General features: G+C 36.0%; 1 protein-coding gene across 1 annotated transcript; it reads right to left on the reverse strand.

Annotated features, from left to right (window-relative positions):
• Positions 1-52,600: 52,600 nt before the first annotated feature.
• LOC111150368 (serine/threonine-protein phosphatase 4 regulatory subunit 3B-like) lies at positions 52,601-55,198 on the reverse strand. The gene is made up of 2 exons (XM_022507809.1): positions 53,448-55,198; positions 52,601-53,288 (listed from the first exon to the last, which is right to left on the reverse strand). Exons 1-2 carry the CDS (start codon positions 55,196-55,198, stop codon positions 52,601-52,603), a joined length of 2,439 nt encoding a protein of 812 aa, XP_022363517.1.
• Between the last annotated feature and the right edge of the window lie 10,615 nt (positions 55,199-65,813).

The raw sequence follows: 65,813 nt of genomic DNA on the forward strand, positions 1-65,813 counted from the left end.
AAGCATCTTGAATATATAAATAAGTATATATTATGCCACTGACTTTGTTTATTTTGGCTCAGTATTATGTTTCTGAGATTCATCCATGTTGACATGTGTACTTCTGGTTCATTTACTTTCAGATGATGGACATTTGTGTAGTTTTTATCAGGTAGATGAATAGATAGGCTGAGTGACTTGGTCAGAGATTGTAATTTGTTTGGTAAAACTGTTGAAATCCTTAATACATATTTAGAGATTTAATATATGATAAGGTGTCATTAATTTATGCAAGTGTAAAGCAGGTACATACTTGTTCTCTTAGCCCTTATCTTCTCTAATATACCTCCTCATCTACTTGACTGTTTCCAGTCATTAGGGAGTAACCCAATAATGTTCCTCCAACAGATCAATCATACTTGGCACATGTTGTGAACTGAGAAAACATTTATGGATTCAGCAAAAAATTTAGATAGAGGGAAATTAAACAATTAATAACAAAAAGGACTGAGTCCTCAAGAAGAACATTTGCCTTGAAGGAATTTGTTCACCTTAATATCTAGCTTGGATTACTTGGCTTTAGAAAGCAAAGCTACTACAAATTAATACGTATTTTAAAAAATAGTATTTGTAGCAATGTCTGCTTCCAGTACTGGCAGAACAGCCATTTCACCCCAGCGACCATGCTGAAGAAAACTAGAAGAGCTAGAAGATCTTAAAGATATTATTCAAAGGCTCCAAAATGCCAAGAAGAGACAGGATTTCTGAGAAGGAGAAGATCAAATGGTGAGACCCAACTTTGGTACCACTTCCCCCACTTAAGTCCCTTACTAATTCAAAAGAGATCATTGAGGATGCAAAATGCAAAGCAGAAAGTTGTAGCTGAAAAGCTCTGCAGCTGATCAAGGTTTCCAGCAATCTCACCAGCCCAGGGAATATAGATTGGACCTGATAACACATGAGGGAGGAAAGGCTCTGGAAAACAATCCAACAAATCATTTGACATCTCTGAGAAGATATGCCCTAAATGTAACACGAACCAGAAATACAAAACTCACAAAACCTGACGCGCAGCTTCAAAAGGACTCGATCTTTCATTGTTAGGAAATGAATTACACCTACACGAACTGCTCCTCAAAAGCAAAATAAAATGCTCCCTGGCCTCCAATTATCTCCACAGTATTTCATACAGAAAACCTAGTTTGCAATAAAAAATAACTTATACATGCAAAAATGAATGGGAAAAAAAGGATTAAGATCAGCCTATATTACACTTTCTCCCTTTACTGAGGACACCTGGGACAGAAAGATCAATGACTTGGTTACACCCATACAATTTAGAGTGACAGTGAGATATCACTGTACATTTACTAGAAAGACTACAAATAAAAATACTAACCATTCCAAGGGCTGGCAAGGATGTAGAGCTATTGTGACTTTCATACACTACTGGGAGAGCATTAAATGATTCAATTATTTGGAGAAATTTATTTACTTTATCTTATTTAGGATGCAATTAGAGCATATATCTATACACATATTTGTATAAAAGTATTTATTGCCTAGACAGGGGGCCATCGGGAGAGTCAGGAGAGGTGATTATGCAGCTCCATATGGAAATTTTGGCAGGTAACAGATAGGATTATTATCTTGTTTCATGATATATGCATATATACAAATCAGATGACAATGTACACTTTAAAGTTGTATGTCCTACTGTATATTAATTATACCTCAATAAATATTTTCTCATGTATAGGATGGACCAAGACAAGTGTCTAAAGAAAATTTCTTATATTAAATGGAAAAGAGAACATGCTGGAAAATTCAGGGTCTGGTTATTCCTCACAAGACTTTAGAAGAAAAATGGTAATGTAAAGTGAAGTAATAGAGGAAAACAATAAAATTAAAAACAAAATTTAATGGATTTTAAAAATTACAAAGAGAATATCAACAAAATCAAAAGTTTTTTTTTGTAAAGGTTAATGAAGGGGCGCCTGGGTGGCTCAGTGGGTTAAGCCGCTGCCTTCGGCTCAGGTCATGATCTCAGGGTCCTGGGATCGAGCCCCGCATCGGGCTCTCTGCTCAGCAGGGAGCCTGCTTCCTCCTCTCTCTCTGCCTGCCTCTCTGCCTGCTTGTGATCTCTGTCTGTCAAATAAATAAATAAAATTTAAAAAAAAAAAAAAAAGGTTAATGAAATTGATAAACAACTAGTAAGACTGATATAAGAAAAAGAGAAGGCACACATACTCTGTATTTAGAATATAAGGGCAGTCATCTTGCCAATAAATTTGACGACATGAAATGATAAAATTCCAAGGAAAACACGCTTAAAAAAAGAAAAGAAAGGAAATCTTATTAATTATATATTTATTAAATAAATTGAGTCTGTAAAGAGAAATTTTCCTGTAAATGAACTCCATACCCTGGTTCTGGTCCCTGAAGTTGTGAACTTTTCCATATAAATGAGAAAGAAATAACACCGATCTTGCATTACCTCTTCCAGAAAATAAAAGTAGTAAAAAACACTTTCAGTAAGGTTAAATTTGACCCATTTGAAATGTTACACCAAGATGACAAGGATTTTATAAGAGAATAAAATCAAAGGTTTCTCTATCATGGCCAAATGCAAAAGAAATAGGATGCTTAATAAACTGAGTCTAAGACGTATCAGCTGTAATACACATGAACAAATAATGTTTAATCCAAGAATAAAGCCATAGTTTGTATCATTTGGAAATCAAAGTTAACAGAACAAAGGAATAAAATCCCAGGATTATCCCAAACTGCGCAGAAATGCCATTGAACAAAATTTACCACATACGATAAAAAACAAACAACCCTCAGAAAACTGAAGCAAATGTGATAACTACTGATGAAATATTGAAACTTACCCTCTCGAGATGAGGAACAAGTCTGCTTATTATCACCAGTTTTACTTAACATTTTAGGGAGGCCCTAGCCAGGACAATAATGCATGAAAAAGGTAAAAACAAAGGCATAAGGATTGGAAAGGAAGGAATGCAATCGCCATATTCAGAGGTTGCATGCTTATGTGGTTATCTGATTTAAAAGTGATCTATAGCTATTGTGCTAGAATAAATTAGTCAGTTTAGCAAGATTAGTTGGTACAACCTCAAGAAAAAACTCAGGTGTAATCCTAGATGCCACAAACAAGTAATTAAAAAACGATATTACTATAAAAAATACCATTTAAAATGTCATCAAAGGGGCTCCTGGCTGCCTTAGTCAGAAAAGCATGTGACTCTTGATTTTGGGGTCATGGGTTTGAACCCCACATTGGATGTAGAGACTACTTAAATTAAAAAAACAAAAACAAAAAAGCAAACAAAACAAAATGGTGCCAAATAACACGAAACTCCAAAGTGTAAGTTTAATGAAAGATGTGCAAGATCTATACACTGTAAAGTGTGGGAAACTGTTGAGAAATATGACACTGAGTCACAAATCCAATATAATCCCAATCAAAATCTCATCATTTCTAATGATGTTAAATTTCTTCCTCTGCATGCTAGTCACATGGGTGTTATTTGTGAAAATTAATCAATCTGTAACTTATGACTTGTGTACTTCCTTGTATGCTTGCTAAGCTTTAATGAAAACTTTGATTTATTAAAGCAAAATGTCGCAGCTATCATTTTTCTTTTAAAAAAATACTGTTTTGGGGGTGCCTGGGTGGCTCAGTGGGTTAAAGCCTCTGCCTTTGGCTCAGGTCATGATCCCAGGATCCTGGGATCGAGCCCCGCATTGGGCTCTCTGCTCAGCGGGGAGCCTGCTTCCTCCTCTCTCTCTGCCTGCCTCTCTGCCTACTTGTGATCTCTGTCTGTCAAATAAATAAATTTTAAAAAAATAAAAAAATTTAAAAAAATGCTGTTTTTTTTCTCCTAACCAAATTAAAACTAGTTTAAGAAACTTAAGAAACAATTCAGGCTTAACAGATTTTTTTTTTTTAAAGATTTGATTTATTTATTTGACAAAGGGAGATCACAAGTAGACAGAGAGGCAGGCAGAGAGAGAGAGAGAGGGAAGCAGGCTCCCTGCTGAGCAGAGAGCCCGATGCGGGACTCGATCCCAGGACCCTGAGATCATGACCTGAGCCAAAGGCAGCGGCCTAACCCACTGAGCCACCCAGGCGCCCCGGGCTTAACAGATTTAATAAAAGAAACAGATGCACAATTTATATTTCAGATAGCATCCATAAATTAAGTAGATCTCAATTAAAAGTCATATTAGGATGTATAGTAGAAGAAGAGGAATGTGAGGAAAACTGTGATGATGACTAATAGGAAAAACTGGAAGGGGAAGAAGAAAGAAAATAAGAAGATTTAACATTATCGAGTCCCCAAATATGAAAAAATAAGTTTAAAAAAAAGTGTGAACATTAAGAAATAATATCCAGAGGGGGAAAATAAGCTTCCAAATGATTTATTTTAATATATGGAGAGGCTTACAGAGGGAAAGGGCAAGATATCTATCTCATTTGGGTCTACATTACTCATCTATAGGGCTATAGATATGGAATTAAGTAACGTGGAAATCCCTTCCAGCACTTTGAAGTTAGTTCTGTGATAGAAAGAGCTTTGGGCCTATGGGTCAGAAATTTAGTTTTCATTTTTCGTATTTCTGTGCCTGTTCTATAACCTTAGGCAACATACCTAACCTTTCAGAACTTCAGTCAGTTCACATTTAAAACTTTGATAATATTTGCTTACCTACCCATAAGCATTGCAATGAGAATCCGATATGACAGTGGGGAGCAAGACAATCTCTAAATGAGTCTTAAACCCTATAAGTCATTATAAAAAATGTATTCATATCATATTACAGACCATGTAGAGGTTTTCATTATAACAGCTAAATGTGCTTTAAGTTTGCATTCTTATAAAATGATATTTGCTATATAAATATCACCGAAAGAGTTCAATTTAGAAATGAGGCACAGTTATTAGCTATTTGAATTTTAACTGGAGACTGCAAAGCCATGGAATATGAAATTCCAAATAAGGCTCAAATTTATTCAGAATGTAATTTTTATAATTAGAAAGCAAATGTCATCAATATATGAATGTTTAACATTATTTAGTTGAGAATTTTTTTAAGAAATAAAGAAATAATTTTTAACAATAAAAAAACAGTATATGACATAAAAAGCTTTCTAGTATCATGTATACTGCATTTTCTTGGGAAATATCAAATAATAAATTCAATAATTCCAAGAAAGCTATTATTTATAGTTAATTCAAGTATTAATATTGTCTGGTGGGAAGACTGTAATATCAGTAAGTAAAGGGACTTTGTTCTATAATCCTTAAGACCTGTATTTTCAGGGCCCCTGGGTGGCTCAGTGGGTTAAGCCTCTGGCTTCAGCTCAGGTCATGATCTCAGGGTCCTGGGATCAAGTCCCACATTCGGCTCTCTGCTCAGCAGTAAGCCTGCCCACCCCCTTCTCTGCCTGCTGCTCTGCCTACTTGTGATCTCTCTCTCTCTCTCTCTCTGTCAAATAAATAAATAAAATCTTTAAAAAAAACAACCCTGCATTTTCTTGTCCTAAAAAAGGAAATGATACCAATCCTATCTACTTACCATAACTCTAGATCCTACTAATAGCATAAATACTGTGAGTTATTATTATTACTAGAATAGAAAAAAAAAATCTCGGCATCTAGGGGAATTAACATAATTTTGCTCTTTTACTACCTTTAAAGCAAATAGACATTAAATACTTGTGTGACTAACATAACACAATGAACTTTTTTTAAAAAAGTAAAAAAATTTAAAAATTAAAACAAAACAAAACAACAACAACAAAAAATAGTAGTAAAGCTTATGAATTGCTTAAAGAAAGATAGGTATCTTATTGTTGCTTCCTATAAGTTAGTGGAAGGTTTCATGGACCAAGCTGGATTTAACATAAGCTTAAGTAAATGATAAGGGAATGCTGAATATGAGATGACTTTGGGCAACCTAAATGGTTTGGCAGAAATGAGGGGCTTGGAGGGAGGAACTGGAATATATAGAGAAGAAACTAGAAATAAATAAGGGAACTTACAATTTGGAAAAAGAAATAGAAAAAAAAAACCCTAATGGGTGATATGTGGTATTTTAAGGTAATCATAGAAAAGCAAATGACAATGTTCCATTAAAAAGAACTATTAAAGCCAGTAATCAGTCACAACAGCATCTAATCAAGAAGATGAAAATGAGCGCCTTTAGCAGCTGATTGAGAAAAATGAAAATTATGAGACAAATTTTGTCAAGGCTTGATATGAAATGCATGGCTTTCTTGCTTTTTGGTTCTCTTCAAATCATAGCTAGAAAAGTTGGCAGACTTCCAAATGCTGGTTGACTTCAAATTATGAACATTCCATATAAGTTAACATTTCATTCTTTTTGCTAAGTTTTTAAAAATGCATACTTGCTGAAGAGATATTTTGGAAGACAGGCAAATGAATCTATGCTGCTACTCCTTGAATCTTATAAAAATCAGCCACTAAAACAATTCAAACAGTAAATCTAAATACAGTTTAAAATAAACATATGATTTGCTTCATTTCTTTTGTAGAAATACTTCTAATTGGCCTCTTGTGATTGGGCTTTCTATACTGGCCTTTGCTTCAGGTTATTCCTTCTAGCCTCATCAACTTAAAATGATGGCAATGATGATAATGACTTGAGTAATATGCTCTCCTTTATCATGTTTGAATTTTCTGTTAAAATCCATTAGCAGTCACATTAATGTCTCCCACATGAGGACCACCAAGTCTTTAGTTGAAATTCCTTAAAATGGCTTTTCCTTTTAGAATTTCCAATTATTAAAAATATCTGATGTTTTGTTGAATATTTAAGAAAATTCAGTTTGCTTAGAGATTAGGGAAGCAGCACTTTCCTACATCTGCTTTTAATATCTCAAATGACAAGGTGGCTTTTTCTTCATCACCAAGTAACCAAAGTTAGCATTCTTGTAGCTTTCTGTACCATCTGTTTAGCAATTTATTCAGGAACATTACCAGGCTCTGTCCTAAGCACTAGGGATTAAATAGTAAACTAAAAAAGTACATAGTTCTTGCCCTCGTGGAGCCTATCCTCTGTGGGAGAACAGAAATCAAATAAATATATACCAACAAAATGTCAAGTTTTACGAAGTGCTATGAAGAAAATGATTAAATGTCAGAAGCTATTAAAGGTTTGGAAGGGATGAGGACTTAAAATTCTGCTTTGACTTTGGTAATGTGTAAGTCATTGGGTAATTTAAAGTGATCTCAGTAGCACAGTGGGAATCCATATCTGATAGGAGTGTCTTCTAGAATAAATGGAAGTGAGAAAATAAAGAGGGGCAAGCACAGATAACTGTTTGGAGATGTTTTCTTTAAAGGGGGACAGAGGAAATGTACACAGTTGAGGAGGATGCAAAGTCCAGGAAGGTTTTCTTTTTCCCCACTAGATGAAAACTATCGCAGATGCTTTAATAGTAAAGAATATAGATAATTGTAAATAATGGTCCATAAAGAATAAGAAGGAATTACAAGAGCAAAGTCTTTAAACGGACGATGGAAAATGAGTTTCAGTGGTTAAATGGAGAGCTGGCACCAGACAGAAGAGAGATGCCATCCCGTGTAATGGAAAAAAGACAGAGTGTGTGGTTTAAAATCAGGTTAGTTGGTGTACATGTCTAGTACCGGCCATATTACTCTGGTAACTTTACTTTTTGCTGTGAAATTGAATGAGATCATCAGTAGGTTCTTGGCCAGAGAGGATGTTTGAGATATGAAGAACGACAAGATAGCACCTGTGGGTTTCCTCCAAATCAGATTCTGAGACAAGGACTTGGTTGTCGGTAGTTTATTTGGGAGTTTCTCCCAAGAAGTACAAGCAGGAAAGTGAGACAAAATAGATGAGAGACAAATATACGTCACTATATCCTGAATCTTACAGAATTCAGAGCTATCCACACCTTCATACCCCTTTGCCTTATTTAAGCCATCTTAATTTCCCAGACTTACAGTAATGCTTTTCCTAACTTCCCTGTCACCAGTTTTGCCACTTACCAATCATCAGCAGCATAATAATAAAAAGAGGCAGCTTTTCCTCTCTCAAAATCCTTCATGAGAAATCTCTTGGTTTTGTTACACAAGGTCTCTCATGGTCTGCCCCTTACATTTGCATCCTTATCTTCTACCATGTGACCAAAACACTCTTCTATCTAGCCAACATACTGAAGTTCTCTGGCTTTTTACACTCTACAAAAACGACCCTTATTCAGAATTCCCTCAACCATATTTTCCAACTGGATAAATGCTGCGCATTCAAACCAAATTTTTTTCTGTCCCTGACACCTTTCCTTAAACCCCGATTTGATTTAATGGCTAAATCAGTGGATTGCTAACCCACTGCTAACAAATTTTTATCGTAGGACAATTCACCGTATACATACATGAACGAAAATGTATATATATATGATATATGTTATATATGTATATATATGTTATATATATGATATATGTTATATATGTATATATATGTTATATATATGATATATGTTATATATGTATATGTTATATATCATATATATTTATATATATATAATATTTTGGATACTTCTACACTTTGTGAACTTTTGTGAAATCTTGTGACAAGTTTCTCTTCTCTGTATTGCTACAGTACAGAGAATTAGCAAGATTTTGTTAATTTTAGTTTTATATTAAGTGAATATAAAACTAAACTAAGTCTAAACTGTGATCCAAATATTCATCAAAGAAAATAGCCAACACTAAAGTTTGCGGATCTCTGTGCAAACACAAGCCTCATTATGGGTAAGATAATTTTTTTTTTTTTTAAGAGTTAGGTAACAATGAGGGGCCCGAGGGTGGCTCAGTTGGTTAAGTTTCTGCCTTTGGGGTCATGTCCCAGGGTCCTAGGATCAAGCTCCATGTCAGCGAGGGGGTCTGCTTCTCCCTCTCCCTCTGCCTGCTGCTGCTACCCTTGCTTGTACTCTCTCTTTCTCTCTCTCTCTCTGTCAAATAAATAAATAAAATCTTAAGAAAAAAAATTACCAAAACTACTGCTAAAAAAATATAAAAGAATTAGGTTACAATGATACCATACCCAGAGCTCACAGACAGCAGAATCTTTACTTCCATCTTTAAAAAAATTGAGGGCTTTTTATATTATGCAAATGTTAAGTATCTAGTGAATAAATAGATGAATGAATGAACTCTTATTGTCTGCCATGAGGTTGACTAACGGTATTGACCAAGTTGTTAAGGAAAATCTTATCTTCTTTGACATGGAGCTGAGATTTTGGAAATAGAGTAGGGCCTTTCTTTTCCACTGGCTCTGTGAATATGAAGATTTGTCAGCCTATTACTTAGTGAGCAGGATTAAGCCATACCAGTGTACAGGATAATTTATGAAAGTTATAGCAAGGAAAAGAAGAGCAGCAAGGGCTGTTTCTTTGTATTTAATGGTGTGTCATCAGAAACTCTTCTGGCTTGCTACTTGAAATATCTTTTTGGTGAATAGTGGAAACTTCCTAACCAGTATCCAAAATGAAAGATAAAATTATATGTTATCATTGTCAAACATTTTTGGGTGAAAAGAAGATAGTCTGCTTCAAGAGAGAGAAGAGTTAATTTTCACAGTGCTTGACCATGGACAAACCTCCCAGCAACTGTCGTAAGAGGTAGGAGAGGGGAGTTACAGGGTGATATATGTTTTGAAGCTTTGCTTGGATCATTGAACTAGTACAGTAGTTAAGAGGGGCTAGGAACCAGAGTCAGTAATATTTGATTATCATGTAAATTTAACCTAATTAGAAAAATTTTAAAGACCTTTTTGACTGAGATCTTAACTCTCAGAAATTTGAACCTTTCATTCACTGACTTAAAATAGTACATAGCTCTAGAGATCTGAATGGAAAAAGTAATGGTTTTTGATTATTGGTCAAAAATACCGTCAAAATTTTTGAATTAAAATAGCTTTTTAAGGTTATTTTCACAACTGTTGATATGTGTTATATTTAAATCAAGAATGAAGATACAATAATTTTTATTTAATGTTATTTATTACAAGAATGACAATTTGAAGTTATAAAACAGGATGAAAAAGATATCCCATGTATGTGTACCATCACAACCGAAAACTAAAATCCTATCCCATCAATTCACATGCTGGGACAATGGAACCATACTTGTCCCTACCGTGTAAGAAAAAAAATGATCACCACCTCATGTTGAGAGAAGATGGTGCGAGAACTCTGCTGGTAAGAGAACCATCTCTAGCTACAATAAGCAAGCAAAGGCTGGGACAAATACTCTTTTATTAAAATCACGGTAGTCTTCACTTAATCTCACAAAACAAACTGAGGGTTGCTGGGGGAAGGGGGTTTGTGAGAGGTGGGTGGGGTTATGGACATTGGGGAGGGTATGTGCTATGGTGAGTGCTGTGAAGTGTGTAAACCTGGCGATTCACAGACCTGTACCCCTGGTTATATATCATATATATTTATATATATATAATATTTTGGATACTTCTACACTTTGTGAACTTTTGTGAAATCTTGTGACAAGTTTCTCTTCTCTGTATTGCTACAGTACAGAGAATTAGCAAGATTTTGTTAATTTTAGTTTTATATTAAGTGAATATAAAACTAAACTAAGTCTAAACTGTGATCCAAATATTCATCAAAGAAAATAGCCAACACTAAAGTTTGCGGATCTCTGTGCAAACACAAGCCTCATTATGGGTAAGATAATTTTTTTTTTTTTTAAGAGTTAGGTAACAATGAGGGGCCCGAGGGTGGCTCAGTTGGTTAAGTTTCTGCCTTTGGGGTCATGTCCCAGGGTCCTAGGATCAAGCTCCATGTCAGCGAGGGGGTCTGCTTCTCCCTCTCCCTCTGCCTGCTGCTGCTACCCTTGCTTGTACTCTCTCTTTCTCTCTCTCTCTCTGTCAAATAAATAAATAAAATCTTAAGAAAAAAAATTACCAAAACTACTGCTAAAAAAATATAAAAGAATTAGGTTACAATGATACCATACCCAGAGCTCACAGACAGCAGAATCTTTACTTCCATCTTTAAAAAAATTGAGGGCTTTTTATATTATGCAAATGTTAAGTATCTAGTGAATAAATAGATGAATGAATGAACTCTTATTGTCTGCCATGAGGTTGACTAACGGTATTGACCAAGTTGTTAAGGAAAATCTTATCTTCTTTGACATGGAGCTGAGATTTTGGAAATAGAGTAGGGCCTTTCTTTTCCACTGGCTCTGTGAATATGAAGATTTGTCAGCCTATTACTTAGTGAGCAGGATTAAGCCATACCAGTGTACAGGATAATTTATGAAAGTTATAGCAAGGAAAAGAAGAGCAGCAAGGGCTGTTTCTTTGTATTTAATGGTGTGTCATCAGAAACTCTTCTGGCTTGCTACTTGAAATATCTTTTTGGTGAATAGTGGAAACTTCCTAACCAGTATCCAAAATGAAAGATAAAATTATATGTTATCATTGTCAAACATTTTTGGGTGAAAAGAAGATAGTCTGCTTCAAGAGAGAGAAGAGTTAATTTTCACAGTGCTTGACCATGGACAAACCTCCCAGCAACTGTCGTAAGAGGTAGGAGAGGGGAGTTACAGGGTGATATATGTTTTGAAGCTTTGCTTGGATCATTGAACTAGTACAGTAGTTAAGAGGGGCTAGGAACCAGAGTCAGTAATATTTGATTATCATGTAAATTTAACCTAATTAGAAAAATTTTAAAGACCTTTTTGACTGAGATCTTAACTCTCAGAAATTTGAACCTTTCATTCACTGACTTAAAATAGTACATAGCTCTAGAGATCTGAATGGAAAAAGTAATGGTTTTTGATTATTGGTCAAAAATACCGTCAAAATTTTTGAATTAAAATAGCTTTTTAAGGTTATTTTCACAACTGTTGATATGTGTTATATTTAAATCAAGAATGAAGATACAATAATTTTTATTTAATGTTATTTATTACAAGAATGACAATTTGAAGTTATAAAACAGGATGAAAAAGATATCCCATGTATGTGTACCATCACAACCGAAAACTAAAATCCTATCCCATCAATTCACATGCTGGGACAATGGAACCATACTTGTCCCTACCGTGTAAGAAAAAAAATGATCACCACCTCATGTTGAGAGAAGATGGTGCGAGAACTCTGCTGGTAAGAGAACCATCTCTAGCTACAATAAGCAAGCAAAGGCTGGGACAAATACTCTTTTATTAAAATCACGGTAGTCTTCACTTAATCTCACAAAACAAACTGAGGGTTGCTGGGGGAAGGGGGTTTGTGAGAGGTGGGTGGGGTTATGGACATTGGGGAGGGTATGTGCTATGGTGAGTGCTGTGAAGTGTGTAAACCTGGCGATTCACAGACCTGTACCCCTGGGGATAAAAATACATTATATGTTTATAAAAAATAAAAAATAAATAAAAAATAAAAAGATTAAAAAAATAAAATCACTGTAGTCTTCTGAAAAGGTTCTGATGGGTGTATTAAAAATATATTTTAAAATCATATGAAGTGTAAACACATACAATAGTTTCCATAAAAAGAGTGCATGTATGATTGACTAGATAAAGGCATGAAATAATTTGGATTTTGCATAAATTATTAATATACAATCCACTACTGTAGGAGAACACTGTTCTGTTTGAGAAAAGCTTTAGCTTTCAACATGAAAGAAATCAGCAAACCCTGTTTATGCATTGACTAATAAAAGGCAGTATGTTATCTATCTTGTTTAGCTATATTATTCTATACTCTGTCATTGCCTTGATGCATCTATCTAATTTTTATCATCTGAAAAATACTCGGTCACATTTTAATATTTTTTATTTAATGCTACCATATATAAAGAAGGGATGAGCATTCCTTTGGTGGGGGGAAGGAGGGGAAGAAGGAAGTTAAATCCATTTGCTTGTACATTGCTGCTTCAGACTTAGCCAAGATATTTATTAAAAGTAAGAAATGATGGATTCATATTTTATAAACTTCTAGAACATCTGTACTATAAGATTTCTTTTAAGCTGTTTCTCAAGTATTTGTAATAATTTCTGGGGAGGAAAAAAGGCCCAAAATATCTGCAGATATTAATTACAACTTTTTTGGGAAACACTTGAGCCATATATTCTGGTCATAAGAGAAAAATCATACATTTTATTGAAGAAGAATATGGCCAAAGGGGTAAAAAATTCTAGTTGTTCAATCTTGAGATTTTAACTTGATTAATATTTCCATATACACATGTGTATATGTGTATATATCTATCTTTTGCATCACTGAATAGAAAATAATTTCATCTATTAATACAAATGCAAAAGCATATTTTTTATTGTATTACCAAATAGCATACAGTAAACTATGGCAATTCTCTACCAGGAGAGAAATAGTGTATACAGACATCATACAGACAATATATAAATATAAAAATAGGATATAGTTTTCTTGTGCTTTTCTTAAATCCAATATTCCATCTTCATATGTGAGTAAAAATTTTATAAATACTTGAAGGCACCATGATCCCTCTTCTTACTCTTCAAATATGATTTTTCTCTCTCCTGAACACTATTCTATTCACATGTCAGCTTCAGTATTAATGTCACTTTCCTCTGAAGAGATTTCCCTGCCATCACCCCCCCCACCACCAAGTTAAGTGTCCCTCTTAGGTACTCCTGGAACATCCATACTTCTCTGCTATAATGTTTCTCAAATGTTGATATTTTAAATTGTTTCTCTTCTGCCACTGGAAATTTTCCCTGTTAAAGCAATAACTGAGCTTATGCTTATTTACCATTGTAACCTCTGATCCTACAGGAATGTCTGGCACCTAATGTAGTTCAAATAAAATATTTTGATTGAAAGTGTATTAAAATCAGTATCTAAGAAAATATCTAGAACATAGTATTTGCTCAATAAATATTTGTTTAAATATTTTCTGTTATCTTTAGAAGAACTACCACCTCTTGCTATAATCAAAAGTTCCATTATTAAGTGGTAAATCAAAGGTTTTCCTTTATTTTAATTCGCAGAAATTTTTATTCATAAGTCATGATATGGATAAAAAATAGGAGAACATATATGAAGTTGAATTTTATAATTGAATCATGATTCTAAGCATGATACTAACTAAGGCCCATTTCTTGCAATAGGAAATGTGTAAAAGCATCCTGGAGAAACAGCAGTGAAATTCTCATGTGGCAGGATAATGTAAATACCCTCATTTGAGCTCATACAAAGATTTCAGGAATGGTTTTCCAAAGTGGTTTGCAGGATCAGGCTCAGTGACAATATAGATTATTTTTACCCGGAGTTATTCTAGTTTATGAATTGTGCTTTTGAATATATCCCAGAGCTGAGAGCCATAAGTAAACTTGTAATAGGATTGAATTCTCAGTTGAATTGCCAGAAGCTGACCCATTGCCAACTCCCTATTCAGTTTGAAATGATTGCTTAGTCAAGCAAACTTCCAGATTTAATACATTATACCTTCTGCAAGTTATACTTTAGCTGATATACTTCACTCTTCAAAATTCTTATGAACTTTTCAGTCTGAGGTTATGGCATGTGTTCTTATGTGGTCTTGAATGTCAAATTGTTGAGATTTACATTTTAAATCTGTTTTACAGTCAATTACATAAAGAAAGTATAAAAGGATTAGTAGCTTTTTAAGAAGGATATTTTAATGTGAAAATAGGACACTAATTCTTCACTGTTTATAAACTGTTCATAGAATTTCAATTTTATTTATTTTTCACTTTTTAAGGATTTTATTTATTTATTTGAGGGAAAGAGAATAAGAGAGAGAGGGCATGAGAAGGGAGAGGGTCAAAGGGAGAAGCAGACTCCCCGCTGAGCAGGGAGCCTGATTCAGGACTCAATCCTGGGACTCCAGGATCACGACCTGAGTTGAAGACATTTGCTTAACCAACTGAGCCACCCAGGTTCCCCTAGAATTTCAATTTTATGTACTAAGTTATCCATCCTATGGATATATATTTGGTAGCTATACATTATTTTAATTATTCTATCATGTGAAAAATAATTTTTATCAAAATGTAATGGGCATAATTGATACAATGATTAGTGTGTTACCTTGTACAATTGGCTCAAACAATGGATATTTACTCAGTATCTACTGTGTTACAATAACTTAACAGCAGCATATATGGTTTTCAATCTTAAATTTGCTTTCTCACTCTGCAACTTCAATTAATTCTATATGATCAAGGACTCTAGCAAAAAGTGAATTCTTAATTGTACATTAAACATACTATGATTCTCAATTTGAGTTATTCCAGGGGTATCCAACAGTTCAAAATAAAATTCAAAATCTTGTACAGTCATCAACTATATAATGATACAGTTAAACAAAAACAAGTAAAATATAGAGTATTTAGGAACACATAATTTATAGATGTCCCACTCAGTATGACTCTAAATATGAGTACCCAATCTATAAAATTTGTTCATATTAATCTATACCAGAACCTAAAACTAAGAATAAAGCAAAACTCTGTGTCCTCTTGATACACAATAAATCAAACTTGTTATTTCAAAATAAGTTACATTTGAACCTTAATCCTGAAGAACATGTATCCATGTTAATACACTAACAAAAATTAAGTTGATTAATTAAATCACAAATTATTGGATGATTCAGCATACTTGCCCAAGTCCTTAAGAGAGTTGCTTTACACTTTCTATTGTGGACATCTACTAAAATATCATGTTTTCTTAATTTTATATTTCACATCCTAGAATAACTCCACATGAAAGTTTCTGAAAGGATTCTATTCTTTCTTTAAAAAAAAAGACTTATTTTAGAGAGAAAGAGAGAGGGGGAGAGAAGGAGACAGTGCACATGAGTGGGGATGGGCAGAGGGACAGAATCTTGAAGCCAACTCCTCACTGAGCACACAGTCCCATGGGGCCGGGTGGGGGTGGCTGGGTCCCATGACCCATGAGATCACAACCTGAGCTGAAATCAAGAGTCAGATGCTCAATGGACTGAGCCACCCAGGCACCCCTGAAGGGATTCTATTCTTCTGATTGTGACATGATTCCAAAATCAAGCCATTTCCCCAAACTAACTAACCATGTATAATTTCAAAAGTATATATTTGCATACTATTTTCATGTGGTAATTTTAATAGAAATAAAGTTAATTTCCTATTCCTCATCAGTTTTTTTTTTTTTTTTGCATCCAGAGAGGACTACACAAGCCAAATTCCATAACATGATCAGAGACCTAAGAAGTCAAATACTTATTATAATCCAGCCTCTATCCCTTCACCCCACCCTCACCCCTGGTGTTTATTGACTAGGTTAAAGTCAATCTTTCTATTATATGAATAGTTTCCTTGCTGAAACTACTGTATAATCTTCATTTTCATTAACAATTAACATTATATCAATGACGATATAATTCACCATTATAACAATTTCATTGTCAGAACCTGTGGGATTAATACTAGCAGGTACTTGAAGAGCTCACTATGTTGATCATTGGTTATACTTTTCATGTTAGTCCCTTATTAGCCATAACTATTTCCTCAGATAACTACAACAACCATTTTTATGTTGATTATTAGGTTTTACTACTTAAACTGCAATGGCTTAAAAACAGGACAAAACAATCCTGCCAGGTCTTACAATAGGAATCCTGGTGATACATTTCTTAATTATTAGGTTATTTTATTTTTTCCTATTTCTTATATAAAGAGTATCCAAAACAAAAATGACTTGGGGAATTGTTATTATTAGTGGGCTCAATATTTTGTTGGCTGAACTTGACTAGGGAAATGAAAGTAAATTGAAGTTAATATTTCAATACATTTGTATTGCCCTGGCATTACAGAATAAGTATACAATCGTTAACACTGTAGCATAAAAAAAGTCTTCAACAGTAAATCTGAGTTTAAAAAAAAATCAGACTGGAATGAATAAGGGATACAAAAAAGCATAAACTGCTTTCCATTTTCTTTAAAGTGTCTCAAATTATCTTTCCATGGGCTATTACAAGATAATGGAATAGATTTCCAAAGCCATGCTATAGAATAGACTGACAGTGAAGCAACTCTTCAAGAAAAATGGAGTTACCCCAGCCCTTATAGATGAGCTAGGAGAACAAGAAGAGAATGTCCTCTGCTTACAGAAAAGTATTATTTTCTACAAGTGGAAATTTTTGTACTATATAGATATAACTGTGGTGTGCATATAATTCGGTACATAGAAGGAAGAAGAGAGGGAAGAAAAAAATTTTTGTAATTTATCATAAATATAAGGTTGTTTTTTTAATTAAAAATTTTTAATTATGTTATATTAGTCACCATACAGTACATCATTAGTTTTTGATGTAGTGTTCCATGATTCATTGTTTGTGTTTTTTTTTAAATTGGAAAATCACTTATTTTCCATAGATGTAGTGACTTCTAATATGAGATAGTATGGAAACCAATAAGGTCGTCTAAAAACTATAAAGAGATTTCAGAACTGAGAGGTCTGGCCTTCATGTCTTGATCTTAGCATTGCCCTGTAAGCCAAAATATATAGGTTACTAACTTCTTTGGGCATAAATGGGATGGGGGAAAACGTTCCTTTATAGCTTTTTAAGGTAGCTATTCTCAATTTCTTCATGAGATAGTCTTACATTTTTAAAGAACTTTTGGGAGCTCTCAGAGCTCAATTACAAATGAACAATGCAATTTTTTAAGTGGGCAAAACTGTTTGAAAATACACTTCTTTAAAGATGATATACTGATGACAAATAAGCACAGGACATGATGCTAACATCATTTCTCATTAGGTAAATGAAAACTAAAACCACAATTAGATACCATTATCTTTCCATTAGAATGGCTGAAAGTACAAAGACTGATTATACCAAGGATGTGAAGCTACTAAAACTTCCAAACAATACTCGTGGAAAGTAAAATGATTACAACCACTATAAAAAATGGTTTGGTAGTTTCTTAAAAAGTTAAACAAACACTTGCCAGAGAAATAAATGCATATATCCATAGAAAGACATGCACAAGAATACAAATAGTGGTTGCATTTATGATAGTTAAAAACTGAAAGAAAAAAAACCCAAAATATGTCCATCAACAGGCAAATGGATAACCAAATTGTGGTGAATTGATACAACTATTACTCAGCAATAAAAAAGAATGAATTATTGATATGTGCAACAACATGGCTGAATCTAAAAATAATTATGCTGAGTGAAAGAAGCCAACAAGAAACAGCACATACTGTGTGATTCCATTTATATAAAAAATTTTTAAGTGCACTCTGATGTATAATAGCAGAAAACGGGTCAGTGGAAGCCTAGGGATGGGGGAGCCAGAGTGAAGCAGAAAGAAGATATTATAAAAGGGCTTGAGGAAACTTTCAGGATATATAGATGTGTTCATTATTTTTATTGTGGTGATGATTTTCATGCATATATATAAATGTTAAAATTGATTACATTTTATGCTTTAAATATGTGCAGTTTTTTCTAAGTCAATTAAACAAAACCATTAAATTTTTTGTTTTATAAAAAAAATTTCTGTTTATAAGACAGTCTAGGGTATTCTTTTTTTTTAAAGATTTTTTTTTTAAATTTATTTGACAGATCACAATTAGGCAGAGAGGCTGGCAGAGAGGAATAGGAGGAGGAGACAGGCTCCCTGCTGAGCAGAGAACCCGATGCGGGACTCGATCCCAGGACCCTGAGATCATGACCTGAGCCGAAGGGAGAGGGTTTAACCACTGAGCCACTCAGGCGCCCCCAGTCTAGGGTATTCTGTTATAACATTGTTTATAGGCACCCAGTCTGTAGTATTCTATTATAGCAGCCCAAGTGGACTAAGACAGAGTTGTTCATATTATCATTTCATTATCTCTTTTGATATCTACTGAATTTGTAGGGATGCTTCCATCCTCATGGCTTAAGTTATTTTGTCTATTTTTTTTCATTTTTCTGGTTAGCTTTATTTTATTTTCTTTCTCTTTTTTTAAAGAGGGAAGAGGGGGTTATGGGGGGGACAGGGAGAGAGAGAATTTTAAGCAGTTTCCACACCCAGCACAGAGCCCAACTGGGGGCTCTATATCAGGACCCTGAGATCATGACCTGAATTGAAACCAAGAGTCAGATGCTTATCCAACTGAGACACTCAGGTGCCCCTGATTAGCTTTCTGAGATAGTCAACCAATTCTGGTTTAAATTATTATTTCCCATTATATATTATTATTTTCTTCCGCTTTTGGGTTTACTGTTCTTGGCAATGATCTATTTTCATTATCATCATTATTATCAGTATAATTCATTATCGTTGAAATGCTAATATCCATTGGAATCTTGCTTTTGACCTAATGGGTAATTTTAAATTTCCTTTTATAATTTATAATTAAATTTTATTTCAAATATGGTAGGGATTACTTATCTTTTTATATTGACTTCTAAGGCAGCTACATAGAAAAAAAGAGAAGGAATAAAACCTCTGAATGTTTTCATTTCTTGACACTATGTGGCCACATTTTATAAGTTTGAATGCATGCTTGATAAGATTGTGTATTCTGCAATTCCTCCTCAAATCAATAAGTAAATGCAAGAAAACCTATTTTTAAAAATGGGCAAAAGACTTGAAGAGGAACTTCACAAAAGAAGAGGCCCCCAAAACCATTGAGTTTATAAAGTTACTGAGTAAGATTATTCTTTGGGGAAAAACAAATCAAAACCATAGTGGGATACTTCTATACATCTATCTAAATGTATCATTTCACTGTGTTCAAGTTTCCATTGTTTCTGTTAAAATACTGTTTTCTGTCTAATCAATATTCCTTTCTATGTATATATGCTACTTGGACTTTGTAGGAATTTCTTATCTGTTTTTAATATTGTCTGCCATTATCTCTTCAATTTTTTTTTTTTTTTGTCTAACATTTATTTTTCTCTTTCTGGAACTCCAATTAAAATAATACTGGAAGTTCTTACCATATCCTATTTATCTTAACCTTACCCTCTCTTCAGTACTTTTTTTTCTCTCCAAAGTTATTGAAGTTTTGTTTGGTTTTAGAATTCCTATTTGGTTTATTTGAAAATCTGCTGCTCTTTTCCTGTGGTTACTAGTTCTTTGCCAGAGAATAGAATCAATTCTACCTATTTTAAAAGGCAACAGATTAATTACACAGTATTAAATGTATGACTGAATAATTGGCCAGGCTGAAAAATACAAAACAACTGAACCTAAAGCTATGAACAGAAATGGACCAACAAGGAGGCTTCTGAACCTGCCAAGATCCAGAATTAGGATTTTGCCTGTCAAAAATGGAATCTATACTCCAGATATCTGTCAGTTCTCAAACCACATTGCCTCTGCCGTAATCTGAAAAACACTGCCCCAGTTGTTGGTTCCAGAGCTCTTCTGTCTCTGCCATAATCCAAACCAACTGTTCTTAACCACTTTGCTCTCAATACCTCTTTATACTCAAAATTACAAGATACTTACAAGATATTTTATTTATATGGATTATATCTATCACTATTGATATAAAAATAAAAAACTTAGAAATCATATAACTATTTAATAAAAATAGCAATAATAAATTCACTACATGTTAACATAAGTAAAATATGTTTACTAAAACTATATTTTCCAATAAAGATGCCAAGATGGTACAATGGAGAAATAACAGCTTTTCAACAAATATTGCTGGAACAGCTGGATAACAAAATAGAAAAGAATAAAGTTTCACTCTTTCCTCAAATAATATACAAAAAATAATTCAAAATAAATCAATGCCCTAAAGGTGAAAGCCCAAACTATAAAACTCAAAGAAGAAAACATATAGGTAAATCTTTGTAACCATGGATTTGGCAATAGAGTGTTAGATATGATACCAAAAACAAAAGCATCAAAACAAAAAAAATAGATTAATTGGACTTCATAAAAATTAAAAATATTAAAGGACAACATAAAGAGCATAAAAAGATAACCTACAAAATGGAAGTAAATATTTAGATATCATGTATCTGATGAGGGACTTGTACCTAGGATCTAAACTGTCATTTGTGACAGCATGGATTTACCTCAATATTTTGAGTTCCTGGACCCAGGTTCAACATGTGTGTGTGGAGGCTTCCCCACACCAACAAGCATTTCCTGGATAGCAGCAGGGGGTCTGAGAATTCAACTTAATTCTAACACTATCTACACAGAAGTAGCATCAAATTCTACAGGTAAAGGGCTCTGTCCCACAAGACTAAACACACACAGGTCAGATGCCAGTCATATGCCTCAGGTTGTTACCTGTGCTCCTAACCAACTGGCTATAAATCAGAGTTTTCCATGATCCTCTCCTTCCTTGGGTTTGATTAATTTGCTAGAGTGGCTCACAGAGCTCAGAAACATTTTATTTAGTAGATGACTATTATGTTATAAAAGGATAACTCAGGAACAGCCAGATGGAAGACATTCATAGGGCAAGGCATGGGGAAAGGGTGAGGAGTTGCTATGCCCTTTCCAGGCACAGCACTCTCCCAGCACTTCTGTGTATGTTTACCAGTCCAGAAACTTCTCAAACCCCGCCTTTTTGGGTTTTTATGGAGACTTCATTATATCTATATGATTGATTAAATGATTGACTATTGCTGTTTAAACTCAATCTCTAGCCCCTCTGCCCTCCCAAGGAGGTTAAGAGGTAGGACTGCTAAATTTCAACTCCCTAACCACAAGTTTGGCTCCACTGGCAACCAACCCCCATCCTAGATGCTTTCCAGTAATCACCTTGTTAACAGAACAAAAGACACCTCTATTGCTCTCCTCACTTAAGAAATTCCAAGGGTTTTAGGAATTTTGTGCCACAAATAGGGAAGAAGACCAAAAATATATATTTCTTATTATAAATCACAATATCATACAAGAGGACATTATGCTAAGTGAAATAAGCCAGACAAAGAATGTCAAATACTACATGATCTCGTTTATATGTGGAATTGAAAAAACTCTAACAGAAGCAGAGATTAGAATGAATGTTACCAAGACTGAGGGTGGAGGTAATGGGGAAATGCTGGTAAAGGGTACAAACTTTTAGTTATAAGATAAATATATGCTGGGAATCTGAATGTACAGCATGGTGATTATAGTTAATACTGTATTATATACTTGAAACTTGCTGGAAGAGTAAGTCTTAAGTGCTCTCATCACACACCCACAAAAGGCTAACTATGAAGTGATAGATGTGTTAATCAACTTGATTGTGGTAATCATTTCACAATGTATATGTATTTAAGGCCTGAAGAAGCCATCATGCTAAATTTAAATTAATGAAGTTGATACATATCCCTTCTTTTGGACTCTCAGCTTTTTAAGGATTATTTTTTTCTAATAGTTCTATTGAAATATAATTCATATATCAAACAACTCACCAGTTGAATGGGTGTATACATGTGTATGTATATGTATATATATGTATGTATATTTATGTTAAATCATTGCATTGTAGACCAAAATAACATTCTACAATCCATATACAATTTTTATTTGTCAATCATATCTTAACAAAGCTGGAAAAAATAAAGATAACATTTGTCAGGCAAAAAAATAAAGTTTAAGTGAAAAATTTAAAATGATTCTTAGGGCCCAAAATTAAAAAGACAAATAACCCAAATCGAAAATGGATAAAGAATCTGAATAGACATTTCTTCAAAGAAGATATACAAATGACCAATAAGCCATGAAAAGATGCTCTATATCATTAGTCCTCAGAAAATGCAAATCAAAATACCAGTGAGATACATCACACTCTGTAGGATGACTATAATCAAAAGTCAGGACTGGTATATAATCAAAAATCCAAGGACTGGTCAGGATGTAGAGAAACTGAAATCCTCCTTCACTGCTAGTGTTGATGCAAAATGATGCAGTGACTTTGGAAAACAGTTTCCTCAAAAAGTTAGACATACTATACTACCCAAAGCAATCTACACATTTAAGGCAATCCCTATCAAGATATGAACAGCATTTTTCACAGAGTTAGAACAAACAATCCTAGAATTTATGTGGAAGCACTAAAGACCCCAAATAGCCAAAGCAATCCTGAAAAAGAAAAACAAAACTGGAGGCATCACAATTCCAGACTTCAAGCTCTATTACAAAGCTATAATCATCAAGGCAGTATGGTACTGGAACAAAAACAGACACATAGATTAATGGAACAGAATAGAGAACTCAGAAATGGACTATCAACTCTTGGGCCAACTAAACAGGAAAGACTATCCAATAGAAAAAAGACGGTCTCTTCAACATATGGTGTGGTGAAAATTGGACAACCACATGTAGAAGAATGCAAATTGACCATTTTCTCACACCATACATGAAAATAGACTCAAAATGGATGAAGGACCTAAATGTGAGACAGGAAACCATCAAATTCTAGGGAAGAACATAAGCAACAACCTCTTTGACCTTGGCCATAGCAACTTCTTACTAGACATGTTGCCAGAGGCAAGGGAAACAAAAGCAAAAATGAACTATTGGGACTTCATCAAGACAAGCTTCTGCACGGTGAAGGAAACAATCAACAAAACTAAACGGCAGCCCAAGGAATGGAAGAAGATATCTATCTGTAAAGGATATATTTGGTAAAGGCTTAGTATTCAAAATCTATAAAGAACTCACTAAAATCAACACCCCAAAAATAAATAATCTAGTTCAGAAATGAGCAGAAGACACGAATAGACATTTTTCCAAAGAAGATATCCAGAGGGCTAACAGACATGTGAAAAGATGCTCAACATCACTCATCATCACGGAGATGAAAATCATAAAACTACAATGAGATGTCACCTCACAACTGTCAGAATGGCTATAATTAACAGCACAGGAAACAACAGATGTTGGCAAGGATGTGGAGAAAGGGGAACCCTCTTACACTGTTGGTGGGAATGCAAAGTGGTGTGGCTACTCTGGAGAAGAGCTTGGAGGTTCCTCAAGAAGTTAAAAATAGAGCTACCTTATGACCCAGAAATTGAACCATTATTAGGTATTTACCCAAGGGATACAAATATGCTGATTTAAAGGGGTATGTGCACCCCAATGTTTATAGCAGCATTATCAACAATAGCTAAACTATGGAGAGAGCCCAAGTGTCCATCTCCTGATGATTGGATAAAGAAGATGTGATATATACATCTTGGCATATTATGATGTTGGCCAAGATTATGCAGCCATCAAAAAGAATGAAATCTTGCCTTTTGCCATGACATGGTTGGAGCTAGAGTGTACTATGCTAAGTGAAACAAGTCAGTCATAGAAAGACAAATACCCTATGATTTCATTTATATGTAGAATTTAAGAAACAAAACAGATGAACATATGGGAGGAGGAAAAAAAGAAAAAGAAAAAAAGAGAGAGGGAAACACAACATAAGAGACTTTTAAAGATAGAGAACAAACTGAGGGTTGATGGAGGGAGGTTGGCAAGGGATGGGCTAGATGAGTGATGGCTATTAAGGAGGGGCTTGTTCTGATGAGCACTGGGTATTGTATGTAAGTGATGAATCACTGAATTCTACTCCTGAAACTAATATTGCACTGTATGTTAACTAACTAGAATTTAAATAAAAATTTGAAAGAAAAAAAAGAAGTTGGGCATAGAGTTGCCAGCAGTTTTACTCCTAGGTGTATATTATAGAAAAATGAAAATCTGTGTCTACACAAAAACTTGCACATAATTGTTCATAGCATCATTATTCATGATAGCCAAAAGGTAAAAAAAAGAAAACAACAACAACAACAACAAAACCCAATATTCATTAGTTGATGAATAGGCAAAAAAAAAAAAAAAAAAAAAAAAAAAGATATAGTCATACAATGGGAAAATATTTGGATGTGAAAAGGATTGAAGTACTGATAGATGATACAACATAAATAAATCTTGCAACATTAGGCTAAGTGATAAAAGCCAGTCACTAAAGACCACATGCTGTATGATTCCTTTTATGTGAAAAATCTGGACTAGGCAAATATATAGAGATAGAAGTAGAATGACGGCTTCTTATGGCTGGGGGACTAAAAGATGATACCTAACTAGTATAAGGTTTTCTTTTGAAGTGATGAAAATGTGATGAGATTTACTGTGATGAATAAACAATTCTGTGAATATACTGAAAACCACTGAATTATACACATTAAGTGGATGAGTCTTTTGATAGGTGAATTGTATTTCAATAAGACTATTAGGAAAAATTATCCTTAAAAATTCTTGGGAGTCCAAAAGAAGGGATATACATTAACTTCATTAACTTGAATTTAATATGCTGGTTTCTCACGGCTTTATGTTAACTTGCACTCTGATTAGTAAACACTTTGTGATATTTAACCCAAAAAGCAAATCAAGCATACGCTATAGATATAGAGGCTGACTGGCTTGTCCCTTATAGACAGGTCCATCTCAATTTACATAAACTCAGACCATAAAGCATTAAATAGTTTCACAGTGATGGTGCTTCATGTTCTCCTTCTGTTTAAGTATTCGGTACTTGCAGTAACTGGCAATTGATCTTGCATCGTATAACCATTATCTTTAATCACTGTGACCATGTTTTTCAAAAAAGCGAACTATAGAAAACACCAATAAACTTGTTAAATTTACATATAACTTAATTTCTACAAACAGTTCTACAAAAATTTCATTTAACTTTTCTTTAAGAAGAACTACTTCTAGGGGAGCTTGGATGGCTCAGATGGTTAAGTGTCTGCCTTTGGTTTAGGTCTTAATCCCAGGGTTCTGGGATCAAGCCGCACATCGTGCTCCCTGCTGGGTGGGGAGCCTGCTTCTCCCTCTCCTGTACTGCTCCTTATGCTTGTACTCTCTTGCTTTCTCTGTCAAATAAATAAATAAATAAAATCTTAAAAGAAAAAAAGAACTACTTCCAGACTTGTAATTGTATAACATACCAATATGGAGAGGCACTAAGATAATCAAATTTTGGGACTCAATAAAGCCAAGATCAATTTAGTAAGCACCAACATGGAAACAAAAAGGCCCTTTACAGCTGTTATTAAAGAGAGATAATTGCTGGCTTTGATCACAGCATTTAAATTTGTGAAAAAAGTAGTAGAATAGTTTGTGTTCCTCAAGGTGATGCTTTCTATGAAGTATTTTCAAGCTCTATGGCTCATGTACTATAAACAGGCAATCTTTGTGTGGTTCAAAAATAAAACATTGAACTTGTTCTTGTGTTATGACACATTATATACATACAAAGCACTGGAATAAAACCCTCTATCTGTTTAAATATAGAACACAATGACAGTAAAACTTTGCAAAAATGTTTTAAGGGAACGAGTAGTGTACATGAGAGAGAATGACAGAGAGACAGAATTATCTGCTCCAAACTTGCTGGTACTTGAAAATAATCTTAAACATACTAAAAGTTGTATCAAAATGCAATAATAACTAATGACTCAATCAGAAAAGTATACAGATTTCTGAAGATAACATTGAAGAGATTAAATTTTCTTTTCTTTCTTTCTTTTTAAAGATTGTATTATTCCTTTATTTGAGAGAGAGGGGACGGGCAGGGAGGAGGGGCAGAGGGAGAGGGAGACACAGACTCCCTGTCTAGCAGCTATTCCCACCACAGGGCTCCATCTCAGAACCCTGGGATCACAATGGGAGCTGAAGGCAGATGTTTAACTGACTTTCAGGGGCAAGTGCATCTCTGAGCAGATCTATTGCCATCTGAGTCCAAAATGTGCCTTAAATGTTCTGTTCCATAAGGCTTCTCTTTCTCCTTTCTTTGCACAAAGGACAAAGGGAGAATTTGGCCATCAGTCAGGATCAGGGGATCTCAGCCTAGTTCTAACTAGGATGGGCGAGGCAGGGGTAAAGAGACACCTGGAGCACCTCAAAGGAGAAGTGGCAGCTCACATGCCAGAGCTATTTATTTCTATGGAAATGTTTCACAAATTAGTCTACAGATCTTCCCACGCATCACCCCTAAGGCACACATCATGTTTCATATTACATGACCATTGAGTGTCAGTTCCCTTTCCACAGATAAATTAACATGGCAATTTAATAATCCTTTAACAACAGAATAATTGGTTACAATGCTGATCATTCTTTTGGCACAACTGTTAGTTGGCATTGGGCTGCAGGCCAACTTAGAAACCTTTGTTTTTTCTTCCACTTGCTGCAGAACTGATATGTACTAGATCCAGCCTCTACAGGCATTTCAAATCAAGGTCCCCACATACAAGTATGATCTGGCTTCTAAGACTTAAAAATAAAATGTTAAAAAAAAGAATAAATAGAGTCACCTGGGTGGTTCAGTCGGTTAAGGGTCTGCCTTTGGCTCAGGGTCATGATCCCAGGGTCCTGGGATCGAGTCCTGCACTGGGCTCCTTGCTGGGTGGGGAGCCTGCTTCTCCCTCTTCCTCTTCCGGCTGCTCTGTCTACTTGTGCTCTCTTTCTGTCAAACAAATAAATAAAATCTAAAACAAGAGAAAGAGAGAGAGAATAAATAAAAGAATGAAAATAAGGCAACCAGTCTAAAGTAAAATCTAAACCTCCCTATCTTTAATTTTATCCAGGATAAGGGACTGGGAAAGGGATTGTGGAGTGAATAACAACTAACTCCTTCTATCCTGGAGTGGGGATTGGCCCAAGAGAGTACAAATGACCACTGTGTTTTCTGAAAAAATCCAAAGGAACTCTTTTCACTATCTAAACTACAGTGGGTGAGAAGGAAGTTAGCATAGAAAAAGAGATTGTGGAAAGGTAGTATACAATACATGTATGTGTAAAATGAGAACTTATTATGCTTACCTTCTCAGAGCAGATAAGAAAAGTGATTCTATATGGCTATATTCACATTCTTTATTCAAGCACATGGTAAGAAAACAGTGAGTGGGTAATTCAAAATTACACTACACTTGCCATAACACAGTATGATTAACTTCTATAATTCAGTGAGTCATGGGAAAATTGCAAATCCCATGATTTATATGCATAGGAACAACTATATGCATATATGCATATACACACACACATGCATATGCAAGCATACATTACTTTCATTACATTATGTGTATGGTAAATTAGTTCTGTTTCTGCAAACATGTATACTATCTATTTCCTTCTCTGAGATGACATATCCAAATTAGTAATAATTAAATGTAGAGTATCTAAGAAGCCATTTGTCATATTTACCCATAGTTTCTCTGGAAACATATTCCTCTTCCCTTTCCAGACATTTCAAATAAAAATCTGGAAGAAAAAAATCTTATTTTCAAGCCTCTCATTTTGTTACCATATTTTGTAAAATTATGTTCGCTGTCAGAGCACATGCATCTCCCCAACTCCTGACTAGCACTCTATGAAATGAGAGGAAATATATGCATTTTAAAACAACACATTTATAACATCCTATTAAAAGTAAAAATGTGTTATCAATGGATATGTATAAAGGGAGACCATGGGGGCATTTCTGCATTAATTTAGTAAACATTTATTAAGGCTCTCCTATATGCTAGACATGTAAATATTGGTAAAATCGAGACCTAGAGCATTAGAAGCTTGTTATCTACAGGAGGAGTTCTACATCCACATATAAAAAACTAAATTTAAAAAATGAAAGACATTATACCTATAATAAGAACAAACTAAGTTCAGGGGAGGACATGAGTAAATCTGCCTGGCATATGAAGCAGGATGCTAGAACAAGGCTTCTCGGACAAAGTGACATTTACTACATTCATACATTGATCTTTCACCATTTTAACTGCAATATGTCTCTATGATAGATGTATACTATATATATCTTTATGAGGGTAAAATGCCCATGAAAAAAAATGACAGCAAATAACCAATGGGGAAATAAGGCAAGATTAGTAAAGAAGGAAACATAACCGGAATGAGATACAGCTAGGAAGAAATAAGAAAAATAATTAGCTCAGTAATGGCTCTTTGATGCCCTAGAAAAAGCAGAGAAAACTGGAAGACTTCTGAAATAAAATAGAACCTGCTGCATGTGAAACCAAACTACTTGACGCTGAATAAAAAAAAAAATCAATTATTGGGCACCTGGGTGGCTCAGTGGGTTAGAGCCTCTGCTTTCGGCTCAGGTCATGATCCCAGAGTCCTGGGATCGAGCCCCGCATCGGGCTCTCTGTTCCGCGGGGAGCCTGCTTCCCCCTTCTCTCTCTGCCTGCCTCTCTGTCTACTTGTGATCTCTGTCTGTCAAATGAATAAATAAAATCTTTAAAAAAAAATCAATTATACTTAAAAAAAAATTCTAACACCTATTCAAGGGATTCTTAGAGGGAAAATTGGATTATTTATGTAAGAAAACTAAATACAAGAGATATTTAAAGATACATTTGGCAAAGATAACTATAAACCCACTAGAAATTATATTTTTGGATTTTTTAGTTATTTTGACATTTTATTTTAGTTTTGATTCATGAAGAATAAAAGGTTATACTGTATTACTAAATAAAAAGTTAAGAAAAGCATAAGGTTGAATGAATAGTAGTTTTTTCCCCCTTCTTCCACATATCTAGACTATTATAGAAATTGCTAGATATCTTAGATATCAGAAAATGATTATTTTTCACATAAATTATTAAGGCCTAATCTAACTTACCAGTAAGGTTGTTTTGTTTGTAAAATATGTCACTAAATAAATGGTATTCATTAGATGTTGTCTAAAACCTTTATTCTCAGTTCTTTTCTTTAAATTTATTTACAGAGTTCATACATAAAAAGCACCTTGTATAAACCTAAACACTAAAAGTTGAAATCAGAATAAACAATTGTATCTGGATCATGGAAAGGGAACAACAGGTATTGTGAACGACAGGTATTGTGAAAAGATGATGTAACCATTTTAGACCATCTTGCCATTTAATTTTTTTAAGAGTACAAAACCCCCAAAGTTTTCTTGGTATTTCATTTTCTTGTTACTTTACTAGATCAGGGGAAATAAACATTTTTTTTTTTAATGAGGAAGGAGATTCAGTAGAATAGAAGAGGGAAAAAATAAGGAGGTGAATAATAATCAGGGAGAAACAGGGAAAGAGAAAGGATAAAAAGAGCATGGGAGAGATCTGGAGAAATTCCTTTCTTCCCTTTTGTCATGAATCTTAAAGGTAAAGGGAAGGAAGTATGAAGAGCAAACTCATTGCCAAATAGCACTCTGTTAAAACAACAGGATTTAATGTTCTCCGAGTTTGTGTAAGAAATGGATTCCTCTCCTGCCACTATGGTTAAACAGTTCACACAATAGATGGCCTGTTACTTGACTGTTGCATTAATGTCGCGATGCAATATTCATACACGCAATGAAGAGTGCAAAAAGAATTAGTTTCTAGACCAGGACCACCATTAATATTCACAAAATAAAATCTGTTCCATTCTTTGAGAGGCAAAAACAATTAAAGTATCTGGCTGCTGGCACTCATTTGAATTTAATGAGAATAGAGTTGATTTAAGCTTTTCCTGAGGACATGCATTAGTGGTATCTTTGGTCCAGGCATATACATTTTGACCATTACAATATGGCTAAAAATAGCATTACATACTACTTAGAGTTATGGATAAAATTTACTTCGCCTCCAATAGCAAATGTGTCCTCCTGAAACAAAACATAAAGTAAATTGTGAGTCAAGATATCATGATGCTTCTTTTCTCTATATCACAGTTTCAAACCCTACATAAAATTGAGAATCCTGAAATGCATAATACTTCATACTTTTTTAGGAATATGAAAATTTGCACCTATTTTAACATAAATATTTAGATGTAATTGTCATTTAACAAATTGCACATATTCAAAGTATATAAATTGATAAATTCTGACATATGTGTACAGCCATGAAACCATCAAGAAAATTAGCATATGCAACATCCCCAAAAGTTTCCTCATGGCCCTTTATAATCTCTCCTTTTAACCCTTAACATTGCCCCTGCCACCCATCCATAGACAACCTTTCTATGCTATTAAACATTCATTTGAATTTCCTGGAATTTTATTTAAATAGGTCATGCAGTGTATACTCTCTCTTTGCAATCTTCTTTCACTCTGGGTAATGTTTTGTGATTCATCCACATTATAGCTTGTATTAGGGGTTGATTTTGTCTCGCAGAAAGATATGTTGAAGTCCTAACACCCAGTACCTCAGACTGTGACTTTATTTGGGCATAGCGTCATTGCAGATGCAATTATTTAAGTTAAGATGAGGTCATAGTGGAGTAGGGTAAACTCTTATTCCACTATGATTGGTGTCCTTGTAAGAAAAGGACATGGGAGGGCACCTGGGTGGCTCAGTGGGTTAAGCCTCTGCCTTTGGCTCAGGTCATGATCTCAGGGTCCTGGGACTGAGCCCCACATCGGGCTCCCTGCTCAGCCGGGAGCATGCTTCCTCCTCTCTCTCTGTCTGCCTCTCTGCCTACCTATGATCTCTCTCTCTCTGTCAAATAAATTAAAAATAAAAATGAAATTAAAAAAATAAAAAAAGAAAAGAAAAGGACATGGGAGAGACACACAGACATACGGGAGGAAGTTGTCATCTGATGACAGAGGCAGAAATTTAAGTGCTGCAGCTGCAAGGTGGGGACCTAACGCAGTGCGACTGGTACCCTTATAAAAAGGGGTAATTTGGACACAGAGACATCGCAGAGTGAAGACTATCTGAAGATATACACAGGAAGAATGCCGTGTGATGAGAGAGCATTAGAGCAATGCATCCACAAGCCAAGGAACACCCAAGATGGGCTGGAAACCACCTGAAGCCGAGAAGAGACAAGGAAGGAGTGTCCCTACATGCTTCAGAGGGTGCTTGGCCCTGCCAACACCTTGATTTCAGACTTCTGGTCTCCAGAAAAGTGAGACAATTTTTGATTTTTAAGTCACCCAGTTTGTGGTACATTTTTACAGCAACCTTAAGAAACTAATACAGCATATATCCAAATATCCTTCCATTTTGTGACTATATCACATTTGTTTATCTATTCACTTGTTGAAGACATTTAGATTGTTTCCAGGTATCCGCTTGGTGGCATCACTATATCATAGAGTACATTCAAGTTTAATTTGATTAAGTACTGACAAATTGATATCCAGATTTGCAAATGTCAACAGAAGGACGCAAGGGTTTCTATGTCCCACGTCTTCACCAATACTTACAACGTGCAGCTTTTTCTTATTTGTCAATGTAAAGTGGTATCTCCTTGTTATTGTAACTTCAGTTTTTGATTATGAATGTGTTTATCTTTTCACATATTCATTCACCTGTTGAGTGTCCTCTTTGCTGAATTGTCTGTTTATATCATCTGATTATGTTTTTATTGGTTTTAGATGTTGTAAGTATAATTTCCTCATGTTTTCTGTCTCTTAGATTCATTCTTGGTGTCTCCCATTGAGAACACCCCCCCCCGGCCAAAAAGCCGTCTATTTTGATGTAATCAAATCACTCCTTTTCTGGACCTGATGCTTTTTGAGCCTTATTTAAGTTCTCACCCAAACTTGGTTGACAATTATATTCTCCTAAATTGTTCTATACTGACTTTATAATTTTGTCTTCCATATGTAGCTTTTAAAACCATCTGGAATTCATCTTTTTATATTTGATAAAGCAGGAATCAGGTTTTATTTTTTATTTTTCTATAAATACTAAACAGATTTTCCTGACATGTATCAGATAGTGTAAGACTGACCATGTTACAGTCAAAAGCTATGTATTGATTTCTGGGTCCTTGTTTATCTTTCTCTGTGTGGTCACATATTATCTAACTTTAGGAAACCTAAAATTATAGCATTTAGCTTTTCACAAGGCTTTTTTTTTCAAACTCTTGTGACTAGTGAACACTCTTCATCATATTTGAGAGAATGAAAGCAATCTACAGTTTTCTCCACTTGATATAAAAGCTAACTTTTCATATATTAATAAATTCCAGTGATTTGTCTATTCCTAAGCCAATTATACATTCCATTGTAAACATTATAAATAAATATCTGGAGAGGAATTCCCTCTTTATTCCTGTTTGTAATTTTTCCCCTAGAAATTCTTCTGCCTTAATTTTTGTATGACTGTTTCAATGATTTTAACTGGTAATAGTATACTCATTTTGAATTGTATTGGAGTTATAGATTGATGTAGGAGAAAATGGTAGTATTGAGATCTCCCATATAAGTAAACAGTTTCCATTTATGCAAGACTTCTATTGTGTGCTTACTATTTAACCAAATTCCTATCCTTTGGACAATGAAATTTTATTCATATGTAAGTGTGTCATAAGCAAAATTGCATTTCTAAACACTATAGTAGTTGCCCCTTATCTGCAGGGGATACATTCCAAGACCTCCAGTGGATGCCTAAGACTGTAAACAGTACTGAACCCTATACAAACTTTGTCTTTTCTTATGCATACACACCTATGATAAACTTTAATTTGTAAATAGGCACTGTACGAGATTAATAATAACTAATAATAGAATTATAACAAAATAGCATAATAAAAGTTATGTGGATATGGCCTCTCTCTCTCTCTCTCTTGCTCTCTCTCAAAATATCTTATTGTACTGTACTCACCCTTCCAGTGATGGTGAGAGGCTAAAATGCCTGCTCAATGAGACGCAGCGAAGTGATGTTTGCCTTTTTGATGATTCGTCGGAAGAAAGACAGTTTGTTGCCACACTGCGTTAACCGGTAACTGGGCTAACTGAAACTGTGGAAGTCAAACTGTGGAAAGAGAAACCAGAAATATGGGGAGACGACGGTACCACAGAAACAAGTATCTGTATTTTAAACTGTGGAGTTACCTCAGATCTTGTGTCATTTCCCTCAGATCCCACTAGGATCCCTTTCCAGGAAAATCATTCACTTCTTAAAGAAGTACAATATTGAAGGCGAAGCCGAAAGCTATCGGCCACATTTCTCTGAATTGGGGTACAAGTCATCAGTTACCCGAGGTCTTTCTAGAGTAATTCTTAAAAACACATGATGATTGCTCTAAATTTGAGGCAGTGGTAGCAAATATTTTCTACAAAGGGCCAGAGAGTAAATATTTCAGGCTTTACAGGCCATATGGTCTCTGTCACAACTACTCAACCATGCCATTGTAGCATGAAAGCAGCCACAGACAATACGTAAACAAATTGGAGTGGCTATGTTCCAATAAAACTGCATTTACAAAATCAGGCAGTGGGCCAGATTTGGCCCATGTGAAGTAGTTTGCTACCCTCCTCCATTCCAGAGTTTACACTGAAACATCCAAGTTCCTTTAAAAAGTGATGTCTCTACAGATGGCAAATAAGCATACGAAAAGAGGGTCCACATCATATGTCATCAGGGAGATGCAAAATAAAACAACAATGAGATACCACCATACGGCTACTAGAATGGCCCAAATCCAGAATACTGACAGCACCACATGTGGGGCAAGAGGAAATTTCATTTACTGCTGTTGATAATGCAAGATCGTATAGCCAATTTGGAAGCAGGGAGTTTCTTAGGAAACTAAACGTACCCTTAACATAAGATCCAGCAATCACACTCTTGGGTATTTACCCAAAGGAGGTGAAAACACGAAAACATGTCTGCGCCAAAATCTGCACATGAATGTTACTGCAACTTTATTCATAATTGCCAAAACTTGGAAGTGCCCAAGATTTCTGTCAGCAAATGAATGGATAAATAAACTGTGACACAACCAGACAATGGAATAATATTCAATGCTAAAAAGAAATGGACTATCAAGCCATGCACCCTAAATGCATAGTACTAAGTGAAAGACTCAGTCTAAAAGGCTACGTACTTTATTATTTCAACTATATGGCATCTTGGAAAGGGCAAAACTCTGGAGACAGTAAAATGATCTGTGTATGCCAAGGCCTGGGGAGTGGAGGGCGGGGTGGGGGCAGTGAATAGATGGAGAACAGAAGACTTTCAGAACCATGAAACCACTCCGTATGATACCATAATGATGGGTATATGTCATTATACATCTGTCTAAACCCACAGAAAGTACAAGATTGAGAGTGAACCCTAAGTAATGTATGAGCTTTGGGTGATTATGATGGTCATTGCAGGTTCATCAGTTGTGACAACTGTGCCACTCTGGGCCAGGATGCTGATACTGGGAAAGTTATGCATGTGTGGGGGCCAGGGGTTTGTGGGAAATCTCTGTACTTTCCCCTCAGTTCTAAAACTACACTAAACAATAAAGTCTTTTTTTAAAAGATTTTATTTTTTTAAAGATTTTATTTATTTATTTGACAGAGAGAGATCACAAGTAGGCATAAAGGCAGGCAGAGAGAGAGGAAGGGAAGCAGGCTCCCTGTTGAGCAGAGAGTCCAATGCAGGGCTCGATCCCAGGACCCTGGGATCATGACCTGAGCCGAAGGCAGAGGCTTTAACTCACTGAGCCACCCAGGCACCCCAACAATAAAGTCTTAATAAAAAGTTTTCTATGCTCTACAACCCATAACGTCTGAGCTAATTGAAGTAAGCCAGGCAACTGTTTTTTTGCTTGTTTTTTTTTAATAGCAGTCCTAAATCAATAATTGAGAAGTCAGATTTGAAAACCACGTCCTTGAGGCATTTTTCTCAAAGTGTAACTAGTTTTAGATATTGCAAATATCACCTCATCATGTGTTAAAACTACAGATTGCAGGGTCCCACTCCAGACCTACTGAATCAGAATTTCCAGGGAAGGGCAGTGGATTTACAAAGTTTAGTTATAACATCAGGGAATGCTTATCATTAGAAAAATTTAGGAAACACTGCCCTGTGGCACATTTCTGCGTTCTGTATTTCTCTGCTCTGAAGCCCACTGAATACTTTGGACAAATAGCCTTCTATCTGGAGATCAGCCATCCTTGGAGGTTAGCCAAACCTTTTCTGGGTGTAGGGAATTATGAATAGATCGTTTTAAAGGCATAAAATCCCAAGTAGTCACGTTCCATTGGTATGTACCTCTGAAACTGATTTGACTGAGGAAGCTGAGTTCAAAGAATTCCTCTGTCTTTACATAGGAATGACATATTGAGCCATCTTTGCAATTCTCACCCAACCCTAGGCCTACTATGGGACATTGCCTCAGGGTATGAAAATCTCCGCTGCACGAACCAAGGGAAAGCCCGTTTTAAACTTGAATCAAGAAAGTATAACCACGTAAATTTTCCTGTATTTTCCTGTTTTCTACATATTTCAGTTATGAGCCATCTGTTAGAAAGTTGGTACTTTGCCCCAAGATGAGATATTCTGAATTCAGGTATGTGGTACAGTGGGATGGTAACAGTAACAATAATTTTTATTTAATGACTCTCTCCTCCAACAGACTATTGTTAAGGAACACATCTTTGAAGGAGAGTCTCATGAGAGAAGAGTAAGGAAAGATTTAGTAAGACATACTGAATGATCAAAATGATGTTTTTCCACATTATACAGAAATATAAGAAATTCTTTTCAGCTTCTTCTCAATACTCATCCCTAAGGGCAAGTCATCAGCCTGAAAGAATACCAACTTCCAGTAGCCAAAGTAGTACTGTTTAGTGACCTTAATACTGTCAATGGAAGCCAAAGGTTCATATGCAGCATTTGCAAGACACACCAGATAAAATTCAAGGATAAAACTTCTATGTGATTTCTTTCAGATTTAGTATAGGCTTTTCATAATGAGGTTAAACCTATTTAGTCATACTATGAAATATTTATTTTTTACATTCAATTCTCATTTTATCTAGTAAAATGTTTAACATTTTCTACCACCCATTAACAAAAAATAAAATGTTAGCTGCCAGATATTAAATGATGAGGCTAATTTCTATCCTATTTTATTTTATGAGGAAGTACAGTTTCTATAAACTTTACTTTGCAATAATTATAAAAATTACAATGTACTTATACTGTTTTGACCAGTTATATACCAACCATCATCATAACAAAAATAAAACCCCAAGACCTATTTTGATCTTTAAATTCTTATGCCTGGGGGCATAAAACACATTAAAATTTCAATCCATGTATCTACAGTATTTTCATTTTCTCTCTTAGGGTAGGATATTGTATAAGAATAACTTTCAACAGTTAAAGTTATAAAGTTAACACATGTCAAATATTTATTTAACTCAATAATGAGGGAACTAATGAAGAAAACAGCATGTGGGAAAGCTATTTCAAAGGAGAATTCAAACAGTGGTTATGTTGTCACTTTAAGAAAGGCATGCTGAAATACTTTTACTAAGTTTGAGATAAAGCTGTTTAATATCTTGCTGGAAAAATAAATTATTAGAATAATTTTCTCTGAGAGAAACAGTGCATCTCTACTGCATATCATCTCTGTAAGTTAACATGTAACTTTATAGAGCCTAAACCTTAATACATAATAAATAATAAACAAGCCAAAGGTACAATCTCTTAAAGAATCAAATAATCTCAAGTGAACTTTTCGGACAAGGGTTCAGTATGGAAAAGGAAAACATGATCTCTTTACCTACCTTCAATTTGAACTTCTCTAGAGTCTCAAGTGTCTTATTTCTGAGTTTTTGTTAATTTTTTTGTTAATTTTCCATTAACAGTGATCAACAAAATATGTGCAAACATAAAACAGATTATGACAATTTTTAAGAAATAAAGGAAAAATGTAGAATCTCTACATAAAATCTTTTCATGTATTTTTTTGATGGATGGTAATGATGAGTAGAAACTCATGATATTTAAATTCCATTGGTTACAGTTTTAAAAATGATCTCATGACTTATTTTAAATTATAATTTTTACAGTATATCAGAAATTACATCCTTCACAATGATTTCAAATTATGCTGAAACTTTAAATGCCACTTAAATATGTGTGTGGGAGGGTACATAGTTTTTCAAAATTCTTATAAGGATGTTAGAAAATATATTTGATGGCCTAATCTTAGAAAATATTTTCCTTTGCTCAAATTTCCGTCAGTGTGATTCCATCTATATTCATCTTCCTGGAATACCTCAAATTATGTAGGAGACACAGTTGCTTGTTCTCTAGCACTGTAACAAATAGCCACTGGGGAGAGAGTAGTGAGTAAAAAAGGCCTAGGCACCTATCCTTGCAGGGCCTGCAGTCTAGAAAGGGAAATGGAGATTAACCAAATGATTGCTTACATAAAAATAAAATTGTAACCAAGGCATATACTATGAATTTGGGGCATATAGAGCCTCAAAAGTGAGAGATAAGGTGGGCATCTGGGTGGCTTAGTCGGTTGAGCAACTGACTTTTGGTTTTGGCTTGGGCCATGGTTTCAGCGTGGTGAGATTGAGCTCGGAGTTGGGCTCCCCACTTAGTGGGGAGTCTGCTTAAAGATTCTCTCCCTCTGTCCCTCCCCTGCTCGTGCTCTCTCCCTCTATCAAATAAATAAATATTTTTTAAAAAAAATTGTTTATTTGACAGAGAGAGAGAGAGAGCACAAGCAGGTGGAACTGTAGGCAGAGGGAGAGGGAGAAGCAGGCTCCCTGCTGAGCTGAGAGCCTGACATGGGACTCTATCTCAGGACCCTAGGATCATGACCTGAACCAAAGGCAGACGTTTAACCAACTGAGCCACCCAGGTACCCCTCAAATAAATAAACAAATGTGGATAAAAGAAGAAAGAAAGAAAGAGAGAGAGAGAGAGAGAGAGAGAAAGAAAGAAAAAGAAAGAAAGAAAAAGGAAATGAATCTCGAGTGAGCTGAGATCTGAAGGAAGAGTTAACTAGGTGAAGACAAGGAATTTGGATTTTTTTTTAAGATTTTATTTATTTATTTGACAGAGAGAGACACTGAGAAAGGGAACACAAGCAGGGGGAGTGGGAGAGGAAGAATCAGGCCTCCCGCCAAGCGAGGAGTCCAATGCAGGCCTCGATCCCAGGACCCTGGGATCATGACCTGAGCCGAAGGCAGAGGCTTAATGACCGAGTCACCCAGGCACCCCTGTTTCCTAACTATTAGTTTCTGACCATTTGAGGAGGGGGCTGTTTAGAGTTACAGGTGTATTCAGCCAGTAATCTCTTGGTTTCGCAGTTGTTTAAAGATAGCTTATTTTAAAGATTTCTAAGGAATTCGTCCATATAATGTGTGGGATGGCCTTTCAGTTCCTTCGTGTCTGGTAGTTTCCAGACTGGCGCCCCAGTTCTCATTCAGGTAGCTGTTTTGAGCCAATTCCCTGCTAAGATGGCTTCAAGCCATTTTATTTCTCTCTCTCTGTTTACATATTAACCTATGTGATATGTGATCATCCTATGATCTCTTATGATCATACCAGTGTGTGGAAAACACACTCATAGCCTTGTTCACTCTGTGGGTAGAAGTGCAATTTGTCCCCAGTACGACTCTTTTTCTCTCTGGATAATTCCACAGCCTCTTCTAAGGTATGAGTCAAAGGCCAGAACTCGGTGTTCCCCAAACTTCAGTGGACACTTCAAAATCTTCAGCTGCTTTCCTTAAATAAAGCCCCTTTCACCAGACTAGCAATGAGAAGTAACTTCATCTTCTCCTTCCAAGTAATAAGTATAATGGTGAAATAAGAGAAATTATGAGTCTTACTGCAAACATTGCCAAAAGAAATTCTCTCCTTACCCAACTTCAATTTAAATTTGTTTATAGTCTCAGGTATAGGTTATGGATCATAAGACTTTTTTTCATATAACTTCTTCATATAAACTGGATAAATGGGTTAAGTGCCTCACTTTGGCATTATTGTTTTGTTGTGCAACGTTAGGACCTCAGCTGAAACTTAGACACAAAGAATCTCATTTGAAATAATCTTACATTAGTGCATACTATGCTTAATGTGTACTTTTAGTTAGTCAATGGACACATCAGCTACTTACAGAATTTGCTACTCTAAACAATGCTGTAATACATATCAAGGTACATTTGTCTCTTTGCAATTTTTGAATATGCTACCAGGAAAAATTCCAAGAAGTTAATGTATGAATCAGGGTTGTGCTTATTTCTATGTATATTTGAAATTGCAGTGGAACAGAATAAAAGTAACCCACTTTTCATCTATCGCCATATTTCATTAAGGTCTTAAATCTCTACTTATGAGATTAGCACAGAATAACATGTCACTATTATTTTTAATTTTTAAAACATGGATTAGTTTACTGTATAAACTGTAACTTACCACAAACTAGATATCTTAAAACAACAACAAAAATTTTTCTTACACTTCCAGAGGCCAAAGTTCAAAAATTACTATCACTAGGTGTCAGCAAGGCCACATTCCCTCCAGAGGCTCTACAAGAGAATCTGATTCTTGTCTCTTCCATCTTCTGGTGATGGCTGGCATTCCTTGGTTTATGGTCATAGTATTCCAGTGTTTGAGGTTAAGATATCAAATGTCGGGGCGCCTGGGTGGCTCAGTGGGTTAAGCCTCTGCCTTCAGCTCAGGTCAAGATCTCAGGGTCCTGGGATCGAGCCCCGCATCGGGCTCTCTGCTCGGCTGGAAACCTGCTTTCCCCCCTCTCTCTCTCTGTCTGCACCGCTGCCTACTTGTGATCCCTCTCTGTCAAATAAAAAATTAAAAAAATATATATCAAATGTCTTTCTGCTCAGTCTTTCCATTGTCTTTTGCTGTGTGTGTGTGTGTGTGTGTGAAACCTCCCTCCCCATTCCTCTTACAAGGGCATATGATTGATTGCATTTAGTGCCAACCTGGATAATACAGGTTATTCTTGCCATCCTCAAATCCTTAATGTAGTCACATCTGTTAAGACTCTGCTATATGAAGTAACATTCGTAGGTTCCAGGATATGAATATCTTTTGGGGGGTTATCATTTTCAGCTTGCCACAGAGTACATGATATGTTTACTGATTTGCGGTATTTCCTTTTCTGCAAACTGCTAATTTCTGTTTTCTCCTATGATCAAATTTAGTCATTTGCATTCTTCTATTTTCATTGTAAAAATGAAGGCATAACCCATAGAAAAGGAGATACATTTGGCTTTTTCCTTACTAATATGGAATATTTTTTAGTAATTCAATGTATCATTCTTCCCCATTGACACCACTTAGATTTCTTGTCACTATAAAAATAACAGGCCTTTACTATCTACCATTAGTAAAATTTTTACCAAATATACTTTTACCAAATGTAATTTTTTTTCTTGAAGTATTTGATTTCGGTAAAATTTGTTTTAATAAGAAACAAAGCTGCATTTTTGTCCTAGTTTCTAGAGTGCTGAAGCAACACCAATTTTATATAACATAGCTTACCCCACATTTAGCATATGAGAAACCCCTTACACATAGTTCTGCACTTTCTCTCCACTGAATGGTTCTCTCCTACTGCACCCATGCAGTCATGTTTCCATCACACAGGACTTACAGACGTTGATATCTGGTAGAGCCTGTCCTCTAACATTATGTTTCTTAAAAGTCCAGTTACTCCTGACTAGTAATATTTCCAGATGAATTTCACAATCATTTTGTATTTTCAAAAAGAAAAGAAAAAAAAATCCTCATAGTACTTTTCCTCAGATTGAATTAGATTAACAAATTTATGTTATGAAAAATGGAATGCCTCATAGTAATGATTTCCTGTCCAAAATCAAGGCATTTTATTATTAAAGGATCTTTATTAAAAATCTTTTAAAGGATTTTATTTAGCTTAAAAAACTTAAATTCTTCCTCTGTATAGATTCATATCATAGTTATTACTAGTCATTTAATTTTAAGTAGCTACTATGCTTATTCCTGGATAAGGAAAAGTTATTGGTTGTCATGTACTAATTTATGTCATCAATACCTTTACTGAATTTTCTTTTTGTTTTCACATTCTTTTGGATTTTCACAGTATATTATAATGATATCTGAAAAACATAATATGCCCTCCTTCCTCCCAATATTTATAGCTCTCATTTCTTACTCTTTCTTATCTAATTGCATAGGCTAGGAGCAACAGCTCAATGTAAAGTAATGGCTACTAACTGACATCACTATCTTGTTCTCAACTATAGTAGAGCGTCTTCTAGATTCATCATTAAATATGATGCTGATTTGCATATGTCCATATGGAACATATTTTATTAAAAGAGATACACACACATATACACATACCAGTATGCACAATGGAATGATATTCAAAACATACTACAGTATCCACCTAGCAGACTCTGACCTCTCTCTATGAGCACTGAGCAACAGCCCACTTGTACACCACCTAATGTGCTGTACCAGTATGTACTGACCACATATCAGCTCTACGAATACATGCTACACACAGTTAAGGGAGTATTTTATAATTCTTTTTTTGCTTTCTGTGAGATGAATATTTTTTCTTATTGTAGTTTTAATATGGAAACTTTCCTTACTCTCTGGATAAAATGATGATCATGATGCACTCACTGATAGCCTACAATTGGTGATATTCTATGTAGGCATTTATTTCAATATGAATTAAGTTTTTTGGAGGAGGGTTCTCCTTGTCTGCTTTCTTTCTAGTAAAATTCTAATCCAATTTTTCAAGTGTTTGGAAGCTTCTTTTCTCTATGTCCTGAAACAGGTAAAATTGCATTGGTGTTAATTTTTTTTTCCGTGAAGATTAAACAATTCACCTGTTATAGTCTCAGAATATTTCAAATAACAGAAAACCCAAAAGTAGATTAGCTTAAATTACAAAGGAAACAGTTTCTCTTGTTATCCAATAATCCAAAAGCAAAGCATCAGGTGCCACTTAATCTAGGGATTAAATATTATAGATGCATTTCTCAAGATGTTATATGCCTTGCTTATTTGAAATGTTTTTCTTCTGCAGAAAGCTTCTTCCCTTGTTCTCAAAGTATGGCTGCCGCCAGCTCCAAAAGGGACACATTCCTTATTTGCATCCAGCAGCAAAGAGAATCTCTTCAAGTAGTTCTCATGCCAAAAGAAACTATAATTCCTAGAAACTAACGCATTTCATTTGCTTTGCTTTTGTTGTAATCTATCCATGTATCAGTGACAGATGTCAAGGAATACATTAATACATTCCTGGGTCTGCTGATGGGGTACGGTCAATCTCACTCTAAACGCTTGGCTAAGAATTAGGAATTGAATTCTTTTTAAGGAAAGGGAGGGAGAATGGAAAAGACAAAGAGTAAATATCTATTGATGTATCATGGTAAATTATACATTTTATGTACATATGTGCACAGCTATAATATGAATTTGCTATGAGTATATTTATATAAAGCCCATGGAACACCAAATTCATGTACATCAAACTGGTAAGGATGAACTCCTGAGCAAAATGTAAGAAAAATAGATCTAAGATTTCAGATAATGGTAAAAGGAGCTTTTAATCTTATTAGATAGTATTTTTTATAGGAATGCTATATTCATATATTAAGTATCATTTTATAAATTCCATACAAAGATAGGCAGAAAAAAAATAAAAGAATGTGCCAATTTTCTCACAGCTAAGTTGAATACCCCAAAAAGAACAACTTAGAAATTACTGTAACTTCCAGAACAACTATCACTGCTGATAGTTCACTTTCAGGGTATCAGTATGGAATGATATATCTGCATACCCTGATAGAATATTTTGAGAAATAATAATGAAATCACATTAGTTGTTAGGTATAAAAGAAAAATATTATAATATCATATTAACTAAGTAGTAAATATTCATTGGCAGCCCTGTGTTACTTTAAAATTTTATAATTTTACCTACATTGTTATTTATAGCATAAGCATCATTTTATAGGTAAGTACCTAGAGACTTAGAGACATTATAGGAATGAACTGAAGCCAGATAGGTAGGAAGTACTTCAATAATGACACAAACCTAGACATTCTAAACACATATCCCATACAGTACACTTTTCATCTCTGTCTGAAATATTAGTGAAGATAAAGGCATCATGCATAATACTATCATTAGAAACATATTTATCTAAATGAATTTGTAACTATGTGAGCCTAAACTCGTGGTGATCATTTCACAATATGCACATACATCGAATTATTATGTTGTACACTTTGAACTAATTCAATGTTATATGTCAGTTATACTTTAATAAATCTGGAAAAACTTAACTAGAGGGTATTATGCTAAGTGAAATAAGTCAGAGAAAGAGAAATACCATGTTATCTCACTCATACATGGAATTTAAGAAATGAAACAGATGAACATAGGGGAAGGGAAATAAAAATAAGATTAAAACAGAGAAGGAGGCAAACCATAAGAGACTCTTAACTCTAGGAAACAAACTGAGGGTTGCTAGAGGGGAGGTGGGTGGGGGGATGGGGTAATTGGGTGATGGTCATTGATGTAATAAGCACTGTAATATGTGCAATTGATCAATCACTAAATTCTACCCCTGAAACTAATAATGTACTATATGTTAACTAAAATTGAATTTAAATAAAAAAATTTTTAAAAATGTATTCATCTATAGGACGCTGATGTATTTTCTCAACTCAGTGCTATTTCCCCCATAATATGTAATCTATTCTACATTGAAAAGGATCTTCATATTTAAGAGCAATAGAAATCAGACAAAATATTATTACAGTTAAAGAACTATACTCAAATCTGAGAAAAATATAAATAGCTTGCCACAGACATACATCAAAAATACTCTATCTTCTCCCCTGCCAAATGTGATAGAGTAAAGCACTCTTCAGATTTTTTAGGGTATCTTTGAAAATGTGTACAGCAGAAATATCCCAATATTATTGGGTAGCTTATCAGGCTCCTCAGCCCATTCATATGTCCTTTTCTAAAGGGTTGCCTTAGTAACTCTCCAACAAAAGTAGTTTCTGCAGTTTTTCTCCAAATACTACCCACGTAATTCCTCAATTTAGTCATTGCAGTGGGGGCAGGAAATAATGTATCTCAAATTTGGTTTGCTTCTGATTCCAACAGTTTGGAGACCAAAAACCTAGTAAAAACAGCTAAAAGTGTCACGTATTAAAATAGCAATCATATGTAATACTATAGAGGGATGATGGATATAAAACAATTTCCTCTATTATTCCAGGGGAGGATAGACTGATTAAATTTAGTCTTTCCAAAATGAAGTGTGCATGTTACAACTTAAAGGTAACTAACTATTGGATTAGAATCAAAAGAATATCTTTCAAAGTAATAAAGGGGAAAGGGGAAAGAAGCAAACAAAAAAACAAACAAACAAATCCAGAAGAAAGGTAGAAAAGGACCAGGAGTTGACACAAGTCTAGTAGTGGCTAGGAAGCTCAGTCTCAGACATGAAGGTATTTAATTTCAAGTTGTATATAATTGGATTTTCTATTTCAGGCCCCCATTCTTCAATGGGACTGAAACTTAATCTCAGTAAATTAAGTAGGCCTCTATTCCCAACATTTCTTTCACATTAGCAACGAAGTTACAGCATGGGGAAATGTGTGAGGAGAATTGGTGATATGGTCCTTCATGTTTCATATCAAAGTATTCCCATGACACATATAAAGTACTTCAGCAGGGTGCTTGGCATGTAGTGAAGGTTACTTATTTTTTTCTGTCTTGACTTCTGAAGCAAAAGTAAAAATTTCACTAGCTACCTCTTTAACAACTCCTGTGGTGAGTGTAATGACTGTGGTTTGCAGAGTACTGTGTTTTTATGGAGAAGAATTCAAGCAGTGTTAGCTTTACATGACCTTTGGAAGCATGTGGGTAAAGCAGAAAGAGGGACACTGTGCATAGATTGTTCATAGACCTCATATACTGATATCAGATTTCTACTTTATTATTAATAAATATATATGGTAGGTGCATATAATAGTTCTAATGTTTAAAGTACTTTCATGATACATCTCAAGACACATTATATGTAGGAGAAAGAACTCGGTCTATGGAGTCAGACAAACATACCTGAACAACTCTCACAAGTACTAGTTATATATTTCTGGGTGCGTCTGTTTCTTCTGTAAAAGAGTCAAAATCCATACTGTGTTAGTTTGTGTTCTAGAAGGAGCCATCATGAGAGAAATTAGCATGCAAGGATTTCATTAGGGAAAATGCTGATGAGGGGCAATGGAGAACAAGCCGGAGGAGGGTGGAAAAAACATCAGATCATGACACATTCTGACCTCAAATGAAGAAGAGAGGGAATGATGGAAGCATCCTAGATCACCCTGTAGTCTAAAGATTGTCAGAGAGCCTTCAGAAAGTCTCAGGACAGCTCTCCAGTCAGAGGAGTCTCTCATCTCCCAAGAACAAGCCTGCTTCAGTATCCCTGCTGTGCAAATCACTAGCTGGGAGCAGCCCCCTAGAAGCATGGCTTGGGAGAAAGTGGGGCAATGACTACAGAGCAGTGGCTGGGGCCTTTCTTGTATTTTATTATAGTCCCTCTCTACAGGGTATGTTCTCCTGGCCACTACATCTACCTTTTGCAGATCTATTGTGAATTTAGAAATGATATAGGTAAAATGCCTAGGAAAGTGTGATTGACATATAATATCTGCTCAATAAAAGAATAGTTATTGTCATACGTTATTTGTGAACTATTTATCATAATAATGGGGATATTCATGTTACATATTGTTTAATCCTCAGAAAACTTCTTTCCATTAGGTGTTTGTATTAGTTTTCTGTGTTTGTCATAACAAAGTACCACAGACTGGGGGGTCTTAAACAACAAGCATTTGTTTTCTCACAGTTCTGGAGGCTAGAAGTCAAGATCAAGGTGTCAGCAGAGTTGGTTTCCTCAGAAGCCTATCTCTTTGGTTTGTAGGTGGCAATCTTGTCCCTGTGTCTTTATGTGGTCTTCCCTCTGTGTGATTCTGTATCTAAATTTCTTCTCTAAAGATACCAGTTATATTGGAGTCAGGTCCATCCTAATGACTTCATTTTAACTTAATTATCTCTTTTAAGACCCCATCTCCAAATACAGTCCTCTTCTGAGAACCTGGGTGTTAGAACTATAACATATGAACTTTGAGGGGCATGATTCACCTATAACAGTGTTGTCAGCCATACACCAAAAATAAGAACTCTTGAGAATTAGAGGTGTCACATACAATTCCATGGTTACTTATGTAATGAAAAGGAGAAACAGGATCTCTGCAACTTAAGCAAAGTCCATTCTCTTTTCATTAAATTGCATCATACACCTGACCCTTGTATGTACTTGGCCCTTTCAGGTGGAGGATAACAAAAAAAAGGCAACTCAGCCTAGAGGATGTGAACCCAATATCCATAAAGTAAGAGAAGCTCTTGAATCAAGTTCTCTATATCTTTAGACTAATGGTTCACAATTAAAGGTGATTTTGCCTCTTGAGGGTTATTTAGTATCTTCTGGATACATTTCTGGTTATCACAACTGGGGGTGTGTTGCTGGCATTTGGGGGGTAGATGTTACGAATGCTGCAAAATTTCTTACAAGGCACAGGAATGCCTTCCAAAACAATGAAATATCTGGCTCAAAATGTCAACCGTGGTGGGACTGAGAAGACCTACATTAGAGTAGGATAATTTGGTCATTGAGTCAGGACTAAAGGGATAGGAAATTGTCTAGATTAATCTTAAAATTTTAGAATTCTGTCCTGACCATTCCTGAATATGATGTGTATTTCTTTTCCCAGGCCAGTTGGTTGGTATAGGCTCTGGGTGGCAGCCTGGCAAAAAATGAAACCTATGTGATTCAAACTTAATTCTGATTTTATAAAATGTCTTTGTCCCCCCTCACACCTGATCCTTCTAGATGAAAAGTTTGGGTGAGAGTAAAGAATAACTGAAAGAAAAGGAAAAAGTATTCCACTCATGTATTATGGAAATGGAAGAAGAGCAACAACTTAGAATCCAGGGTTGCACAGGGGAGGAAGGGGCTTTAATGACCTTTGTCTCTCAAAACTGCTTCTGAAGTCTTCCTCCCCAGGGAAAACATTCTGGAGCAACTATTCCAAAGTGTTAGAAACATCTTCAATTTAACTGACTGCTGGGTCTGCCATCCCCAGCCTGAGAGAAAGCCCTGACCACATTTCCCCTTAACCCCACTGAGAGATCTACCAGACATGCAAAGCATGTTCCCTGTTTCTGCAGCATACGTGGACATGCGTACACACACACACACACACACCCCGGCTGTCATTCTCACCCCCAACCTCAGTCATCATGGGGTGAGTTAATACCACACCACCATGCTGTTGGCATGGACAAATAAGAAAGATTGGATTGACTGAATTTAACAGACCCTCCAAAACAAGGAGCCGACTTACTTTGACTGAACTGGGAACCTTAACACTTACCTGCTGGCATTTTCCACCTGTGTTCCCTGACTGTTGTAGGTATTACCCGACAGAACTACCAACTGTAAAGACCTTTCCTTCCAGGGACATCATTTGTACTCTTGAGACTGTCCTTTTTGGGTGGGAGCTGGGCATTAACAATTCTCACTACTGAAAACACCGTGACTTGCACCTTAGGATGGGAAACTTGCAGCATCTGGGATCCTTCAACACCCTGAAGGGAAGAGCTTAACTCTGAGGCAACAACATCTATACCAGGGTCCCCAGATTTGTCTGTTATTTCAATTGCTTTAAGGAAAAGGACACTTGGACAGTTAACCTATGGATACATTCTAGCTGACTGTTCTGCTTGCTGGGGGTGGGCATGGAAGGGAAGGGAGTAATGCTTACTTACTCTGGTCACTTTCACAAATCTTGGATGCCTTCCCCACCTCTCCTGCTACTCTTCTGATTTCAGTTTCACTCTATGCTCTGTGGTTAACACCCCAGACACCACTCCACCCAAGTGTCTTTATTGCTATACAAGCTTATTTTTCTTTCTACTTTAATGCTTTTTATTTCAGTTGTGTCTCAGCGGGGCACGATGCATACGTATAGACTTGTCTGCTAACCAGAACTGACCTCATTTTTAATTTATCATGTTGCTACTAATTTGATTGAGAATATAGGATTATTGATTTATGAGTATACCTTGTGATATAAGTGTTTTTACGTGACTTTATCCCCAATCTTTTGGGAAATGATTATGCTACTATTGTTGACAATAAAGAATTTTGAAAGCTATTTACTAAGTGCTGAATATGATCTGGGTAGTTAACATAGAGTTTCTGAGTTTTAAGACAAGATGGAGAAAGTGTGGTTAGAGGAGAAAAGAGGTAAATTGTCTAAGGTCATGGGACTGGTAAGCATCAGAGCCTGCACTGTTGGCAAGGGCTGTCTGAATATGAAGCTTTTGCCTTATCTGTTGTATCACCTTCTCTTTGTTGGGTGTATTTAGAAAGTTCCTCTGCCATAAAAATTACTGGAAGTCATGTATTTAAAGCCCTTATCTTGATGAGCCCAGGGTGCCTCTCCAAAAATGCTCACCCCTATTTTATTGTACAGACGAAGCCATTCCAAGCTGTTTCTCCTTTTCATAAATAACCCACTTAAGGGTCCTTTTAAAATTACTTCTAAAAGTCTTGAAGATGAAATTAAACATTTCTGACATGGTACCTCCTTGCACACAGTATCCAGAGAGGCTGAATATTTTGGTCAATTTTTCACTCAGTGTGCAGACAGTAAGGATTTCTCTTCTGTGTTTTGTTGCCCTCTTAAATGTTCTTGTAATAGTAGGTTATGCCATCTGATGGGCAATTTGCCTTTGCACCATTTTGCCTGTCATGTTGTTTCCCTAACATTAAGTAGCTGAGACTAGGAAAGGACTCACAGAGGTTACACAGCTCAATAGAAAGCCTGTCCTTTTTTCTTTGTTTTTTTTTTCCTTCTTTTTTAACTTTCCATTACACTTATGCCCTCCTCCACCCTTACTTACAAATTCACTGGAAACAGTACAGCAAGAAATGCAAATATTCATTTTTTTTCTCCTGCAGTGTCCACTAAAAATTTTTTTTAGTGTCCATTTTTTAACGGCTGATTAAAACTAGCTGAAGAGAAGAGAATAAGCAGGAAGAGCATAGAAAAATTGTTCATCTCTGTCTAGTTGTAAATAGCTGCTCTGTTAAGGAATTGGGGATAATCCCACCAAAACAAGGGGTTAAGCATTTTTTTTTTCAAAACAACACTCAGAAGAGGCACGTAAGTGTGTGCACTCTGGATAACATTCCCCATGACACTCTAGCCAAAAGGAAAACAGGACATGCTCTTGGAACAAACTGCCCTTTCTGACATATACTCACAACATGAATAGTCCCATTACAACATTTAATTACCCAGCATGGCTTGAGAGATGTAAAAATGCAGTTTCCCTGCTGTGTCATGTCCTCAGCAATATGTGATTATATCTCCTGAGGTCATGTCCACACTTTAGCAGACTGTATGTCTGATGAAATGATTATTTCTTATTTTAAGAATATACTCTTTTTGTTCCTTAAGAAATTAAAAATAGAGCTTCCTTATGACCCTGCAATTGCACTACTGGGTCTTTACCCCAAAGATACAGATGTAGTGAAAAGAAGGGCCATCTGTACCCCAATGTTTATAGCAGCAATGGCCACGGTCGCCAAACTGTGGAAAGAACCAAGATGCCCTTCAACAAACGAATGGATAAGGAAGATGTGGTCCATATACACTATGGAGTATTATGCCTCCATCAGAAAGGATGAATACCCAACTTTTGTAGCAACATGGACGGGACTGGAAGAGATTATGCTGAGTGAAATAAGTCAAGCAGAGAGAGTCTATTATCATATGGTTTCATTATTTGTGGAGCATAACAAATAACATGGAGGACATAGGCAGATGGAGAGGAGAAGGGAGTTGAGGGAAATTGGAAGGGGAGGTGAACCATGAGAGACTATGGACTCTGAAAAACAATCTGAGGGTTTTGAAGGGGCGGGAGGTGGGAGGTTGGGTGAGCCAGGTGGTGGATATTAAAGAGGGTATGTATTGCATGGAGCACTGGGTGTGGTGCAAAAACAATGAATACTGTTACGCTGTAAAGAAAAAAAAACTTTTTTAAAATTAAAAAAAAAGAAATTAAAACATTTTGAAATTTAAAAAAAAAAGAATATATTCTCTTTGTGGCTCTTACACAACTCTCTCCTACTTTTGCATGAGATGTGTCTCCTATTGGCACAAAAGTACATTTAAAATGGTCTCTTTAAATGTACTAAGGAATGAAAAAAAATAAATAAAAATGGTCTCTTTTATTTTTGGAATTACAAGGTGACTTTTTAGTTTCTGAATTTCATAGTTCAGCATGGATATCATCAAATGGTGCAAAACAACTACGATAGTATTTTGAATGAAAACCAAAATCTGTCTGTGGAAAACTATACTTCATGTCCACACAGACAGCCCATCTGGTTCAAACAATGACCAAAATTGAAATTAACTCTAAATTCTTCAAAACAGGAGAAACTGATTCAGTTTTAGCCATTTCAGGAAAAATGGACCCAGTTAGCTTGCTCCTCTAAAAATAAACCCTCTTAACTCTTTGCTACAACTTATTTTTAGAAATGCATTGCATTCACTCCTTTCATAAAGCACATTTCATATTGCACCCTTGTTTGTTTATAGAAAAAAACACTTCAGGTACTGTAAGTGGAATTTGACACTTAAGCAGCTTCTTCATCCAAAATTGTTCCTAGATATTAAATGCCACCTCATCCAGCACTATTTTTTGTATGTTAGTCTTTGTAAATTATACTTAAAAAAAAAGATTTTATTTGACAGAGAGAGAGATCACAAGTAGGCAGAGAGGCAGACAGAGAGGAGGAAGAAGGCACCCTGCTGAGCAGAGAGCCTGATGCAGGGCTTGATCCCAGGACTCTGGGATCATGACCTGAGCAGAAGGCAGAGGCTTTAACCCATTGGGCCACCCAGATGCCCCTGTAAATAGTACTTTAAAACTTAACCTGCGGCTCTGAAGATGGACACAACTTTATTAAGGAGTCAGCAAATACCTTCAGAATTACTTTTCACCATCTGGCTATTGAAAGTGTTCTGTTCTACCCACCACCAGGGTAATAGAGAATACCTTTTCAGAATACTATTGGGCTGATTCTTGGCATCTCTTATCTAAAAAAAAAAAAAGTTAAATTGACAACTGCACATTTTGAATCCAGCTTCCTTTTTTATTCATGAAAATACACACTGCAAGTTACTTCCCCCCAATTACCCAGAGTCCGAATTTGTGTTAAATCTTCACAGACACGTGAATAGCTTCAGTTTGTTTTTTTGATTACAGTTGACTTTGTTTTCCATGTAAACATGAATTTTTATGACAAAAAAAAGGGCAATCAAAGCAAAGAAAACCATAGTCAGAATCACTGGGCAAGTAATGTTACAGGCTTTGTAACTGCAGTGTTAACAGCTGTTTTTAAAATACAGCCCTAGAACAAAACTACATTCATTTATATTATCAACCTGTTTCCTTCCCCCAAACTAAGATTTTTTTCTTGCGAAGTAGTTATCATTCAGGTTCTGGTTAGTTTTTTAGTTTAGTTCTTTTTCTTTCCTTTTTTTTTTTAGGAATTCTGTGAACTTTGGTTTTTACAGAACTAAACCATCCCATCTTTGCTACTTATTGTATACTTAGAAGTTCAAATTAGAAAGCTTTTGGATTCAGACTTTTCAGCTAATTGACGTTTACTGAATATTCATAGAATTTAGTATTGTTGAGGGTCTCGCATAAAGATTTTACAGGCTAAGATGTGGTCTCTTCCTGGGAGATGTTTCATCTTCCTTATCTTTTTCATCATCATTGGGATGATTCGCTAAGCCAACAGTGCTGCTACCCCGCAGGCTACGTGTTCCATTAGCAGCAGCAGCCGGATGGGATGAGGTGGGTTTGTAGCCCCCTGAGGATGATCTTTTAGGAGGAGCTACCTTGTCTTCATTTTCCTTTGTTTTTTCAGTCTCCATAAATTTGAAACCATCTTGAAAATCATCTTCCAGTGGCGGCATAGTTGCTTCTCCTTCCTCTGAATTTCCTTTAAAACGCTCTTCTTCCTTCTTGTCCACAACTCTGGCACTCCTGCGAAGTATTTTACTATGCAGGATAGAATGTAAATTCTTCCGTATTTGATTCTGCCGGTCTTTTTCTTGTTCATATTTAATCTTCAATCCTTTGAATGTCTGGACATATTCAATCGATTCAAGTGCCTTATAAAACTTTTCAACTATATGTATAATAAGAGATTTGATATTTTCCGCTCTTATGTATTCAAACAGCTCAATAACAGCTGAATTCAACATATTGTACCGAGTTCCGTTACCCAGAAGAGCTTTGACAACTGGCTCAAAAAGATTTCCCTTGATGATGTAACAATTATAAAGTTCATCTTTAAGGCCAATCATCCTTCTCATAAAGCGGAGCGCACTCAAGACCAGGAAAGTGTGCTTTGAATTCATCAAGATCAAGACTCTTCTTAGCAAGTCTTTGCTCAAAATATAATTTTTTATGTAGTATGTGTGATGTTGCACACAAAATGTGAGCAGCTCTAAAATTAAAGAAAGCAGCTGTGCTGTTTGATAATTATTGAGGCAATGTGTGTTGTTTCTGTCGGATCCAACTTCACTATCCCTTTCACATATATCTTCCGAAGTGGTGGCAAAAAGTGGTGCTATGAAGTTGTGTATACAATGCTTGTAGAAAAAATTTAGGAATTCACTTCTTTCACATTTAGTAGATGTTGCGTGCATGTTTTCTGGATCAAGAAGAGTACGAAGAAGTTCCATTAAATGAACAGCACCTCCTAGCTCAGGATCAGTATCGCAGATCATTTGCTCAATGACTAAATTAATGAAAAGGTTACCGTCTTCACTCTCCTGAGCTTCTTCCATGATAAATTCTCGAATCATGGATGGACTATACTCCACAAGATAAGTAAATATATCAGTAGCAGCTGACCTTATTTGCGAATCCTCCATGCTCATTACGATTTTAAGAACAGGAAGAATTCCCAATTCTGTCAGTGTTTTGAACAGAGCATCCTTCTTTGGAGGCTGTAATGTCTGAGAAAATGCACAGAATTCCTTGAAGAAAAGTAGCAATTCACGCCGTCTATCATCATCTATAGCCGCATTCTTTAACTGTGCGAAGACTTCAGACAAAAAGTTATCATCCTGCAGCATGCTGACTATCTCAACCTTGTTGAGGAAAATAAAAGTTGTAAGACTAGAAAGAAAGTTCTCTTCATACATGGATGGTGCCGGCAAAAGTATGTCATAGATGTACTGTATCCTATATGTCTGATTTATTTTTTGCCTAAGTTCACCGTTTGTTATTGGTACAACTTCCTTGAACCTTGCATTTTGGGTCAAGAATTCCCTATGCCTTTTTGGCTGAGCCAAAGCAGGGTCATATTCAAGACATCCCACCACATCCATGATACACTCAGCAGAAAACATGATCTCAAACAGAGCTGTCTTGTTAAGGAATAAGATGCCTTTAATAATTTCATGCAAATGATGTAAGCCTGCAGTGTCCCCTAGGTCCTCACAAGTGTGGAACAGCTGCAGCAAATTTTTAATATAGTTGTCATTTTCTAAGATCAGAGCCAGTCTCTCCTTACGGATCGGTGAAGCGAGAACCGAGGTAATGAAGTCATCGATCTCTTCAAGTTTACAGAGTTCACAGTTAGGCAGGTCAAACACATTATTGGTTTCCAGGACTTCATGCAGTTGTTCCTCTTTGGATTCCTCCAAGAGATCTTGCGTGATTTCGATGGATGGGTCTTTTCCCTGAACGTGGCAAATTTCCTCCCAGATCTTGTGGCAACCCTCAGTGTCCTGGAAACTTAATGCCACACCATGGTTCTCTGCTTCAGACCAAATAATCAGCGTTTCCTGTGGTTTCTGATAGGGCGTATTTGAATTTATCTTTGATTCCAAGATTAGTGAGGCCTGGGAATCCGACCTAACGAGCAGGGACACGCCCTGGTGGCGCTTCACATAAATAGAGGAGACGTGCCCGGTGCCGAGATAATCCCATTGTTGGTCCTCGTTCAGTGAGTAGACTTTTACAAGATAGCGTGTGTCGGCAATGGCGACCGCTGGCTTCCCGTCCCCAGTCTTGGTCTCGGTGTGGGGGGCCGCTGGGTCACATATGCCCGGAGTCGACTGTAGTTGTCGCTGTTGTGGCAGCGACCGTTGCTCAGGTGGCGGGAGGGGAAAATTACGGTGGAAGATGGCAGAGAAGTAGCGTTCAGGTGGACGCTGGCGGTTCCTGAGGTCTGCAGAGTTCCCTCGAGTCCCACTTTCTCTCACTTCCATCTTAGGTTTCCCTCTCTCCATTTTGCCCTCGCATATTCCCTCTTAACGTGGGTTTACGGAGTGAGCCTTTGGCTTGCTCCTGGTCGTCTGGGAAAGCCTCGACAACAGCAGGATTCTTATGATTGTCGCAGGATTCTACCCAGCTGAACATTCTAAATGTGTTGAGGCATTGCGGCCAAGCTTACATGGAGGCTTAGTGATTAGAGCAAAGCACTGTTCTTTCCATTAAAAAAAAAAAAATCCAAAAAACAACAAAAAAAAACCCCTTTTGTTCCCCAGAAGCATTTTCACTTAACAGTGAGTAGGAGACTTAGGACTTTAAACGAAAGAAAGCTGAATCACTTACGTTCTGACCAACTCAGCACCTTATTTCCTGATCAACACCATGTTGAGACTTCCCCACCCACCCCCGACCCACCCACGCATCCCCCACCCCTGAAAGAAGCAGAAGCCAAGTGAAGTGTGGACTATTACTGACAATCAGAGATCTGTAGGTGGGTCTTCTCCAGAAAGCCTGCCCTATGTATCTGCCACTCAACCCACCCTTGGGGGAGGATCTTGTCCCCAGAAGGAGCTGGCAACTTTCATTCTGTTCAGCTGGGCCTGAAGTGCCGTCATTTACTACAATGGGAAAACCTTTTTTCCAATTTATAACCACACTCTTAGTTCTTAGAGGAGTGGGCCAGAGAGAAACTGGGTTAAATTAGCTAAGAGTGTGTACTGCACATCACAGATCAATTGTTTTATTTATTTTCTTGATCATTACAGTGATAGTAACAACCACAACTAAGTAATAATACTTGAGTACTTATTAGTATTAGAGAAAGGTAATAACATAATTGATCACATTAAATACTTGACTACTTTTTATGTTCAAGACAATGTGACAAGAACTTTTATATCTTTTTGTACTTAATTTTCATGATAACCTAGTGATATAGCAATACTAAGGTTCCTTCTAAGATCAGGAAACAAACTTAGAGAAGTTAAATAAATTGCCAAAGGTCACACTCCTAGTAAGTAGAGGAACTCTGATTTGAACACATGTCTTTCTGATTCCAAAATTGGTTTTCTCAGCCATTGAACTATGCTAGCCCCTTCTTTTCTTAGCCTTCATTACATTTTATTTCACATTCCTTCCATCCATATAATTTGTAATCAACATAAAATTATCGAGAAGATGAAAGTCACGCACTTCCTTCTTTAGATCCACATCTGTGTATAGCCAACTGAAAAATAGAAGCTTGTATATGGCAACTTTGTTAAATATAATTTTAATAGTAACCAAGTTGATTTTTGATGTAGCAGCAACTTCTGCAGTTTTCTTTAAGAAAAAATTTTCCCCCAAACATTAACCCTGTTATTGCAAGGGAAAAACAGAAATGGGCCACGTCAAGCACATTTGGACTTGAAGAGCCTTGTTTCTAACTCATTTTACATAGCAGTGGAAATGTGTGACAATTCTCAAGTAGAGCACAGAAAAACTCTTTCACATACCTCTTTTGCAATGTCGCCTCCAGGAGATTACAGTACAGGAATATTCCCTGGGACACTACAGCTGGGGCACTTGGAGACCTGAATGGAAATGACAATCATTTCATGAGAAAACTCAAATCAATGCCAGGATACTGCTGGTTTAGAAACCTTTACCAATCACTAATAATACACATTCTTACGCATAAGAATTAATAAAATGACAAATACAAACACTGATATATGTACTTACTAGCTTAAAATTCCTGTCTTATTTCAGTGAGAGAATAGGCAAATATGTAATAACAATAATGACATGCATGCTAATGGTCCAATTTTTTTTTCTCTGCTGTGGTTATATTAAAGTTTTTATCAGAATCAATTATAATACTGTCAATTGTCTGAATATGCCCTCAGGTTTCATTCTCTGAGAGGCATTCAGCACAAATCTGTGTGTTCTCACAGTTTCATCACAGGGAGTTTCCCTTAGGCCAATTAAGGTCCCTTTATCTTTTTTTTTTTTTTTAAAGATTTTATTTATTTATTTGATAGACAGAGATTACAAGTAGGCAGAGAGGCAGGCAGAGAGAGAGGGAGGTAACAGTCTCCCTGCTAAGCAGAGATCCCAATGTGGGGCTTGATCCCAGGACCCTGAGACCATGACCCGAGCCGGGGGCAGAGGCTTAACCCACTGAGCCACCCAGGTGCCCCAAGGTCCCTTTATCTTAATTAGGTTAGCGAGAATCTCTTTGCAGTCAAGAAGAGTCTCAAGTCCAAATTTCTTGTTGCTATTTCTGTGGTAGATTCTCTCAGGCCCTGTCTTATTTGGTTTGGGAAGTAGAACAATGCCCTTTTTTGCTTCAGTAATTCTACCTCCCTAAGATTATGATTTTATTGTTGTGTTGTTGTTTTACAGAGAACATATAAATATGAATATATATGAATAACAAATGCCATGTTCTAGGAGCTATGTAGTCCCTTTTATAGGTATTATTTATTTTTTATTTAATGCTCATACAATAATGGCCTGAGGAAGATACTATTACTACCATATTAGAGAGGGAAAAAACTTAAAACTCCAAAACTGAATCATACGTTTGGTTCAAACCTCTGCAGTAAGTGATATTGCTAGGATTTGAAAGTAGGCCTATATTATTTCAACTCTCCACTTCCCTGCTCCCAATATACAAAGCTTTCCCTTAGACAGTGCATAAATTGTTATAGCAGATGTTTATAACAATTGTGATTTTTTTTTATCCCAACTATCACTGCTATTTGATGTTTTTCTGTTTTATTTTGTGAATGAAAATCACTGAGGCCAGTTCAGAATTAAAATAGGTAGATTTAATGTTAAGACTCTGGATTCCTCTTCTGTTTTTGGATGCCTTTCTCTTTCATGCTTCCTCCCCATGACCTGAGAGTAGTTAAGAAGAAGTTCTTGAGGATTCTGCCCTGAAAATAGTTTTAGATAAGGACCTTATAATTCATTCATATTTTATGACTACTAAGAGCATAAGTTTTATATTTCTCAGAGTTATTTTAGAAAATGATAAAGGAATGAGTCTACATTTCTGAATTTTAAGGATAAGTAACAAGCCATATATATATGGTATATATATATATATATATATATATATATATATATATATTTATATTTCTCGCTTAGATATCTAAGTAGTCTATCCATAAGAGGAGAGAACATTTCACAGAGGGAAGAGCAAGGTGATTTTTAATTTTATGAAATAGCATTAGAAATAGAATTATTCAAAAGTATCTCCTCTATGGGGCGCCTGGGTGGCTCAGTGGGTTAAAGCCTCTGCTTTCGGCTCGGGTCATGATCCCGGAGTCCTGGGATCGAGCCCCGCATGGGGCTCTCTGCTCAGCAGGGAGCCTGCTTACCCCTCTCTCTCTGCCTGCCTCTCTGCCTACTTGTGATCTCTCTCTGTCAAATAAATAAATAAAATCTTAAAAAAAAAAGTATCTCCTCTAAATTTTTCAACTTCAAAATCATTAGCGAAAAACACCCATGTATGTTCTGTATAAGCTCTCCAGGTAACTTATTTCATGGAATGTTGCCCTTTTTTGGCTACAATCACCACTAATTTGGAAATCTGAAATAATCTCCCCTGGCTTCTGCCTTTACTCCCACTAGTATATTGTCAGTACAATAGCTGGAGAGGACTCATTTAAAACACATTGTATTCTCCAACTCCTCTGCTCAAGATCAATGTGTTTACGCCTTAGAATAAAAGCCAAAGTTCTAACTATGGTTTATGAGGCCTGGCCCCCTTGACCAATCTGAGGTCTTCCCTTATCGTCTCTGTCTCTCTTCTTTTGCTCCAACCGCACTAGCCATCTTACTCTGTCAGAAGCACACCAGGCACACTCTTGCCTCAGGGCCTTTGTACCTGCCTTTCATCTGCCTGGAACACTAGTTTCCAATATCTACATGGCTCAGAGCCTTACTTCGTTAAACCATTTATTCAAAAGCCCTTTACTTCAGTGAGACCATCCGTAAGTACCTTTTTTAAAATCGAAGAGATCTTCTACCCCAACCCATCCATCTGTTTTCTTTGATGTATCTTTTTTCCATATCACTTAGCATCATCTGAATATTTTGTACTTCATTTGTTATGTTTTCTGCAACCAGACTATCAGTTGTTTGATGGCTCTGATTTATCAGCTCATTTTTCTCACTGCTGTGTGCCTAGCACTCTCCATAAAACATGATATATAGTAGTTTCTCAACAATTATTTATTGAATAAATACAAAAATGAATACATATTTTTTCTAGGATGATTTCCAATAATCTACTTAGTTATTCTTCACAAAATTATGAGCAACCCCTATGTATAGGCCCTATACCAAGCACTGGGGATAAAATAGTGAATTCGAAATTTATTTCCGGGTATCTTATGGAGCAAATAAATAGTTTTAAAAGGAGATATTTCTAATTTACAGGATACATCTGGCATTTCCCCTGCTGCCCCACTCCCACTCTTCCTTTTTTAAAGATTTATTTTTTTTAGAGAGAGAGAAGTGTGCACACACGCAATGGAGGGGAGCAGGGGCAGCAAGAGAGAGAGAGAGAGAGAGAGAGAGAGAATCTCAAGTAGAATCCCTGCTGAGCTCAGAGCATGACGCAGGGCTCGATCTCAAAACCTTGAGATCATGACCTGAACTGAAATCAAGAGTCAGACACTCAACCAACTGAGCCACCCAAGGCCCCCCTAATCCCACTCTTTTGGATTGTTTTCTTCTTACTGATGGAGACCAGGGAAGCAATATTATCCTGTTTTAGGCTTTTAACTGTATGAAAAACGTTTATTCCAGTGAGACCATCCTTAAGTACCTTCTTTAAAATTGCAGAGATCTTCTACCCCAACCCATCCATGAAATATTCGTGTTCTGTCAAACTCTTCTTTCTAAATCTTGGGCTAAATCACAGCTTTTCCATCAACTCTCAGGTATTGAAAGAACCCTAATTTTCTAATATTAAAATTTCTAGTCCATTTCAAGCTTCTATCTAAGTCATGTCTTGTCCAAAACAAGTCCATGGCCAAGCCAAGGATCAAGAGATGGAGAAGTATGCCCCACCCAAGATGGGAAAATCATAGCAAAATTACATAGCCAAGGATGTGGGGTGGGTGGAAGGAAGGTTAAATGGGGACATTAATGCAGTGTTCCACAAGCTTGACTATAACAGCTGTAACTCAGAACTTTTAAAGGGCAAAGAGGGATATAAAGAATGTTAGGATGTGTGGATATTTAAAACTTATTAGGGGCGCCTGAGAGGCCCAGTCATTTAAGTGTCCATCTCCTGGATTCGGCTCAGGTCATGATCTCAGGGTCATGGGATCAAGCCCCTGTGGGGCTCCATGTTCATTGGGGAGTCGGCTTCTCTCTCTTTCTGCCCCTCCCTGCACTCGTGGTATCTCTCTCTCTCTCTCTCAAATAAATAAATAAATAAATCTTTAAAACCTTTTATTCTCAGCTGAAAACATCATCCTGTTATATGTGCATTGCAACAGTTCCAGCTACTATCTTTCCAGTGCTCAGAGGTAAGAACCACTTTAAGTGTTTTTTGGATCCACAGGCAGTTACTATTAGCACTAGCCAATTTTCTACTGAGTGCTTGGCTTCCTTGGAAGGTCCAAATCTTTTTGTCACATCACAAGGAATTAAAGGAGGAAGAAAAGAGGGGATTGAGGGTAACGTTGTTCTCTTGACCACAAGTACATTTTAGACTTTGACTTTCAATGCCATGCTCGCCTCTTTTTCTTCTGTTCCAATAGTTTACTTCTCAACTTTTTGAGTTTTGTTTTAAAATGTACAATTCATAGATAACCCCTCATTCTTTATCCTGATAGACCATATTATTTCCTGTTCCTACCTAGATCTCCACAAATAACACTAGCTGACTACTTACTACTTAGCTTACAACCATGTTATATAACTAATAGCAATGAGCATCATTTGGATCTAAACACCGCTCAGTGTTTGCTTAGAGGCAGTAATCGTCTTCATTTCTCCAGTGTAGCACTAGTTTTATTTATATCGTAAAATCTAAATTTTCACTTTTTTAGGCAGTAGTTGATTTTAACTTAGTATCTTTGCTTTAATTCCATTAACATTTAAAGGAGTGCCTTGAATACATTTGATTTTTTGTTGATATAATCAGATTAAGTTAGAGACAGAAAAAAAGTGTTTTCATGATAAGGGGAAATCTCAAACACCTTGGCTAGTATTGGTTTTGGATATATTACTACTTGAAGTGTGAAGATCTGGTTCATTCCTCCTAAAAAATAACCTTTTGTGTTTTGTCACTGCTAGGTGATTTGCTACCACTTTTTTTAGGTGGGAGAGCAGCCATGGCCGTGTAGGAATTTATTTTTGAATGCTGACCTTATTCAGAAAAATATAAAACCTTTGTTTACAGTTACTTAAAAGAATAATTTTTAAAATCTCCTAACTTAGCACATTTCTTTATCAGATATATAAACAATATATACAGCATCACATAAAACAAACATAAAAGGTTGTTGTAATCAACATGTATTGCATAACTTAAGTACAATGACTGTATTGTTCCCCGTGTCTTAAATGGCTCTTAGGATTATATTTTCCATGAAACACGACCCTGTAAAGTGAAATTTGGTAAGGTCCCATGTCTTATGATCTCCTATATTTGTGTTTGTTTGTCTGTTTGATTGGTTGATTACTGAGGGTAGGATACTTGTTGCCTACCCAGTAGATGCCATTAGCATCTTTTCCCCAGGTTGTAACAAGTCAAAATGTCTCCAGACAACTCAAAATGTCTCCAGACTTTGTCCCTGGGGGCAAAGTCATCCTCAGTTGAGATCAACTACTAGTAAATATTTTCAGTTCTCATCATCTAGTATTTAGAAACGCACAAAGTAGTTCAAAAAAGAAAAATTTTGCCATCCCCCTCTTTTCATGTCCAATGTAGTAAAACCAGCTTATTTGAACTTTTGTCATCCCAGATTTCTGTTAGCCAGGATTTCTGCACATTTATAGTGGAACGGTGAATGACATTAATTATCAGACCTCTCCCCCAGATAACTATTATGTGAATCTGTTGTGTTAGTGGCCACCTTCCTTTTGTCTCTTTTGTTTTCACACTCCTCTCTGCAAGTCCAGGCCCTTTAACATCCTGCAAGGCCTCACCTCTTCACACCCATTGTGAGTACCTCTTCCGCACCCTGCACCGACTCACCCGCCTTGAGTATTTCTTTCTTATGTGAGGCTTCTGCTCTTGCTACTTCCACTGACTAAAACTCCATGCCACGTGTTTCCATGTCCACCTCATCATCATTCACATTGCCTCTCAAAAGCTATTCCCTCTGAAGGTCTTCTCTCCCCACACAATCTAAGACAGCACTCCCGTCTCTTCTAAATGCTCTCTGGTATCACTCCATTTTAGCTTCTCAATAGAACTTTCCCAGTCTTATCACCAGATTTATCACATAAGTTGTTTACTCTTATTGTCTTATTCTACTCCCAACCCACCAAAGGCAAAGATGGGTCCAGGCCAGTCTTCTTCTCCCCTAGGAGACAATAGGCATTCAGCAAATATTTAATAGATGAGTACTTGAAAGAATGTGTAAAGATCACTTTTTCTACATGCCAAAAAGACATGGATAACATTTGTGAGAAATCATCTCCTTAAATGGACCTTCACTGAGATGTCATCGCCTGTCACTGGTCTGTGATTTTTTAACCCTGTTTGAAGTTCATAGTCATTTCTCCCTCTTAACTACATTTGTTAGTCTAACTACCAACATTTTCTCCTCAACATTAAGGTTCCATCCCAATTATCTTTCAGCAAAAACTCTTATCTAGTACTTCACCAAGAGAATAGACACCAACTCACAGCTCACCTTCCATTTTCAAGCAACTTTACTCATATGTTTAGCAATATCTACCTCTCCCTCTTCCATCTCAGAAAAAGGAGTGAGACTTCTCTTCTTCAAGAATCCCCTTGTATTCTGTGCTCTGCATATTGTGCCCTTTCTGGCCTCCCAAGACTTTCTGTGCCATAAATCATTCTTTCTATGACTTCAGTCTTTAAACTCTGCTTAGGAATCATTTCTTTTCCCCCTTCAATTAAATATGCTCTCATTTCTTCTATCTTAAAACAGTCAAGCAGATTCTCAAAACAAGAATCACATTCATAACTTGCATAATAACACTGGTAGTACCCTAAATTGAGAGTAAAAATGTTTATGTTCACTGCTGTATTCCCAAATTTCTATTAGAAGAGATTTCTATATAGAAGATTTCTATATAGAAGAGAGCCTGGTGCGTGGCAGGCATGCAGTATGAAGATTCATTCATTAACCAGCTTTTAACAATTGCCAGTGTTTGGTCTGCATGGCAGACACCATTCCAAGTGCTTCATAGGTGCTCTCGCTTAATCCTCATAATACCGGTATCATTATTAGTTTCACTTTACTGATGCAGAAACGGGTATAGCAAAAATAAGTAACTTTATTGAAGGTCATAGAGGCCCTGCTCTCTTAATCTCTAAGCATGCTATCTCTCAATTATGAATAGTTGTACCTGTAGCAAGAGATGGATAGAAATTTATGTATCTTCATCTATATCTATAGAAATGTGTGTGTGTGTGTGTGTGTGTGTGTGTGTGTGTGTGTATCTATCTGTATGAGACATGTATCTGTCTCTCCCCCTCTCTCTCTATCTCGACTGAATGTTTAACTTTAGAGTGCAGGTACTGCATTATATAAAAATTAAGTCCCTTGTTTTATTAAAATCTGTTACTTTAGTATGTGGTTTCACTAGCCAGATTTTTTTGAGTTATTTATTTCCTATACTACTTTCTGCATGAAGATAATAAGGTTAACAAACTTACCTGAGTTTCAACAGTAAGTAAACATTCAGAATTTAGTTCTGTACCCTGATAGACTCTAAAATCTGTGGTTTAAGTTCTTTGCTACACAGCATGTCACTTTTCTCATTTCCTTTTCTTTAAATAGATCCTGAAACTACAGTGTATACCTACCTTACAAAATCACAAGTTTATGATCTTAAGCATTTGGGGACAAACAAATATATGTCTCTGTATCTCCCTTTGTATCCCTCACTCCTCCCTTTTGCTCCATAATGGAAAGCATAGACAACAATTAGATATCATGTGCTTCTACTTCGTTATCTTAAGTATTTGCCTTAAAGTATTTGCCCCTCAAGTAGAAACATTCCTATCCTATTTATGACTTTTTGCTCTAGATAAAGAAAAACTAACCTGGAATTTAATTCTCCTGTTTTCTCACACCTGTGATGTATTGCTTGAACTTGCCTTCAGCAATATCTTACCCCTTTCAATTTTTACATTTTTTTCCCTTTCCAAGTATCTTTTTTTCCCCCTTTCAGTATTTCTTTCCATTCTGGACTCTTAAAAGATCTTTGTACACATAGGTTTTATAACCATTTGTCTCTCTTGTTTCAATAGGATTATTTTTTGGAATAATTGCATTATGGAGCCTGCCATTAATTTCCCAGGCTATATCTCATCTACTGAAGTTGTGTATATAGAAGCCCTTTTAACATTTTCCATTTGAGATTATTTAATTGATACCTATCTCCTCTCTCCCATACACACAAGCACATGGCATCCACAGCTAGAATTGTACTACTTAAACTGGATTTTTTAATGCTAAACAGCTATTTGTTTTGCTTTAATTCTAAAAGACCTCCAGGTAAGGAGCTTACTTCCATAAGTAATATTTTCTAGCATCATTCAACTTGCACCAATGGGACAAGTTTTTTTTTTGCCTTTTCTCTCAAATAAGCCTTCGTATTTTAATTTCTTCCTATTCTCTGTTCACTGATAAAGACAGAGAATGGAGTTCATGTATGTTGAACTGTGTTCTTTCATCTGAAGTTAAGGCCAGTCTTCTTCAGGCCAAACATACCTGACTTTACCATGCATTTATGATATCTTTTGTAACCAATTGCTAATCTGACTTTTTTTGTTGTGTTCTCTCTCTTCATAGCAACTAGTTGCAGCTGCATATCTCAAAGAGAAATATCATTCCAATATAGGACAATTCTAAATATCTTTTAAAAAGTCCTCCATTATTCTAAAATTATACCTATTTAATTATCCAGTCTGCATGTCGTATGTACTTATGTTGCCTTTAGTAATATAAACCTGTATTTCACTTTAATTCAACAATAGGAAAACGAGAGGAAGGGTGTGCTTTTTTTGCAATATTCTTGAAGTTGCTCTGGGCACATACTTATAGGAGTCTTTGCCATTTATTAAGAATAATCAGCAGAGAAAAGCAAAGAAAAATGATAAGGCATATCCATTCCCTAGGGCTCTAATGTTCAGGCTCCATTGGAGTCTCGAGGGTATTTTAACACCTAAGGCCTCTGACTATAAATCTGTCCCTCAGGTCTTTTCAGTTATTTCAGGGAAGTGTCAGTTGCTCATGGTACAAGAAGCAATTACCCCCGCAGAAAATAGTTCAAGGAAAGAAAGGAAGAAACCTACTTAGTGAAACATGGTACTGAGAAAAGAAAACTTCCTAAGAAAATAAAAGAGCATGTTAAAAAAACGTATAATGATATATATTTATTGTTTATCTTATAGTCACAAGAATAAATACATAGGGACAT

The sequence above is a fragment of the Enhydra lutris genome, unplaced genomic scaffold (genome assembly GCF_002288905.1).
Source record: "Enhydra lutris kenyoni isolate GAN:26980312 unplaced genomic scaffold, ASM228890v2 scaffoldscaffold23, whole genome shotgun sequence".
Lineage (NCBI taxonomy): Eukaryota > Metazoa > Chordata > Mammalia > Carnivora > Mustelidae > Enhydra > Enhydra lutris.

Excerpts from the sequence above, each read along its gene's own strand:
- LOC111150368 (XM_022507809.1), bottom strand. The coding sequence starts at position 55,198 with ATGGAGAGAGGGAAACCTAAGATGGAAGTGAGAGAAAGTGGGACTCGA. Across the intron at positions 53,289-53,447 it reads GACAGAAACAACACACATTG|CTTGAGTGCGCTCCGCTTTA; the intron begins CCTCAATAATTA and ends CACTTTCCTGGT.